The 53,248-nt window shown below is 38.2% G+C and overlaps 1 protein-coding gene and 1 long non-coding RNA gene across 2 annotated transcripts; one reads left to right on the top strand and one right to left on the bottom strand.

Moving 5' to 3' along the window:
• Positions 1–2,142: 2,142 nt before the first annotated feature.
• Positions 2,143–30,274, bottom strand: Stom (stomatin). The gene is made up of 7 exons (XM_020173105.2): positions 30,116–30,274; positions 17,266–17,369; positions 16,327–16,399; positions 14,982–15,064; positions 11,253–11,456; positions 10,164–10,298; positions 2,143–4,230 (listed from the first exon to the last, which is right to left on the bottom strand). Exons 1-7 carry the CDS (start codon positions 30,174–30,176, stop codon positions 4,036–4,038), a joined length of 855 nt encoding a protein of 284 aa, XP_020028694.2. The 5' UTR covers positions 30,177–30,274; the 3' UTR covers positions 2,143–4,035.
• Positions 30,275–30,442: 168 nt separating this feature from the next.
• LOC141415376 (uncharacterized) lies at positions 30,443–35,151 on the top strand. Its single transcript, XR_012440330.1, has 3 exons — positions 30,443–30,558; positions 31,164–31,324; positions 34,022–35,151. It is a non-coding gene; the product is annotated as an uncharacterized lncRNA (long non-coding RNA).
• The last annotated feature ends 18,097 nt before the right edge of the window (positions 35,152–53,248 follow it).

Raw genomic sequence — 53,248 nt, 5'->3', positions numbered from 1 at the left:
CCATATGGGGTCATATGACAAAATCATGGTCCAGGAAGGTTGGAATTGTATGTAGGTCAGTTACATTCATCACCACTGCTGGGAGTGAAGTCCTCCCTTCCTGAGGTGAGAGCTATAAGGGGGACCCACCTGAATGAAGTCAATCATAGTCCTAGGAAGGAAAAAGGAAGTGAAGGGACCTGGGCTAGACTGCTATATTATTGCAGACTTTTTGGGCCATATGCGGAAAATAAAAATTATTAACAGCAATGGTGCCTTAGAGTCTCACAACATGGAGTATTTTTCAGAGGGGTTAATGTCCAATTTTTTTCCAGAGTCTTTGAGGAAAGATTCTCAGTTTATATTATGGGTGCTAAGGCTCTAGGTTTCTAAATCCTGTTTTATCAGTACTTGCAATTTCCTCATTCACTAAACTCTTCTGGATATAGAGTAGATTAAAAAGGGATGCATCCCGTTAGTGATGCATCTTTAGGCAAATCCTAGCTTGCTCTAATCCCAAACCTGATATTACCAGATCGGTAGACCTGATGTTATCAGCATTGTTGTAAGAGACAGTTACAAATAACCTCAAAGAATCCAGAGATTTCCCATGGCCTGGCCAACACAGCCAAATGGGACTGGAAAGAGATGTGCAGAATGCCTTGCACAGTGCATGGCACTGAGTAAGTTATGGATTGCTTAGCCCTCTCCTTAGTTCCCACAAAGTAAAAACACTTCAGGTATCTGGATAGCTTGTCATAGACAGCTCTGCACCTTCCAACAACATTCTCAAAGGGCCTGAGACTCAAACATGTAGACTATACTCTACAGGTGAAGAAAGTGAGGGGCTAGGACTCATTCAAGGTCACATTACAAGTTGGATGGTACAAAGGGAGAAGCAATTAAGAGCATGATTTTTCAAACAGGTCTCTCTAGGATTCTCTGGGGTACTTTTTACAAATAAACGATTTTTACAAATAGATAATTCAAATTCCAATTTTAAAGTGGTAATAAAAAACATACTTAAAAGCAAAACAGAGAAATTAAAAGACTGTAACTCTTTTATAACTGATTGTTTTGTTTTTCAAAACAGCCTCATTGTTCTTGATTTATTTATGGTGTTAGAAATGTGAACTTAAGAATTTATCCTGGTAAAAGATGCTGTTCGTATTTTTCCAGTGTGTAATTCTTTTGAAAAAGGAGGCTTGGAGCTAAAAGAAAGTTTGTAAGCCTATAATGAGTAAAAGGGCTCCGAGTTCACTGTTCACTAAGTTTCTGACCTTGGGAAGACCTGGGGTTGTGGGGATCACGAGACACAGACAGTCTAAATGGCCACACAAGCTCGAAGGTCACGAAACCCTGGCTTCTTTCCATTCAGACGAATGTATTCCAATAGGCTGTGGTTACACACCTAAGCAATCCCGCTCTTTTGTACTGAACTTTGGCTAGATCAGATGATCTGAAACTAATAAGATCTGCTTAAGCAAGAATGCAAAGTTCAATGAACTGTGACCAGTTTTGCAAATTTATACTCTACATATAAAATGACATGATAGTGGTGGTGTGTGTTCAGTGTAGTGGAGATAAACACTCACATGAAGATACATTGAGATACCTTAGGAGTCTTCAGCATTGCACAGGTCTGAGTTTGAATGCCAGCTCTGCTCCTAAGCAACCATGTGACTTTGGTTCTTTACCTTTGAGCCTCAGTGTCCTCATCCATAAAATGAGGGTAATAAGTACCTATCTCATCAAGCTGTTTGGGGGATAAAATGCTAGGATGTATATCCAAGGATTTGAACACAGGGTCAGGTGGCTGGTGTACCAGGAATGGTAGGTCGCCATTAATTCAAACAGTTGTCTTGAAAGGGTGGTTAGTGCGGTAAAACCCACTGATTTCATATTGTTATTTTAAGTAGAGGTAGGTCTGTTTGAACATCTGAGTGACAGCAAGAAGTCGGCTCTTATCCCATTTGGACAAAGACAAAGGAAAACGGAGCCAGCCAAGGCTTTGTGGGGTGGGTATTTGGATCTCAAACTCTCCAGGGAAAATGCCTGAGCCAAGGCAACCAGCCCAGAACTGGAGGATCTGTTGTAATACTTCTGAAAATTGAAATCCACACACATGAATGCAGGCAGAAATAGACTCTCACCCAAATAAAATCAGTTACACTGCACATTCTTTATTATGTACATTGCCAGAAGGGAGGCTCTGTGGAAATCCTGCGCCAGCACTCATCCTAGAGTTCCCTCTGTGCCTCTTTCCTCCCAAGCGATTTCCCTTCAGCCTGCTGGGCTACGAATCCACAAGACAGAAAAGCACAGGCCATTTGGTATCTGAAGAGGAAAACTCACAGAACCAAGAGCATTGTCACTCTACCTTTGAGAAGAGATTTTTCACCAGGATACGGGGTTTCCTGGGCCTCGGTGGTCACAGATGAGCCACTTCACAACACAGACAAAACCATATTTTAAAATTTCAAAATGTAAATGCAACTTGAGTCCTGAGTTGAAATGTTCTATAACTTCTAATAAACCCAGCTAGGAACCTAGATAGATGATGGTTCAGGGTTAAAATAAGCCCGGAAATGGGATATACAGGAAGGGACAAACATAAACTGGGATTAACAGAATGGTTCATCTAAGGACAGATAGGAAGAGCGGAGCTGGGAAAAGAAACTTACTTTAAGACTTCTCCAGAAGAACTGAAAGCCTCAAAGAGGAAGTGTTGCAAATGTTACCAGTCAGCTTTCCAGGCCAGTTGGAAGAATGTCAGGTTACTCAGATTCACAGGCATTTGTAAAATGGAAGGCTTTCCCTAATATTATAGACTAAGAAACTGGTCCAAAGGTGCTGACTACTTCCTCTTTCAGCATCAACAGCGTATATGGTAGAAAAAGAACAAACAGGCAAACAAAAGTTCTTACATCTATATAGATATCCTAAGTTTGACAGTGTCTACCCAAGACTGCCAGACGTGGCATGTTCAATGTTTTATGAATTCCTTATACTACTTATTAAATGGGATTAGTAAACAAGGTTATTTCACAGTGTATAATAGTTTATAGCATGAAAAGAGCAAAATATAATGGTTCTCTGAAGATTTTTTTAAGAAGTGTTTTAGTCCTTAAGCTATTCAAATGGGTACGTAAGAACTGTTGATAGAACTTGGAGAACATTTTATTTAAAAATCGAAACTATTCAATACCTGATATATGAAAATAGGCAAAAGTGAGAAAAAGCACTTTTGTGAAAAGTATTTAGCTGGTTTGAAAGGCAGACCACAGAGGAATCATTTACTCATGAAGGAGACTCTAAGAAGTAAAAAAAAAAAAAAAATTAAGTCTTTGAAGGGTTAGGGTAATCTTTTTCATTGATCTTGACCACTTCCCTAGTTCTGACAAGTTTAGGCAAGAAAATGCCTACCACCTAGTGAAGATTGTTTTGAAATATGGTTTGTGTTTAGCAGATAAATGGACATTAGGGAATTAGGGAAATGTCCTTCTTTACGATTCCCTGAAGGTAAGGCACTGATGGCCCAGAGAAGCTGGCTATAGCACAAGATCATCACTGTCTGCAAAGCATTTATCCAGCCAGGGCTGTCAGCTTGTCCCTGGCCTGGCTGCTGATGGAGGATTAAGGGTGACTCAAAGGAAGTCAAAAGAATTTAACCTACTACCAAATGATCTAAATATACAAACTCTTAAATATTTTAAAGACTAAGAGATTATCTTATATATAAATTACCAATCTCTCTCTTTCAGTATTTACACGCTAACAATTCCTTTTTCTTTCTTTTGTGGTGCTGCAGATTAAACCCAGGACCTTGAGCATGCTCTACTAGCCCCGCGCCAAGCCCCAAAGCTAACAATTCTTTCTTCTGTTTTTATGACCTCTATGTATTCTAGGAGCCCCACATTCAACATATAGAAAAGGAAAGGGAGAGAGGATACCTAAGGTTCCCTGCTCTACTCTCTCCTTATGAGCTGAAGGCTAATTTGGTCCCCACTTTTTCCTTAGAAGGGTACAGCTCATCTCTACACTGGCCTATATGGCTCAGTGTTTTGCCCCCACTATGCCTTGCAACATATCTATGGGCAGAGGGAAGACAATTGTTGAGTTTTTCTCGGCAGCAATGGTGGTCAGTGTCTGAAGATACCGGAGCTGAAGGGCGGCAGGAGACTCTGTGATAACAATGGAGGCTTCTTTCAGAGCTCTGGATGCATTCATTTCTCCCTCAGCTGCAATAACCTATGGACAGGGGAAAGGAGAGGTCAGGCTGGAGCAAGCCACATGGCGTCATTCAGCAATCATGAAACTGGATACAAATTCCTTTTCAAGTCAGGTGCATTTCCAATGCTTTGATTTCAAAGAAAAGACTGTCACTAATCGAAAATTGATCTACTATTAAACGATATTTTGATAAAATGTTGCTGTATGATTTTTAGCACACAAATTCAAAGGGAGTGACGAGAAGTTATGATATTACTTTAAACAAAACTTCCACTTCTGTTTTTTATGTAAAATGAAGTCTTTTCTATGTCTATCAAAATGGAAAATAGGAATAAAATTGATTGCTAGACTGTCTCAGTCTAGCAATAAGTAATAGCCATCCACAGTTATGATTTAATTCCTCATTTATTGCATTAAGAGAAGCATATCTAGTCAAAAATTATTTCTTATTTAGGAGAAATTCTGAAGCATTTGTAGTCCCTTGTTTGTACTCACAGGAAATTAAAAAAAATACTTCTAACATACACTAAACAGGTTGCAATGTGGTAGTAAGATAATTCATGACAAAATGTATTAGGCAAACAATCTGTGGGGGATATGGAATGGAAACATAAGTTCAAAAAGGAAGAGGTACAATGAGATATTCCTGATTGTTAAAAAGGGCTTATTCAAATATTTTTTAAATGGGTGATTAAGTATTATATTACTTAAATTTCACTGGATACATTTAAAAGAATGATGTTAACAATTTCATTTTTAACATGTCAATATTTATAGCATGCAAGAAATTGGCAAGTACATACATTCAAGACAAAAATTTCTACATGCCAATTAAAAATTGTGTGATGAGGGATGGGGGCACAGTGCAAGTAGTAGAGTGCCTGCCTGGCAAGCTCAAGGCCCTGATTTCAAACACCAGTACTGCTAAAAAAAGAACTTTGTGTTATGAAATACATAGTTTTTCAAATATATTAAGGAGTTACATAGGCATAAAATTTGCAGATCACTGGAGTGGTAGAGAAAGCAAGGCCTTTGGAGGTAGTTAAATGGACTTAAGCTCAAATTCCATATCTAACACTTCCTGGCTAAACTGTAGGAAGTTATTTTACATTCCAAACAGCAGTTCTTATTCTTAAACAGGATAGCATTTTCTTCATTGTAAGGAAAACAAAGAACATATAAAACTTCTCAATGAATAAGTAGAGACTATTATGCAGGAATGGTTTTGGATCCAATTCTGTTTTAACGTACAAAAGATTTAGAAGCTAAATCAAGGTAGCTATTTTAATTCCTAACTCTAAAAGAAAAGATATAAAGATACCATAATTCTACAACTAAAATTGCAGTTTCACCAAGATACCCTCACATGGATCTCAAAATAATTAATTGCTCATAATATTCTAGTGAATATCAGAATTGGCAGCAATGGTCTTAGGTCCAATAAGATTTCATTCACTTATTTTAGCCAATTTCTGGGTGATAATAAGACCTGTACATGTGCTGAGGATACACACATGGACAGATCATTTCACTGTAGTGTTATAAATGCTGACAGAAATATACACAAGGCTCAGTGCCAGCACACAGAGAAAGGCAATTCTGTAGAGCATCAGGCGGTGAGGCTACAGAAGTTGAATATGAAAGAATGATAGGTTTGCTGGCTGGATAAGGTTAAGGAAGAACATTTTGGTAAGAAAGCATGAAACAGTATTGAGGTATAAAAAAGCTGGCATGTTTAGTGGCCGAATACTGTGTGAAGAAGATGGCAAAGGTGGTCTGAAAGGTAATGAAGGTCAAGGCAATGGTAGGCAATGGGAAGCCATGGACACCAACAGTGTTGAGTCGATAAAGAACCACATCAGATCTAGTTTGAGAAAACACCAAGAGATGTCTGAGGATAGGTGAGAAGACAGGGATACGTGAGAACTGCTCTAGAGGGGTAGGTGGAACTCACTGGTGGTGGGAATAGAGAACAAATGGATCAAGGAGCTATTCAGGGGGAGAATCAACAGTATCTGGAGACTGGGTTTGGGAAAGAGAGGAAGAGGGGTTGTATTCCAAGTTTCTAGGTTTTGGTTATAGCAGTGTCATTAACCACAACAGATGATAACATATATGGAATTTGCTGAGACAAAGGACCCAGTTTACAGAATTAAACCTTCAATTTATCAAGGCAAATAATCATGTCCTACTTGATCTAAGAGAAAGGGCAAGTGCCAGACATACTCAAAGAGAATCATGTAACCGTAGTCCAAGTCAAGCACTAGAGGATGCATAAATAAGCCCTCCCCTACCACACCACGGAAACAGGCTCTGATTTTTTTCCATGTCATCTCATGTATCCAAGTAGGCACTTTTTTGTCTGGACAAGGACCAACTGCAAAGATATCTCATTTCCCACCACTGATCAATACATAATCTCTTGGCTAGGAAGGCCAGACCCACCGGGATGGGTACACATTTTGTTCGTATAAAGGCCGTTCTGAGCAAACTGCCAAAGATGTGTGAATGTAATATCACAGACTTTGTCTAGATACAGGCCACGTACACTCTGGACAGCATCTTAAAGAACAAAGCAGGCTACTTATGGGTGTGTGGAGCTTTGGCCGAATGTGTGGTCATTCCAAGTCAATCAACACGTTATATTTATAGACCATCATTTTAGTTATTTACCTTTATTTTATCCTTCTCTTGTAGTGATGGAGATTGAACCAGGACTTTGCACCTGCTAGACAAGTGCTCTACCACTGAGCTGCATCCCCAGACCCACAGAACATCCTTTTAAAATGGGGCTTTTTAGTGTGAGTGAGATTGGTACTGATTGTCCTCTCTGGAGATCATGTGGGCTGGACAGGGGGAAGCACTGGTAAGCTTAAGTAGTTTGCACTCTACCCCTCTCAATGAGTAGACTACTAGCCCAGAAAAATAAGCTGGAAAGCAAGTGCTAAACATTTTTTTGAGTTATGAAAATGAAGTAAGGGAGAATGCAAACACCAAAGATACCATATTCTGGGCCATTAAAAACAATTTGTTAAAGGAGTTTGGCTAACATACAGTAAAATGTGTAACATATAGTAAAATCTGTCCTCTTTTGAATCTGGCTTCCTCCACTTTGTGAGCAGTTATATGTTCTTTTTCTCTGCTCTACAGTATTTCTTCGTGTGAATAAACAATCTAATTTGTGACTTTTGGGGAGTTTCCAGTTTGGGGCAATTACGAAGTATTGCTGTGAACATTCCAGTACATGTCTTTCGGTTGAGTGCATTTTCTGTGAGATACATACTTTGGAGTGGAGCTACTGGCTTACAGGGTATGCAAATGTTCAGCTTTGGTACATGCAGTCAGACTCTCTTCCAAAGTGGTTGTACCAATGTATTCTTCCACCAGCAGAATATGAGCACTTCAGCCCCTCTCTCACCCACACTTGGTTCTTTTCTTACCTCATTTTCAAGCCATTCTGGTGTATAGCTAAGCTAGCATCTACTTCTAATTTGAATTTGTATTTCCTGTGACTAATTAACTTTGAGGAATTTTTTTCTGAAGTCTCTTAGTTTGTAGGCTCTCAGACCCTCTCTTTCCATTCCTTTGCAATTAAAGAAATTATGATCCCCCTATTTTCCATGAGAACTTTTGAATGTAAGTCTATGGTTATTGTAGGATTACTGTAGTTTATAGAAGGGCTAGGCTCATTGTGTAAACCTTGAAGATAGTCAGCTACTACCCAGGTTCATAAAGACAGGTACCAGACTCACCTTAAAGCCCCATCCAAGTGAAAGCACGGACACTCAGAATTCTAACTGGCTTTTTGTTTTTTTAAGATTAATTTTTCCTCTTGTTATAATGGGAAATAGGAACTCTCTTTCCAAACCAGTGAGAGTGCTGTGGAAGAGGCTCAGCCCAGGCTCTTCCTGCCTCCTCTAATTTCCACTGTCATTAATCAACGTGGGACTCTAAAGAAATCACTTAGCTTTTCTGGTCATCCTTTCATTTGGCTAGGGTGGCAGACAAGTTTCATTTTTAGTACTAACTCCAAGCAGTTGAAGGTTGCTGCCTGCAGTGCTGTAGAAGGCTTCTGAGGCCAAGTCTAAGGTTAGAGGAAAACTGGGCTGTGGCTAATTGCTGACAAGGGAATAGGAGGGTGCAGCCTCTGAGCAAGGTACAGTCACCTTTGGAAGGTGAGCTCTGAGAATTCTTCAGCTCTGTATCCTCTGCAGTCTAGGTATGGGGAATTCTATTATTCGGTATGGTTTAAAAATGGGATTTTTAGTTAATGAGATATTCTAGTTAAATGGAATTTCTGGTTTTTGAAATAATTAGATGATAATAGGGACTATTTACTAACATTACTATAAATACAATTTAGTCTTCTAAAAGTAATTTGAAAGAAAACATTGAAGATTCTGAAGTATTGTCGGGTTATCATCATGACCATCAATTATATTAGGAAAACCTAAACATTCTGGTTAATAGAAAATTCTGGAGGCAGCAAGTCAAATTGGCTACTCCTCTATTTGGTGCTGGCTAAGAAATTATAGTGACAAATCGGTAACTGAAGGGGCATCCTAAGAGAAGGACCAGGTTCTATGATCAGCCAACTGTCACCAGTACTACTATTTATTAATGACAAATTGGTTTGATCCTTGTGCTTAGGGGATCTGTCAAGGCCACAGCAATCCATTCTATGAAAACTGCTCCTTGAGCTGATTACAGGGGTGGGACAGTGGAGCCATGTTAGTATGTGGCTCTGCCCTTGGATTGAAGTTGGACCAAAGAGAAGCTCTCGTCTGTGAATATGGTCTGCCTCCTTTGCTGCTCACTTGGGAATGCACGTGAGCTGGGCAGTAGAAGCCCTTCACCACAAACTATCTGTGGGACATGGGCTGGGGAAAGGTGCCTAGATCCTTTCAGCCTTAACTATTTTCTGGTTCCTGTGTCCAATTCTGGTGACTCTTGCCTCTGCTTCCTGTCCTTGGGTTTGGTGAGACAGCCCTGTATTTTCACATGTTATCAACTTAAAAAATACTCTTTTCTAAGTCAGCTCAACAAATACTTCCACAGTGCCTTCAAGAGGGTCAAGACATCCAATGCAGGGCTAAGCATAGGCAAAGATGACAAAACGAAAGAAGAAAAAGACTTCAGATAAAGCAAAGGAAAAAGGAGGAAGAGGAAATAGTAAGGAAGAAGATCCTGAAAAAAGGGAACAAAAGAGAAGACAAGAATACGTGAGGAATGTGTAGCTGAAACTGTCAATGTGCTCTTAAAAATGGGGCTCAAAGTTAAGAAGGAACGAGATAACGCTACAGACTGATATACTATGAGGTATTAAGTGAAAAGGGCAAGGTGCAGGACACTATGTACAGCATGACCCCTGCTTCTGCCAATAATTCAACAACCACGTCAAACAGAACCCAATGCACTCAGCTGCGGTGGCCTCTGGGGCACTAGAATTTGAGGTGATGGGGATGGCTTCTACCTTTATCAAATGCTGCAAGGTTGTTTCAGTTTTTACATTTTTATTCTTTTAATTCTTTTTTTTATTTTTTGGCAGTACTGGGGTTTGAACTCAGGGCTTTATGCTTGCTAGGCAGGCACTCTTCTGCATGAGCCATGCCTGCAGCCCTTTCTGCTCTGGTTATTTTTGAGACAGGGTCTTGCTTTTTGCCCTGGCAGGCCTGGACTATGTCCCTCCTATTAATGCTTCCTGAAGGAGCTGGATGACAGGTACATGCCACAGTACCCAGCTATTGGTTGAGATGGGGTCTCAAGAACTATTTGTCTGCTGACATCGAACCATGACCCACCCAATCTCAGTCTCCCCAGGAGCCAAGAACAGTTGACTGTTGTGATTTTTTTTTTTTTAAGTGAGCATGCTTTACTTTTGGGGAATTAAAAAAGAAAACTCAATAAGAAAAACAAACAACAACAAGAAAAACCTAAACAGAATATATTACCTTGGCTCGGGCCTCCCGGGATGCTTCTGCCTCTGCAGCCATAGCTCTCTGGAGCTGCACAGGGAGCTTCACATCCTTAATTTCTACACGCTCCACCTTTATTCCCCAGTCATCGGTGGCATCATCCAGAGTACACTATTAGGAGGAAAGAAAGCAAGTGAGTCACGGTCAGCTCCTGCCCAGAGGGCAACACTGACTGTTCACTGACACATGGAGCAGATAAGGCACTGGGCGAGAGTGGCAGAGAAAGTTTCCTTCAATAGAAGGAATGATGAAGTAGGGGCTGGGTCACTGGGAAACTGATCCTGATTCTGTTACTAATAAGTAATAAGTAATGCAGCGTTGGCAAACTTCTTCTAAAAGAGCAAAGAAAAAAGTGTTTATTTGCAGTCTCTGCTGCAACTATTCTATCCTAGGTCAAAAGCAATCATGGGTAATACCTAAATGAATGGGTGTGGCTGTGTTCCAATGAAGCTTTACCTATTCTACAGGTGGTGGGCCTGGGGGCTACAGTTTGCCAACCCCTGAGCTAATGTAACCCTGTGTAAGCCATATTAATTCTTAGTGTTTCATTTTCCATCTTTTAGAAGGGCAGGAACGAAGCCATACTGTATGTCATGAGGTTGTGGTGGTATCAAATAAGATCACAGTCAAGTCTATACAAATGGTAGGAATTCAGATTCACAGCATTTTATCTTTTTTGAACGAGTCAGGTTTAACTCAACAACTACCTTTTAGGCAAGACTGGAAAGTATAACAGTTACAAGGAATTTGTGGGACTTACCCACAGAAGCAAGCTTTAACAGTACAAGTAAAGTCTTGGAGAACAACCTCTGAACTACACCAAAAGATGAATACTGAATCTAGGGGAAAAAGAACACAATGCAAGAAGTGAAAATAACATGCATCCGAGTGTTATGAACTCAGGACTGTTAGTGTGAAAAGTGTCTCTGTCCATCAAGTCTTGAAAACTTTACTGAGAAGAGAAAAAGGCTAGTGGTCCCCCAACTTGAGCTAATAAAAGGTTCTCAAACAACTGCAGACTCTTTGCTTCAGTCTTCTGGGTAGCAGTGCTGGTGCATTCCTCACCTGCATGTTGTGTGCAATTTCTTCTCTGTCAGAGAGGATCTGAGAAAGGTTCTTGGTGCCCAGAACATTCCTGAGAGTAGTCTGTGCCAAAAGACGGGTGGCAGAGTCTGCATTGGTGATATTTGCCACAGCCAGGGTTGCATTCTGAACGCGGTAATAGACTACACCATCCACACTGATTGTCACTGAATCCTTAGTGAGGATCTACAAGAGGAAGGAAGCAATCCTGTATTTGCCAATCATTCCTTTAATATGACTTTAAGGAATATTATTCTCTACAACACCTTAAAGCAGTAGCATATTTCTTTAATAATGCATCAGAAAATTAATTATATCTTAAAAAATTTAATAAAACACATTCAAGTATCCATTAAGTCAATGAACTTATTTTTAATCACTTAACAAATTTTTGGATGCCACCCAACAGAAGGCATTGTACTGAAAACAAATGTATGAAAAAAGTCAATCCCCACTTTTCAGAAGGTTGGGGATCAAGGGAGGCTTTAAGGAACACACAGTAGATAGCTGTGGGTGGCAGGGGTAAGGCCTGAGGAATCCTGAAGAAAGAAGTAAAAACATTCTTTGGGTGGAGGGTGGACTGGAGAGTACTCAGGCAGAGAGAATACTGTGTGAAAAGGCACAGAGGTAAAAGAGCCAAGGTCTGACAACTACCTACATGTAGCCCAGTGTTACTGGAACACAAAGTACATGGGCAATGTTTCTACAGGGCAAATTCAAGGTAAAAATATATTGGATAGCAGGCTACATAAAATGCTTAATGTGACATAATTTTGTTCTGACTTAGAAGTTCCATGAGTGAGTAGCACCAGGAAAATAGCAATACAAATTAACTCAAATTAACTTCTGGGACTCAGTTACCTCATTTGTAAAGTGGAGATTAGTGCCTACTTCAAAAGCTTATTGTTAGAATTAATGAGTTAATTCATTTAAGTGCTGAGAATAGTGCCTAACACAAAAGAGCTATCTTTATTATTTTTCCTCTTAGATAATGGCGTTAACTTATTAAATAAAACACTAACCTTGTTAATTTATTTTAGACAATAAGAGAAAGCCTTTCACTTCATTTCTAATTCAACCCTTAGATATACACACTCAGTGCCTGACTTAAGATGGTCTGACTTAACAATCATTCAACTTTATGATGATGTGATACTGATACTCATTCAATAGAAACCACTTCCAATTTTGAATTCTGACCTTTTCTCAGACTAACAACATGCAGAATATTCTCTTGTGAATCTGGGCAATGACAATGAGCTGTAGCTCCCATCAACCCTGAGATCACCAGGGGACACAAATGACACTTCATAGTGTGTATGTTGCTAAACCATGATGTTCAAAATACATTTTGACTTATGATATTGTTGATTTACAGTGTGTTTATTAGGACATCACCCCATTGGAAGTCAAGAAGCATCTGTACTTATGCAACACTGATCTTTTAAAACTTCAGTCCTAAGTCAGTAATCCCTGGCTAAATTTCTCAATGGCTTCCTACCACCTTCAAGACAAGAGTCCTTTGACTGCATGCCCTGTAATATCTCTTGCCTCACACCCATCCCCCCACCCCATGCCTCCTGCATATCATACCTCTGTGCCAGGCCACAGGTGGGTTCCTGTGTACATGGTGTTCTTGTCCCCAGTACTGCCCCTGCTTGGATGTCCTCTTCTTCCTTTCCCTTATAGATGACACTGGCTCATTTCTATGTACCATTCAAGTAATAGTTTTTCTTTATAACCTCTCTGTATTACTTGGCATAGTTAAGCACTCCTCTATCATAAATCCACTACCCTTGCTATAATGACATTATTTATTGACATTCACTTCTCTGTTAGGACTATCAATTTTGTGTGTGTGTGGTACTAGGGATTGAACCCAGGGCCTTACACATGCTAGGCAAGCACTCTACCACTTGAGGTATGCACCCAGTACTTTTGTTTTTGAGATAGGGCCTTGCTAACTGTCCAGGCTGGCCTCGAACTTGAGATCCTCCTGCCTCTGCTTACTGAGTAGTTGGGATTACAGATGTGTACCATCATGCCTGGGTAGACTATAATATTTCTTAGGGGAAATTCTTTGAATCTCCAGCCCCCTTGGAGAGTGCTTGATATGTGTCAGTTGGTGAATTAGGAAGATAGGAACTGAACGGAGATGTGGTCCTAGGAAATAAGTGATGAAGAGTGTAGGAGTGAAGTCAGAGACCTGAACTGTGGTTCCAGCTCTTCTTGTGCTATCCTCCCCACAAACCACAACCCTGTGCACTCTAGCAGGGTTTTACACCTTTTGAGATGGCCATCCCTCATTTTTGAGATGGAATTAACAATACTGCCCAATTCTACCCAAATTTCTGTGAAGATCAAGGAAGAAGACTGTGAAAGAAGCCCTTTTGAAAGTGTAGCAAGCTATGTAAATAGAGGGTAATAACAACTGTTGCTATGTACTGTTTGGCAGCCATCCTGTCCCCTCCTCTCTTTGGTAATCTAAAAATACCTCTAACTTGGAAAGGCAGAGGGGTATTTGTAAATAAGTATACATTATACTACCATCATATGTGAAAATTAATTCTCCATGAGCGATGGAAAAATAAATGTTACTCCTAAACAGATTTTTGCCACTGTGACTCTGCCACAGCAGCTTTCAAAGCTGCAGTTTCTCTGCTGACTGTTTATTGTAGGCAGAGTGTTTATTTCCCTTCACAGTAAGTTCACAGGGGATTGGAAAAAGGACTGCTTGCCAAGTCCAATCAGCTTTGCATTCAGCAGCTTGCAAGGCGGAGAGCAGCTGGAAGGCAGAAGCTCACAGCAACCTTGCCAGATGCCTGCAATGTTTACAAAGGAAAATGTCAGAATTCCCAGAAATCCTGAAAGGAGCTCCTTCTGAGAGTTGCTTTTCCCTAAAATATGGGAAAACATGCAGAGAATACAGCGATGCCCTCAGGACTGTGCTTGTGAGTGAGAGGTAGGTACAAATGATTTCTGGCATGCACCAAGTTTGTGTGGGCCAAAAAGTCTGACCTTATCAACTACAGAAAGGGAGTTCCTAAAGTGGTTTCTGGATTTTGTGATAAGAGAAGGCAACAAAACATGGTTGTGCTCTACTATCATGCTGAGTTCCACAGGCCAGGAAACACAGACAGTTCTCTTCCATTCCCTCCCACCCACCCACTTTCCTGCTGGTAGGTTTCCTGTCTCCCGTGGGTACCAGCATGGCCATCACTTCTTCAAGGACCATGACAGAGGATGTAGAATGCAGTTAGCACTGAACTTAGGTAAAAGCACTGGACATGAAATCCAAAGAGCTGGATATTAGTCCTGGCTTTGCCACTGTAGTCTGATGAAGTCTTTGTCTCATTACAACTATAGTCTTCTAGAGATTCTGCTGTATCAACTGTAACAATATTTGTGATGTTCTTTGAAAAAGTGAAAAATGTTTACTAAAATGCCAAATGGGCAGCCTCTAATTCTTTGGTTCCTAACCAATTTTTCTAGGATAAAATCAAGAACCTTAAAAAGAAAGAATATTAGACTAAATAGAATTTTCTATCAGAAACTCCTAGCAGAGGACTGTGATAGTAAAACGATGATGCCAACAATAACAATGCTAACTCTATACTTCCATTAGCATTCCACTGTGTTTTGTGACAACCACTTGCACGCCTGACCCTGCAGTGCAAAGAAAGTGACCCTGCAGTGGAAAGAACAGCTCACCTCCTGAGGAGGAATGTCAAACGAGATGGTCCTCATATCCACCTTGATGAAGCTATCAGTGCATGGCAGAATAAAAAACAAACCTGCAACAAAGACACATATAGGATCAGAGCGACTGGCACTGAACTAGCTCACTTCTCTTCCATTTTAATGGAATCCACCTAATCAACCCAAGTCACCAATTCATCTTAATAAGCCAGAAGCTCAAAATGCTGTCTTTAAAATCTCCTTGTCCACTAACCACCTCTATTTGTCCCCATAAGGCCCATGGAACCATTTCATTACTCCACTGTTACTGTTACTTTTTCCTTCACTTGACCAATACAATCACTTCCCAAGTCATCTTCCGGTTTCTTGTAGTTTCTCCTCTATGACCCATTTCCTGAGCTGTAAGCAGAGTGACCTTCCCTAAGATACCAACCCTGCCCCATGATAATCCTGCATGACCCACCTCGGCTCACCTCTTCAGCTGCTTCCCGTCTCTGCATTCCTTGCACTCTCACCAGATTTAGCTTAGCTCCTGCAGTTCTTTGAATCTGCAACACTGACTCCGCACATTGCTTTGTACACATTGCTATTTCTGCTAGGAACCCCTTTTTGTGGCTAAAGAGGCGTTAGCCATAATACTCAGTCAGAATGTGACACCCAGAAAGTTTTGTCTTATCTACTACTAGTTTAGGTCAGTCACTGTCCTCCAGGTTTCTCTTTTCTCATGGCTCTGTAGTTACTTTATTATACTTATCCCATGAGATGTGGCTATCTGTTTCCTAGTTGGTGTCCCACCTCCAGATCATAAGATCCTTGAGGGGAGGGTCCATGTTTTAATCTCCCTTGAACTCCTAGAGCCTGGAACACAGTAGGAATTCAGTCAAAGTTTGCCAAGTGAATATCTAAGGCCTTTCCTTAGTAAAGATTCTCATGCACAGACTTCCATAGCTGTAGCTATTCCTGGCCAAAGATAATCCTACTGGCTCAAAGAGGAAGGGGAAGGGAAGTCTGGGAAGGAAAGGTGGGCAATAATAAGAGGGGTTAGAGCCACTGCTCTTGTTAAACAGCTTCTGCTTCATGAACTCTTTTCCAAGTTAACAGAGAAGGGGTCCTCATAAAGGAAATCACATCAGTCAAAAGTACTTCTGTCTCAAGCTGTGTTCGTGGTGGTGCAGGTCTGTAATCCTAGCACTTGGGAGGCTGAGCCAGAAGAATCAAAATTCTGAAGTCAGCCTGGGGTACATAGTGAGACCCTGTCTGAAAAACAAACAAACACTCCCTGTATAGCTATCCTTATCTAAAAAAAAAAAAAAGTACTTCTGTCTTCAGAAAAGTCACCCAGAATCCTAATACTGACCAGGTCCTTTGGCTCCTCCTTGTAAAATGCGACCCAATCTAAAGATGATAGCTCTTTCATACTCTTTTATAATCTAGAATAAAAACACAAATGATAATTTAGCATGAGAAGCACAAACATTTACATGCATAGCTTCTTAACTATATATTTCTGCTCTGAACAGGTCAGATACCTCCTATTTTTCCTCGACATCTAGATGTCTATAAACATGTCTTATGTTTACCTTTTCCAAGCATAATATTTTTGTATTTTTATTGATTATAAAAGCAATACATACTTTGTATAAATTTGCAAACAGTATCAAATCCATAACCTCATTCCTCAGCTGTTTACATTAATATTCAATTGTTCATGTATTGTTTATTCAGAAAAATTTTATGGTTTTTCTTCTGATTCCTTTTACTATAATAAATTTATCTAAAAATATCTGGAGCATATTTTATCTTTTTTAGGACTATGTATTAATAACTGTGTAGGAAAAAATAACCTTTCTTCTTACTATGTGTTTCCTTACTGTGCTCAATGAGTACATTTAGGCACATAATTCATTTAATCCTCACAACAGTCCTGTGAAGAGGGTGTTGTTATTTTCTCCCATTTTACAAGTGAGGAAACATGGCAAAGGTCACATAGTAACAACGGAGCCAGCAGCTGAACCTTGCTATCCTAACTCTGGAGAACTTGTTCTCACAGGACCATCTCACATCCAGAAAATATCTGACAGTGATTCTTACTTTAAGCAACAGGGAATGACTGATTGAATTATGACTGGAAGAAAGCTTTAAAATTCTATTGTAATTGATGAGCAGAATGAATTTTCTATAAGAGAGATGAAGGAAAAAGAGTTACAGCCAGTATGGTCTCTGTCTCTTACACATATAAAGTAGGTTTAGTAGGCAGGAGTCAACTCCTTCCCAGATGTGAAGAAAAGTTCTTTACCTTTATGCACATCCATATTGATATTGGGAAAGTTATAAGTGTGAATAAGAATGAGGCAGCCACCAAAATCCATCCACAAGGTCCAAGGCCTGCACTGGGGCTATCTGTTGAAACAAAACCATGAAGCTCTTATCACTGTTATTAGCACAGCCACTGCCATCTCCATCCCTACTAGCCATTAATACCTTTGTGTTTAGCATTGCGCTGACTGCTTTACATGTTTTCATCTAATCCCCGACAGCCCAGAGTGCAGGTACTATTTTCCCTAGACTATCTAACACAAGTATTTCCCTACATTACTCATTATTCTATCCAGTGAACAGTTATTAAGCATCTATTTCTTTTGTCCTGTGCTTTTCATTGAAGTGACAAAAACGAACAAGACCCAATCCCAGCTTTTGAAAAGGTTCAAGTAGACTGGGGAAGAAAGATAAATGTAATGCTAGATGGTAAGTAGAAATACAGAACATCTGTTCAGAACATTTTTTTGAAAACACAGACTAAGGTAACACATAGTTGGGTGGAGGAGAGGGGAGTGAGATAGGGATGGGAGTTGTCAGAGGGCTTCTTAAAGGACATAACAATAAGGAAAATACCAATAAAAAGGAAGGGGAAAAAAGGAAGGGGAAGAAAGGAAAGGGGCATTTTTGGCTTGAGGGGATAGCATTATTCAAGGTGAAAAATCACATGACATATGAACATGAATATCATGTCATTGAGAGCCTCATTTAAAAACATGCCTATAAAATATTTTACTGGGTTTATAAATCATAATTTATTAACCATTTCCTATCTATGTTCTATTAAAAACAATGCTGTAAGTCAGGTATGGTGGTACATTACTTATAATCCTAGCTATTGGGTGGTGGAGACAGGAGGATCACAAGTTCAAGGCCTGCCTGGGCAAAGTTAGGGAGATCCTATCTCAAAAATCAAACAAACAAGTTAAAACAAAGAGCTGGAAGCATAGCTCAAGTGGTAGAGTGCAGGAGGCCCTGGATCCAATCCCCAGTGCTAGCAAAAAAAAAAAAAAAAAAAAAACCAAAAACCAAAAAATAAAAATGCTGTAACGAACAATTTTGTATATAGTCTTCCTTCCACATTTTGAACTGGTTCCCTTTTCTACATATGAAATAGTGTTTCTGTCTGATTACAGAGGAAGTATCACGCCCAACAGCAAAAAAATTTAGAAAATTCAAACATGGAAGGAAGTTTTCTGAATTCAGAGACAATAAACATTTTAGTACATACACTCTTACACAAACTTTTTCTTTGCACATACAACTATATTTTAAAACTCAACATTTGTAATGTATTTTCTCCCCTTTAGCTGTTATTCTTTTACCTCCCTCATTAGCCTTGATAGATGTGTATTTGTACTTCTCCTGGTTTTCCTTTAATTTTTTTAATCTAAGTTATACTTGCATAAAGTTTGAAAAACAATTCTGTAAGACTAGTGCAATAAAGGGCACCTCTTCTTGTTTTCTCCTCCTCAAAAGCAAAGTGCTTTTTTTGGCCGAGTATCTTGGTGTTTGCCTCCATGCAGTGGGTCTGGTACTCCTTACTCTTTTGGTTTTGAGTGGTACCAATTGACTTTCCACTGTGGAAGAGGATTTAATGTTTTTTTCTTCTTTTTCCACCTACCCATCCATCCTTCCAGTATAACTACATCATAATTTTGGTTAGACCAAAATTATGCTACCATGAACAAAATCTTATGTTACCATGAACATTCTAATGGCATTCTATTCAAAACCAAGCCATGTAGTAAAACAGAATTCATTTTCCTGTTCTGTACAACTTTTTTCTCTTTTTCTGTTTTGTTGTTTCCCTTTAATTAGTCTTCAAAACACTTATTGATCCAACCTCAAACCCTTCAGCAATGGTCTAAATCTCCTTTAAAATTTGTGAGGTATTCTATCAATTTCTTCTTTGGACTTCTTGTCATCCAGCTTGCATTCTCTGATTGCCTTTTACATCATCCTGGGAATCCCCCATCACGGCCTGGGTTTTTGTTGTCTTAACAAAAACCACTTTTAGTTCACTTTTCCTTTTGTGGAAGATACAGAGTCTAAGAAGGCTCGATTGGTGTACTCCTCAACCACAGGCTTCTGCCATAGTTTTAGGAGCTGTTTTAATGATGGGAGTTTGACAAGAAGGGAACAGGTATTCCAGATGTGTGTTAATGCTTAAAAGAAAAGGCCAAAAGGCAGTAAGACAGGCTTTGAATAGATAGGAGGCCCAGAAATAAGTAGAGGTTCAAGCTAGGAGCATAGGAGAAAAGAGAAGACACATGTCAACATCCAAGCCAAGAGGAACTTTGAAACACATGACGAAAAACCAGAAATACAGCGAGTACCTTGGTTACTATATTTGACTTTAAAATTTTCTGATACTGTGTCATAGTGGAAGGTAAATGTTCTGATGCATACTTAAATAAAAGTGACCTAAGTTAATCCTGGAGGTTTTGAAATTATAACTTTTGGGGTACAGACATATTCACTGACAGACTATTCAAAGCACAAGTGGTACTTGTGGAGAAAGCTCCATTAGGTATTGTCACAACAGTGGCTGCTTTTTGTGGTTTTCTATAAACCAGGCATTGTGTAAAGGTACTTTAGAAATGTGTATCATTTAACTCTTACAACAGCCCTGTGAGGCTAAGTAGTTTTTGTTTGTTTTTGAGACAAGGTCTTGCTATATAGTCCAAACGGACAACAAACTAACTATATAGCCAAGGCTGGCCAGGAACTGTGATCTCCCTGCCTCAGTCTTCCCAAGTATTGGGATTACAGATATGTGCCACCAAGCCCAGTGAGGCTAAGAATTTTTTAGCTCCAATTTTAAGAATGAGGTAATCAAAGCAATGTAACTTTTCCAAGGTCACACAATGGGGGAATTGCTACTATACTGGGATTCAAATACAGGTCACTCACTCCAAATCTCAGTCTCTTCGACCCTTCATGTTTGAAGCACTTTCTTAAGACAGCATCCAAACTGGCAAAGCACACAGGCAGAAGATTTGAGAATGAAATCTGGTATTTTTACAGAAGAAGGAAACTCACTTAATTCTATGCATATTTATAGCAAAAGACAGTTTCAAGGCTCTGTGCCAGGCTTAGGTCTACATTTTGAGTACAACAGATTCCAAACAAGGAACAGACTGTTTCCAAATACTTACCTGCCAGTACTTGGTGCTTTCCAAAATATTGCCTTGTACTCCCATGTTTCAGGCAAGGTGCATAGCTCTGTGTCCCAAACATACCATACTATAACCTCCTCGAGGGGGTGATAAACAAGAAAACGTGCACACTTCATCATATATTTTTTTCTTTTTTGTGATGTTGGAAATCGAACCCAGGGTCCTCACACATGGTAGACAAGCACTCTACCAATGAGTGCTTGTCTAACCCCTTACTAGTTTTTATATTCTCAATGTGCACAGTACCCTGCACAGATAGAACGGGCATATGGGGCTTAGTTTCTTCACCTGAAAAAATATGGGTTATTAGACTGGCCTTACAGGAATTGAGATAGTGCTTAGTAAATACAGATGACAGCATTCTGTAATCCTTTTATTTTACTCAAACATTCAAATCTCCATGATAAAAAAGGGAAGATGGCTTAATTTCTCCCTGGCTTGATGTCACTCCCAGCCAGCCTAGGCTTGGAAATTCGAAAATCCTTAGGAAGTGCGTTTACAAAGAAATCCACACAAGGGCAAGTCAGAAAGCTCAGCTAAGATGCTTCTGGATTCACTTCCCATCATCAGACTGTGTCTCTTTTCAAACCCCAGGAAAGTATACAGGAACAAGGAAGTCAAGTGGATATTTTGAAACCTGGGCTTAGACTATCACATATCAAATGCTCATCTGGAAATAATCGGTGTATACACACTAGGGAAATGGCACATTCATATTTTCTTAACTCTCAAAATTCTTCCCCATCTGCTCACAGCTCAAAAAGGTACATAAAATACACTCCTCAGACAGGAGAAGTTTAGAGTCCTCCAGGCTTAAAAATGAACCTTCAGTCATCTACCACTTCTGGGAAAAAGAGGAAAAGCAATTGATGAAATCCATTTATTTCAAGTTTCCCACTATTAGGTTAGGATCAAATCCTCCTATCAGGTTTATGGGGTAAATGACAAGTAATGGGTAGTCAGAATTCCTGAGATATTTAGGTTGACATACTTGTCAATACTTTGCTGGGTGGGAAAACTCATAAAGATTAAGGATGTTCTGGTATTTGGCTGTAAATACTACTTTGTCAGGTATTAGTGAATTCTCTTCTTTTACTACCAAACTCCTTCCTGAAAACTGCATTAGGATAAATTTTTAACTAATCAAAGCCAAGCTCTGGAAATGGATATGAGCCTATATATTTAAATTTTTGTACTTAACATTTAATTTGACCTTACCTTCAGGACACTCAATTTTTTTATTGTTTCTTTCTATAAAGAGCAGAATCATCAGTATAATAATTAGTTATAGCTCAACAAGTAGGAAAAGTATCCATATTTTCATTATTTCTAGGCCATTATCGTTTGCCTTACTATACATCCTTTAAGCCTTTTGTGTCCTATTTTTTTCAAAAGTGAAATAATGGCACACAAAATTATTTAAGATCTCTCCCTTCCATATTGTGAACATCTTTTCATATCAGTAAATACTCTTCATCATTATTAATGGTTTCATAATAGTCTGTTGCTTCATATAATGAACACTTAGATTGTGTACAAATTTTTCCATTTGAAACTTTGGTATGAGCTGAGCATGCTTGTGCATGCCTGTAATTCCAGCACTTGGGAGGCTGAGGCAGGAGGATCCTGAGTTCAAGACCAGCTTGGGTTATATAGTGAAACTCTGCCTCAAAAAAAAAAAAAAAGAAAAGAAAAAGAAATTAAATGAAATTCCACTGCATTGAATATACCTTTAGCAAAGTTTCTGTGATCCTTATGTACTTATATAGTACGTAAGTTAATTTTGCCGAAAGATGAAATTATGCAAATTTTAAATTTCTCTCATTCTGTTATCTCTTATTACTACTACTACCATTTATTGGTCATCTAATCATGTTAGCTCCTTACATAAACTATGTCTGATGTTTATAAAAATCTGTAAAGTAGATATAAAATATTCCTTCTGGAGAGGCAGTAATAAAGAAAAAGACATTCAGGGAAGAAACAAAAGAAAACCAAACCATAGACGAATAAAGACAATTTGCACAGTAATTTTTGTTGTGTTGGTTTCAGGAAAAGCATCAACATATTCTTTCCAGAATAATACATAATCCAGGCCAATGTTCAGAGCAGTGTATACTGTTACTCATTCCTATCATCTGGTTAACTTTAAGATCTATTAAATTTGGCAAGACTGGAAGTCATGTGGAATAACAAATCCCATTTATCACTAAGATTTAATTACTTTGAAGTTCAAAATATGCTGGCTTTCCTCTGCTGAGAAAAGGCCTGAAACATGTCTTGTATCATATCTAAAAATATGACTCAGAGTCATTTCTATTACTACACACACAAAAAGAAAAGGATGGCTAAAGAGTCATTGAAATAATCTAAATTGCAACATTTAAAGGCAACCCTTTCCTTCCCTTTATACAAAGTGAGGATGAAACATGAATTGTTAATTGCCAGGAACACGGTTGCCTGGGTGGAGAAAGATAGCTGGTTGGTAATTTTATCTCAGAAACACATGTTATCCGGTTCTAACAGCACTTTTTAAGGGGTAATGGTAGGTCAAAATAAAAGGCAATTTAAAGGTTTTTTTCCTTAAAAGCATTTGTATCCAGTATATAAAAGTTCTTTTTGGCCACCATTATTCCATATCAGGTTCTGTTAGGATTTAGCAAACTCCTTCATCAAAGAAAGGATCAGAGAGTAAACATTTCAGACTTTTCAGAGCATAAAGTCTGTGACAAGATCTCTACTCTGCCATTGCAATGCAAAAGTACATCTGTATATACACACGGACAAGTATGGCTGTGTTTCAATAAAACTTAATTTATGGACACCTAAATCTTTCATGTAATTTTCACATGTAAAGGAACGTTTTTTTAATCAATTAAAAATGTAAGATCTGATCAAATTGGAGGGATTAAAAATATAAAAACTATTCAGAGCTTATGGGTCATACCAAACAGTCAGCTAGATTTGGTCCACAGATTGTTAAAACCCATTTCTGTTCTTTGAGGATGAAGATTTTAATTATTGCAACAAAGCAATTGGTCTATCTTCCAGCTATTCAAATAGGGTTACCTTTTCCAGCTTCCCTGTTTCATTTTCCTTTGCTTGTTTTGAAACAAGGTCTTTATAAGGCCTGATAAATAAAAACTCAAGACAAAATAGGGAGAAGGGCCATTTTCAAATGGGATTTTAGAAGAAAGGCAAAGGGGACAACAAAAAAGGTTAAAAATAAGAGAAATAGAAAAGTAATAAAGAGAAAAACCAAAACGAAGACAGCGTCCTACAAAGAGAAAGATGAAAAGAGCTAAACATTGAGAAAGAGCAGCATTTAGCACCTGTCAGGTCTCAATAAATATATATTGAGAAAATAGTATTTGATTGGAGTTTACAACTTGCAACTCATTGAGTCAGGGGATTTCAAGATCAATAGCACCCACTGCACTATAAGCAGAGTTTATAGTTATTAGAATGCCTCTATCCTTGAATCTCTAGAAAGGACATTATTTTCTGGGCTAGAGTTATTACAGCCCAAATGATATCAAGATAAGAATGCTGTCTGAAAACTGTACCTTTCCCTTCCTGTAACATAAGCCATTTACAGCTATCAATGCTGGACCCAAAGAACTGATACTGATGAAGCATATTCTATGATTTGATTCACAAAGGTTAAAATGTGTTTACCATGAAATCTCAAGGAAAGGAAAGGGACTAATCCTTTTAAGAAGGATTTTTAGTACAAGTTGAAAGAAAGGGAATCCTTTTCTTACCTCCAAAAGAATAAGAAAATTAAATAAGCGTAAGTATTTTACTTTCCGTGCATTTTGAGGATTTTCTGTAGCTTTACTTCATTCAAATGTTTCAAATTATAAAATAGGAGGAAAAAAATAGGTGACAGCAATAGCAATCTAAAATTTGGATCCATAAGTTCTAATCGGGCCTCCCTCTCCTAAGCTGCCATGGCACTCTACCCTGCTTAAGTGACACTGATCGCACCCATATTTACCTTGTTCAGTTTCATCTTCATGAGCTTCTGGCCTTGCTAAAACATGTAGCATAATGGGTTCGTGTTGGCTCTGCACACTAGCTGTATGATCATGAGAAAGTACCATGCCTCTCTGTGCCTTAGTCTATGGACCTAAAAATAGGGCTAATGAGAGAATCTCCTTAGTGCATAAGAGGCACTCAAAAAACTTTTGTAAAATAAATAGCTGTTGAGCGAACAGAGTAATTCTGCTGTTTTTCTGGGGAAGAGAAATGGCTATTATATAAGGCAAATTGAAACTACTTGTCACAAGGCAGGATCCAGGAACACAGTTCAGAATTGTCCTCTGTCCCAAAGTTGTTGTCAATTTCTTTCCTCAGTGTTAACTTTTCTTTCCAAGAAAAACAAGACAACAAACATACCTTTTCTAACCATGAGGTTAGAAAATTCAGAAAGGGAGAAGGTTGAGCTGAACAGTCCAAGTTTCGAAACATAGAAATCCTAACATTCTAAAAACGGGAGAGAAAAACAATTTCATGATGGGTATTAAGCTCATTAAATTCAGACTAGCCCGAAATACATTAAACAGAACAACACCTTCCTACATTTTTAGTGTTTTTTTCTCCTCAGCTCTTCTACTTGGGTATCTTAAAAGTACCCACAGTTAAGGTACTCTCATAAAAGTCTTTGTAGGGTAATGTTATTTCATGGAAAAATGGAAGGAGCATAATGAAACTACATCATTAGGTTCCAAATAGCTAAGGAATAGTTAAGAGCCTGAGGACTTGGTGCCTGATTCCAATTCTACCATTCCATTTTCTCATCAGTAAAATGGGAGAAGGGAACAGTGCTTATTTCACAGTGTCAGGAAGATTAAATGAGAAAATATGTAAAGTGCTTGACACTTAGGAGTGTCCAATAAGTGCTGCCATTGCAACTTTGAGGTCATTATTGGTATAGTTTATAAAACGAAACCTTTTATTAAGTGAATTGCCTTCTGGGACTTATATACAATGGAGGGGAAAAAAATCAAGACTAACAATCTGCGTGGGGACTCTGTCTCTGGAGGAGAAACATCACCTTAGTGTGTTAAGAGTTCTAAACTTTATTATGTCATTTGTCATATATAGCTTTCAAATGTGCCCCTAAATTTGAATTTACTGGAAAATATCCCAGTTTTCTGAATGGCACTCCAAATTCAGCCTTTTAGTTTAAAGGTCCTACATTGTTAACATTCTTTTATTCGGTGGTACTGGGGTTTGAACGCAGGACTTCACACTTGCTAGACATGAGTTCTGCCACTTGAGTCACTCCACAGATTGCAACCATTCTTATTCTTTGTTTTCTTCATTAAATAGTATCTTAATAACTTTTAAAGTTTCAAAAGGCAATTCACAAATATTATCTCATTTGATATCTAAAATTCTGGGAGTCAGGGCAGTGAGATTATACCCAATGTATAGATGAACTGACTTTCGGGAGGCAGAGAGTCTTAGCCAAGGTAACCCAAATAGTAAGTAATAGTACTGAAATTTTACTCTGTACTACCTTCCCCTAAGTGTTCACTCCAAAGAACAACAAATTTGATTTTGTTTTTCTTTTGTCTAATACCAAAGACATTTTCTTGGTTGTATCTTCAAGGCTAATCTACTGAAACATCAAGTCAAAAGCTTGGGATTCAAGTTTCTTTAGTAGTACCAGAGCGCAGGCGAAGACACAAAAAGAACCAATGAACAAGTGAATTGATAGACATTCGCCTCTTTCTATTGACTGGGATCGCTAACTTCTCTTCCCACGGCTTCATAAATAAGGCTCCTGACTAGGTACAACTCATTGTCTTGGCAATTATAATCCCTTTGTTAATAATATGAACCCGTGATAAACAGCCTATTTATATTAAGAAAATGTAATAAGGAACATAACTGTCACACCCTAAAGTAAATAGTTTGGGTTATAACAAACAATAAAATAAGTTGACAATCGACGCTTAAGATGGTTTACTCCCTTTCCTCTTCCCTTTTCTTTTAACAAACATTTTGTGCACCTACTAGGTACTTGATACTAAGCTATTACATTGAGGAAGGGCATAAAAGGGTGGGGAATAAAAGATGAATCAAATTGATCATTATAATAAAATACGATACAGGTATGCACAGAACACTAGGCAGACACAGAGGAGGGGTGTTCACTTTTATGTAGTGACAACAGTGTTCAGGAGGTTTTGAATCCTAACTTTATCACTTTTTCAACATTAAAAAAAAATTCTTTCAAGCCAGGCACCAGTGATTCATGTCTGTAATCCTACCTACTTGGGAGGCTAAGATCAGGAGGATCCATCCCCAGCAAATAATTTGTGAGGCCCACCCCCCATCTCAAAATAAAGCAAACTCCAGAGCAAAATGGACTAGAGGTGTGGTTCAAGTGGCCTGCAAGAGCACCTGCTTTGTAAGCACAAAACCCTAAGTTCAAACCCCAGTTCCACCCCCCAACAAAAAAAAATAAAGTAAAATTTTTTTCCTAAGATGACTAGGCAGTCAGTGACTTTTTTTTTACAGTGTAAAATTTACACTATTTGATGGCACCAAGAATATGTTTAATCATAAAAAATACGTAAGCAAAAAAAATATTACATAAGCAACAGTTTCTGTAGTCTTGGTCTGTGGTTTGAGTTAATTTATAACCACTGGATGGTTTTGCTCAGATCAATTATTAAAGAAGTAACAAAGTTCTTCCCAATCTGACCAACTGTAACAAATGAAATAAACATATCAGTCCCATGATTCTGCTTATTTTCAGAGATTTTCCCAAAGGGATTTATCCTGTTGACATGGCTCTTAATTATGAAGATACATTTCTTTGCAATCCACCTGCATTATTTCATTATAAAGAGAATGTACTGGCTTTAGGAAAAACTAGTCATATTCTAGGTTTGTTCATATTTACCAATTTAAGATTAATTTTCAGCAAAGACATAAAGAGGCAGAGTTTGGGCTTTTGTAATTCCACTGCCTCCCTCAGAAGCTGTCCTCTGGAGGACCCAGAAGTCTGACTCAAGCTGGATTCTTCTGGAATTTGTTTACTGCCTCTCACCTTTAGTGAAGTACTGAAGTTTTCAAGATCCTACACCTTGGTATGCATTTTAGCGGTAGCTCTAGGACAGGAAAAAAGGTTTGGAAACTCAGATAGTCTGGGTTTGACACTGTATGATTCTTATGAGCTATATGTGATTTTATCACTCTGACCCTCAGTTTCCTCATTGTAAAATGGGGAGTAATGGGGCTTTCCTCACTGCAGAAATGCAATTAGATGTTTTTAAAACAGGTTATTTTTGGCACATGAAAGGCATTCATGAGATAGACTGTAAAGTGCTCAGGATGAGTCTTGCACAAGACAAACATTTAAGAAATTCTACTTCATACATTCTAGCAATAAATTTCCTACCACTGTCAAATTTCTAAGGCTTGTCATTTAAAAAAGGTGATATTGACCAAGCAAAATTTCATTTGTATATATCATTATATAGGGAGAGAGTGCATTCATTTTCATTAGTTTCTTAAAAGATTTGTCTAAATACAAAGTTTAGTGTAGAACCAAGAAAAAGAACCTAGAAGTTAAAAAAAAAAATCTGTGGCTGGGTATGGTGTTAGACACCTGTAATCCCAGCATTCAGGAAGATGAGGCAGGAAAATTACAAATTGGAGGCCAGCTTGGACTGCACAGTGAGTTCCAGGCCAGCCTGGGCTAAACAGCAAAATACTGTCTTAAAAAACAAAACAACACGACAGCAACAAAAAAGGTCTATAACCATAAGAAAACTAAATAACCATTAAGTACAAGGATCATATTTATTCCCAAAGAACTTCATTTGTCACAGCAATTTTCCTCTAGAAGGTCAGAGTACAGAAGGGATGGGGTTAAGAAAATATGATACAGGAGTGAACTTGATCAAAGTACCTCATATGCACATATGGAAAATTCACACTGAAACCCTTTTGTAAAATTAGTTTATGTTAATAACAAATAGATGAATATGTATACACTAATAGTGAAAGAAACAAAGAAAAGAAGGAAGGAAGGAAGGAAGAAAGTATAGAGGAAAAGATCCTACTTACCTTACCTAGGAAAAGATAATGATTGAAGAGGTGATACTGAACAATTTTTTCCTCTGCAAGTTTTAGAATCAGTTATGCTTAAATTTAAAATATGGCTCCACTAACCCTAAGCAATTTAACCTCTGTATCAGTTTCTTCAATATAAAGTGGAGATAGGAACTGTACCTACTACAAGTATTGTGAAGATTCAGTAAAATAATGTGTATAAAATATTTCACACCAAATAAAAACAAAGGATTTTTTGTAAAGTTTGTTTTGGTGCTGGGGGTGGAACCAGCCCATCTCTCTTGCCTAGTGCTCTATCCCAGAGCTACACCCCCAGCCCTCTAAAATTCTTTAGATGCTCCTGGAAAGGAATGAAAGACATGTATTCCGGGCAAGAAAAATGGTATTTAAGAGTTGGGTGGACAAGGCTGGCTTTACAAATAATCAGAATTTTTGGGCTTGGTGGTTTGGGCTTTGTAATCCCAGCACTTGGAAGGCAGAAGCAAGATGACTACAAGTTTGAGGCCAGTCTGGGACTACATAGTAAGACCTTGTCTCAAAAAAACCCAAACCAAATAATCACAATAGATGACTCCAACATAGTGTTCGTTGTGGAGTGCTGAAAAAGCCCACCCAGACTCCATCCTGCCTGAAATTCCATCTTTGGAAATAATTCCTTTGGACTAGTAAGAACTCCTGAGAGGCTAGCAGTACGCCTGAGAGGTTTATGGGCTCTCTTTATTGGGCACTCCCCGGACCCCAAGGAGTCACCAATAAAGGTTCAAGATGGTAGCTTTCTCAAGAGCACTAGCTTCTTCACAGGGGAGCTTAGATGGAGCTCCTGCCTTCATGATTTCCCAGTAAGGTGGTGAGGGTAGGGGAACTTAAGAGTTCCTCAAGAGACAAAAGCACAAAGGAGAGTTCCCTAAAGACAAAGGGGCAGCATGGGACAGATGTGGAGCTGGAAACAGAGGTGGAAGAACGCCAGAGATTTTCTTCCTTCCTTCTGCATGTACCGTCTTCTGTGTGATGGGAGCTGGAGCTTGGCCTCTTACTATGAAACTGGTTATGTTCCCAAAGCCAGGGATGTAGGTAAGGGAAGCGGGGCTCTTTCTAGGTCCAGAGGAGGGAGGCTCACACTTGGGGTGGTTGAAGGCTGGATGGAGGGTGAAAATTGGCCTCGCTGATGGCCAATTGTTGCTGCGCCTCCTTATCCGCATGGACGACACGAGATAGGAAGCGCTGGCACCTGGCGGGGCATCTGGGATCCGCGGGATAACGCGAGCCCCCACCCGGGTTCGGAGGATTGGACACGCCCCTGCCATTCGCGCGTCCACCCTGTGCGGGGACAGACTGTGCCCTCTGCACCCCACCACCCCCAAATCGTGACTCTCAGCCTGAGAAGAGGAAGACAGCAACTTTGAGAAGCGCTCGCGCAAAGCAGCAGAGATGCGCCTGGAACCCGGTAGTCAGACAGCCGAGGTTACGCTACAGACTGGAGCTCGGTCCCCCCGGGGGAGGATTAGGGCTCGATGGGCCAGGCACGGGCCTCGCCAGGGACGCGGGGCTCACCCTTAAAGGAGTCAGGGAGCCGCCGGGCTTGGGTGTCTTCTGCGTGCCGCTTCTCAGCCATTGCTGCTTGATCCTGAGCCTCACTTTACCGTCGGCGTCACCAACCCTGGAGCCTCGCGAAGTGCGGTGAGCACCCCGTGGGCGCAAGCTCTAGCTTGCAGCCCCGCCCCCTCGCAGGGCCCGCCCCCTCGCGGCAACCTGGCCAATAGACACTGGCATCGGCGGGGACACGCCCCCTCACCTCCCACCCCTTCTTGACGGGCGGAGGGTTGGTCGTTTCCCGTTAGGTTAGCACTCTAAGGGGCGTGGCCTGAGAGGCGTGGCGCCCCCAAGAAGGGGGTAGACACCACCCCGGCGGCGCCTGAACTGGGGCGGGGAGGCCAGCGAATTGGGGCTGGCGGAGGGTTCTGTGCAGGTTGCCCGCAGTATGGCCTGAGGAGAAGGTGCGAGTAAAGGCAAGGCGCCCAGCTGGGTAGCGGTACTGGAGCAAGGCGCCTTCTCCAGAGGAGGGATTGGTGGGGAGAAAATGGCGCCCTCTGGTGAAGGGGTGGCGTCGGAGTTGGGGGAAGGCTGAGGGGCGTCCGGGAGGCCACGGGGCGGCCGCTGAGGCCAGCCTGAGCGGAGAGGGCGATGGTGCGACCACCCCAGAGCCCAGGTGAACTCATTCGAGGGAGCTGCGGTGACGGTATTCAGACAGAATCCCTTGGGAGCCCCCGGCCTGGGGCCACTGTTGAGGAAGCAGTGGACGGCGACAGACACGGTGCCCGCCCCATGGACTCTATGGAGTGCTCTAGTATCGCGACAGCGACTCACAATCACGACACGTGGTGAAAGGCGCTGGGAGGGGAATACCAGGGCATCTGCTGTGGCTAAGGGGACAAGGGAAGGCTTCTTTAAATAAGGAGGCCTTGGGATGTCATCCGAAAGATGAGAAGGAGCCAGCCTTAGGAAGGGGACGGTCCAGGCCTAGGGAAAAGCATGTGCGAGGGCTAAACACCTCACACTGGAAAACCACTGATGTGTTTTATTCTCCCTGATTTGTCCTCAGGAAAACTGTTGGGAATGTGGTAATGTATGCAAGAAGATGCACTCTAAAAAGCATTTTAGAAGAAGAGAATGATGGAGAATAATACTGAAATACATGGCATCTGTGGGAACGAGACAGAAACACACTGAAAGCTGTTGAGCAATACCTGGTAGGGGAGAAGGGTAAGAAAGACTAAAAGCGGGGATTAGACTGTTAAAATACAATAGATTTGCCGGTGAAATGCCAAGGCAAACCCCCACTGAACAATGAACAGACAAAACAATGAAGGACAGGAATGCAAAACAGGCTAAGTTATGGAAGGGAGCTAGTAGGAAAGGGAGGGTAAGTGAAGAGGGTGAATGTGGTGATGCATTCTCTACACATGCATCAACACGGAACATTGGAACCGTTGGAGTCATTTTAAGAACGGGGAGGGGGAAGGGAAGGAATAATGGAGGGAGTGAACCAAACTCAGGTACATTGTATATGGGAACATTACAGTGAAACCCCCTGTATAACTCTATGACCCCATTTATAATATGTACTAATAAAAAATGTTTAAAATTTTTCTTTTGAAGTTGCAAAGACAGTATAGAGAGGTCACATGAATCCTCCACCCAGTTTCCCCTTGAAGCTACAATTTCCTTCACTGTGGTCCCAAAACCAGGAAATGGACCGTAGCACACTGTGTATAAAGTTCTATCGTGTAGATTCCCATAACCATAGTAGTACAGGTACAGGATATTTCATCACCACGAAGATTTCCCTCATGGTGAGCACTTTTTTTCTTGTCTTTTTTTTTTTTTTTTAGCAGCACTGGAGTTTGAAATCAGGGCTTCAAGCTTGTTAGGCAGGTACTCTTACCACTTGAGTCACTGGGCTAGCCCTTTTTTTTTTTAATGTCATCAGTAACTGTGTGATATCAGATACTTTGTGCTTTGACAATCAGTTAAAGTTTTTTTTTTTTTAATGGGACTGGGATTTGAACTCAGGACTTCAGAGCTTGCAAACCAGGCACTCTACTATACTTTGTGCTTTGGTCACAGGAAATAGTATACTTCCTGTGATTTTATAGCTTTATTGCCTTGGCTCTGTCAGGAAGGACACACACACCATCAAAGGAGAGGTGCTAAGATCTTTACCTGAAGGCAAAGGCTTCAGAATTTGATAAAAGCCTGATTCAGAGCTCTCAAATTGACTTCCAAATACATAGAACTGTTTGTATTCCTGGAGGTGGTGCTAACAGCTCATGCAAGTTACATGTTTATTAGTTTTCTGGAGAAGATAGGAGGGAAGTATAAATTTAATGATCTCTCCTCTTTAAATCATCCTTGAGAAAGTCCACAGCTTCATTTTTTCCATTCTGCCATGAGTAACCCCCAGAGGCATGTACTTCCTGTTTATGCTGTGGTTCCCAGGAAAGAGGAGCAAATGCACAAGAAATTAAACCTTCCAGTAGAGGAGGGCTTGATTACAAATTGCACATTGCAAAAAGGTATTCAGGTTTCATTTTTTCTGGAAAGGAAAATATTTCAAAATGAATTTAATGTCCACACTCCTCAAGTCTCAGGGCAATCTCAACAGCATCACTTCTGAAGTGTCTCCCTTTGGGACAGAAACTTCAGTAAACACTTGGCTCTAGTTTTAGATTGCATCAGTTCTAGAGCTAATGCCAAGTCCCAAACTAAGAACAAGCTTTGACTCGATCTTCAGATTACTTTCAGAATACATGAGAATTTTCAATTTGATTTGGTTTTCTCACACATAATCAGTATAAATGAATGGTTCAAATGTACTTTAAAAATAAATATTAGTGTGATTCTCCCCTTGGGAGATTTTTAAATCTAAACTTTCTCCTAATGCTGATTAGAAGTTAGAATTTTCTAAAAGAACTTTATGCTTTAAAATGGAAACTTAATTTTGGTGAACTTTTCCTCTGGTTGTTATTTAAAATATATTTGTATGTAGTCAAAATTGAAATATATATTCTATACTACTTTTTATGTTTTATTTTGCTGTTACTTGACAAGCATATTCAGCATACCAAATGAAGTATTGATTGATAGTGATAGTGATGACATTAAGATGTAGAGATGAGTTGAAAATCTATCATGAATCCATAATTGAATAAATCAGAAGAAAATTTAGTCTTTTTCCAGTGCTCACAAGAAATGCTTCAATAAGAACAAGAACATCCTTAATTATTATTTTTTCCTTTAAAGTGCTAATCTGGGCTGTTCTTGTTGCCTTTAGTGAAGTCAGCTAATCAACTGCCTTGTGGGAATAGCAATAGCAAGTTTTATTTATTTGTGCCATTCTGCCCAGGACTGGACCAACAAATTTGATCTGTTTTTCTGCATGGATTAGTTTGCTTTTATTGCATTACAATAAAGTTTTTGTCTTCCTGTATCTTCTTCAGGAAGTTATTCCAGGATTTGAATCATCACTTGAGTTTCACCAGAGGATTTTATACATTTGAGGTGTGGCAGGAGAACAATTGCATCACAGTATCTAGTAAGATACTGGGAATCCAGGTCCTCAGGTGTTCTGAAAATAAAAAGCATTACTATAACAACACTGGTGGTATTTAATAGAATTATCTAAGGGAAGATTCTTATTAATCTGCTTTATTTATATGTTCACTCAGCAAATATTTATTGAATATCTACTGTGTGCTGGGCAGGATAGTATGGCATCATAGGATTTAAAGACTATGCTAATGATATATACACAGTTGTGCAGTTTTCCAAGAAATGGCTGGGCCTTTCCAAGAACCAAGGAATGGAGAGTGGTTTACCTAATAAGGTATCCTCAGAGCCAAGATGAGGGAGGTTAATGCGTGAAACTGCAACTATAATGAATGTAAATGAATTTTCTAGCTAACCTCTAGAGTTGGGAAAGTCACTGTTGGGGTTGTTGCTGTGGACTATTGGCTGCTATATACCAAGAAGAAGCCTCAGCTGAAGTCAACCATCACTTCAGGACAATGGCGGAGTAGGATGTTTGGCAGAATGTACCCTGATTTGGTGCTGCACCTGTTCCTTGGGTCCTTTGTGTTATTCTTTTTACCTGTTTACCCTGTATCACATGGATCTTACATTCTAGTATTCTTTTCTACACATAATTAGTTTGTCAGGTTTTCTATACCATGTAGCACAGACTGGGTGGCTTAAACAATAGAAATTTTTCTTGTAATTCTGGAGGCTAGAATTCTAAGACCAATGTGTTAGCAGGGTTGGTCTCTTCCAAGGCATATGAGGGAACAATCTGTTCCAAGACTCTTTCTTTGACTTGCAGATGGTTGTCTTCTTGTGTCTTTACATTGTCTTCCCTCTGTGCCTATGTCCACACTTCCTTTTCTTATAAGAACATCAGTCATATTAGATGAGGGTCCACAATAATGACCTCATTTAACTTAATTATTTCTTTAAAGATACTGTCTCCAAATATAGTCTGAGAACTAGAACTTCATCATATGAATTTGGAGAAAATATAATTCAGCTCATAATAACACATAAGACTACACTGTATCCAAATCTTGGTCCTGCCTGTTTTTTTCCTTTGAGATATGCAAAGCCATTTATGTTTCCCTGAAAACTGTGTTGGGTAACCTGTAATTATGGATGATTGCTTTTTAAACATGATTTATTCTTAAACAATACTACAAAGAAATTTCTTCATTAGTAAGTATTAATTGCTCTACTTGGAATGTTGCTCCATCTAGTGTCCACCATATTCTACTACTTTTGTCTAAGTTATAAAAACAAATAAAGGAATTATGTTGGAGAAAGGGTTTTCTAATAGTTGGGTTATTATTCACAGAGCACTGAAGAATCAATGGCAAAAATCATTATTTAAATACTGCATGTGGAAGGAGAGAAGGGCCTATCTAATGACATTTTTTGACAATTCAAAAAATGTTGTTATCATCATTTATCATCACCACCAGTTGCTATTTATTTTTAATCCTATGAGGAAACTGAGACTGGGTTTTGTCACTTACCCAAAATATTACAGATTATAAAGTTATACTGTTTGTATAACTTCTGAATTTAAGCTCTTAATCATTGTGAATATATAAGAAGATACAAACTTGTCAGAAGGTATTCCTAAGATATGAACATTTAGATGCATATTTAAGCATGCATCTAAATGGCTTACCTTCAATCTTGAAATATACTTAACCTTTCTCTTACATTGCAATAATACTTTATTCAGTGTTTATATAATTATTGACAGAATGTGTCTAGAGGACAGGATATAATCCACAGTGTCATCAGCATTTTGTAGTTTAGTTCATCATACATCTCAAGTCCAATTGAAAAAGTTTGGGTTTTTCTATTTGTAGTTTTAAAGAATAATTTCTAGTTTTCTATTGTACAAGTTGAAAGGGACAACCCATCTACCTAAAGATACTTTAGGAGATAAATTTGAGTTAGAAAAGGATGCTTTAAAAATACAGGATAGTTTTGTAAATGCATAGGAATATGTCAGTGGCTGGTACTTTGGGGGAATATAAATAGTAACATCAGCCATGAGTTGTGGTGAGAGATGACAATAGATTGAAATGCACAGGCCAAACTTTGAAAGTAATTTGAAGCTGCTGAAAGATCTGAACAAGAGGCTGGAATGAACATATCAGACTTACCATGACATCATGTAACAAGCAATATGGATAGGCCTATATCTGATAAAGAAATTGAATAAATAATAACTCTCTGAAATAACATTGTGTCCCGATGGATACACTGACAAATACTACCAAATACTTTAGAAAGAATTTAAAACAGTTCTTTACAATCTCTTCCAGAAGATAAAAGCAGAGAGGATATTTGCTAACTCATTCTATGAGGCCAGCATTACTCACGAATGGACTCAAGAATTACTGACGAATGGATCAAGAAAATGTGGTATCTATACACAATGGAATTTTATTCAGCCATGAAGAAGAATGAAATGTTATCATTTGCTGGTAAATGGATGGAATTGGAGAACATCATTCTGAGTGAGGTTAGCCTGGCCCAAAAGACCAAAAATCATATGTTCTCCCCCCTATGTGGACATTAGATCAAAGGTAAACACAACAAGGTGATTGGACTTTGATCACAAGATAAAAGCGAGTGCACACAGGGAGGTATGAGGATAGGTAAGACACCTAAAAAAATAGATAGCATTTGTTGCCCTCAACACAGAGAAACTAAAGCAGATACCTTAAAAGCAACTGAGGCCAATAGGAGAAGGGGACCAGGAACTAGAGAAATGGTTAGATCACACATGCACAGGAAATTAATGTGAGTCAACTCCCTGTATAGCTATCCTTATCTAACTAACAAAAACCCTTGTTCCTTCCTATTATTGCTTATACTCTCTCTCTCTTCAACAAAATTAGAGATAAGGACAAAATAGTTTGTGCCGGGTATCAAGGGGGTTGAGGGGAGAGAGAGGGGGCGGGGTGGGTAGTAAGGAAGGGGATGAGGGGAGGGGGGAGAAATGACCCAAGCATTGTATGCAGATATGAATAAAGGAAAAAAAAAAACCAAATTAAACAAAGATATTACAAGAAAACATAAATGTGGATGTAAAAATCCTCAACAAAATATTAGCAAATTAAATTTAACCATGTATAAAAAGATTTATATGCAGCTGGGCATGATGGTACACTATAATTCCAGCACTCAGGAATCTGAGACGGGGGGGATCATGAGTTCAAGGTGAGCCTAAAGGTTGCATATTGAAACTGTCTCAAAAAACTAAAACAAAAAAGAATTATTAATTCCACATTTTCAAGACTGATTAAAATCAAGTATGTAACCCATCATATTAACAGGCTGAAAAAAAGAAAAACTATATGATCATTATATATTTTCATTAGATGCAGAAAAAACATTTGACAAAATCTAATATTCATTAGATTACTAAACTTGGTAAAGAACATTTTAAAAATCCTATAGCTGACATCATACTTAATGGTGACAAATTGAACCTTTCCTACTAAGATCAGGAGCAAGCCAGGCACCCATGGCTCATGCTTGTAATCCTAGCTACTTAGGAGGTAGAGATAGTAAGATTGCAGTTCAAAGCCATCCCAAGCACGAGACCCTATCTTGAAAATACCTATCACAAAAAGGGCTGGCGGAGTGGCTCAAGGTGAAGGCCCTGAGTTCAAGCCACAGTACTGCAAAAAAAAAAAAGAAAAAAGGAGCAAGACAAGGATTTCACTCATTACCACCCCTTTTCAATATCATTGGAAGTCTTAATTAATACCATAAGAAGAAAAGGAAGTCAAGGCATACTGACTGAGAAGGAAAAAAATAAAAACGTCTTTGCAGGTGACACAATTGTCTGCATAGAAAATATGAAAAAATTGATCAAAGTCCTCTTGGAATTAATGAGCAGTAAAGCAAGGTAAATAGGAATAGGTTAATAGAACAAAAGTCAATTGCTTTCCCATAGACCAGCAATAAACAAGTGGAATTTGCATTTAAAAGCAAAATATGATTTACATTAGCACCCCAAAATTAAATATTTAGCCATAATTCTAATACAAATATATAAGATCTTTATGAGGAAAATTATAAGACTCTGGTGAAATTTTTTAAAGAAGAGCTAAATAATGGATAGGAAGCCTTAATATTGTCAAGATTCTTACTTAATTTATAGATTCAATGCAGTCCTAATCAGAATCTCCACAAATAATTTTCTGGATATCAACAAACTAATTCTGAAGTTCATAGGGACAAGGCAAGAGACCCAATACAACAAACATAATATGAAAGAAGAATAAAGTTGTATGACTGACACTACTCAAATTTAAGACTTAGCATGGAGCTACAATGTGGTATTTGCAAAAGAGTAGACAAACAGATCAATAGAAGAGAATAGAGAGCTCAGATATAAACCCATACAAATCTAACCAATAGATCTTTGATAAAGAATCAAAGGCAACAATGGAGAAAAAAATAGGTTTTTCAACAAATGGCACTGAATAACTGGATGTTCACATGCAAAAAAGTGAATTTAGACATAGGCTTTTCATCCCTGACAAAAGTTAACTCAAAATAGATTATAGACCTATACATAAAATGCTAAACTACAAAGCTCTTAGAAAATTACAGGAGAATATGTAGATGACTTTGGGTGTAGGTTGAATTTTGTGAATCCAACACCAAAGGCATTATCCATGAAAGAAATAATGCTAAGCTGTACTTCATTAAATTAAAAAACCTTCACACTGAAAAACAATGGAAAGAGAAGTCACAGACTGGGAAAAATATTTGTAAAAAACGTATCTAAAGGACTATTATCCAAAATGTATAAGAACTGTTAAAACTCAGTAATAAGAAAAGAAACAACATGATTAAAAATGATTAAAAAATCTGAACAGGTGCCTTACCAAAACAGACATATAGGTGTCAAATAAGCACATGAAATCTTTCAAAAATATATGTCACTAGGGAATTGAAAATTAAAACAAGACTGAGATACTGCCATACACCTATTATCAAAATCCAAAACACTGAGAACACTAACTGGTAGTGAGAATGTGAAACAATAGGAACTTTCATTCATTGCTAGTGGGAATACAAAAATGGTACAGTTCTGCTGAAACAAGTTTGGAAGTTTCTTATAAAACTAAACATACTTTTACCATATGACCCAGCAATCATGCTTCTTGATACTCACCCAAATGGGTTGAAAAGTTATGTTCACACAAAAACCTGCACATGAAGCCAGGTGTGGTTGGTGCTTTACAAATCCTGGTACTCTGGAGGCTGAGGTAGGAGGATTGTGAGTTCAAGGCCAGCATGGGCCACTAATAAGACCCTGTCTCAAAACAAAAGCAACAACAAAACCCTGTACATATACCCTGTATTTATTGCAGCTTTATTTATAATTGCCCAAACCTGGAAGCAATTAATGTTTCCATAGATGAATGTATAAACTATGTTATATCTAGACAATTGAATATTGTTCAGTGCTAAAAGAAATGAACTGTCAAGTTATGGAAGGACACCGATTAAGTTTAAATGCTTACTATTAAGCTAAATAATGTCGACACACTGTATGTTTTACCTATATAACATTCTGGAGAAGATAAAACTATGGAGATAGTCAAAAGATCAGTGACTGTGAGGGATTTTTGAGAGAGAGAGGGATACAATAGAGGAGCAGAAAGTGTAGAAAAAGTACTTCATCTGATACTGTAATGGTGGATGCATATCATTCTACATTTGTCAAAACTCAGAGAAGTAAACTCTAATGTGAACTATGGATGTTGGGTGACATTGATACGTCAATGTAGGTTCATTTTTTATAAAGAGTGTAAGGTGGGGAGGCAGCTGGTGGAGGGCAGAAGGTAAATGACAATTCTTTGTATTTTCCACTTAATTTTGCTGTGAACTTAAAATCACTCTAAAAATAAAACCAATTTTAAAAAATCATGCTATAAGTAGCTACCCCAGATTTCGGTCTGTTTCATTCATTTCAGGTATCCTTTTTATGTAACTTTAAATTTATTTTTAAAAGCCAGATTTAGAATTTAACATTGATGATCCTGCCAAACAATAAAAGCTTTTTGTAAACATGTATGCCATAAGGAAGCAAAAGAAAGAAGGAAGCAAAACAAACAAAAGATCCAGAAGAAATATAGTTTTATATTTAATATGTCATTGTCTTATGTAGTCTATCAATATGGGAACAAAAGCTTATTTAAACCAATCTCTGTCTATGTCATTTGTGACTAATGCAGCATCAATTGTCCTCCTACTATCCAGTTTTGTTTTGTTTTTTTTTGCTGGGGATTGAATCCAGGGTCTTGCACAATCTAGGCAAGTGCTTTACCACTGGGGTATGCCCAGTCTTAAAATCTTTTTCTTCAAGCCTTCAGTCATGATGCCTTGGATCTACTGGGCTCTCTTACTATATCATTGGGAGTTTTATGGGTGCTTTTTAATTTTTTTTAATGGTACTGGGGTTTGAACTCAGAGCTTTATGCTTGCTAGGCAGGCACTGTACCACTCGAGCCACTCCACCAGCCCTTATGGGTACTATTTGTGCGCTATTTTTTAAAAACCTGTTTTGAGAAGTCAGCAATGGTTATTTAAGTGTCGGCAATTAAGTAATGTAAGCATAGTATTTGTGTTACCTGTCTTTTTGCTGTACTGAATTTCCATCAGTCATGACAAATTTCTTTATAAGTTACATTCATATTTTACCTTTTTTCATATTGACTAATTTCCTTTTTGTAGAAGAGGCAAATGAGTGACATATCAGCTACTATAATAGCTCCCATGACTTAAATGCCTACTTTATGGCAGGAATCATATTACTGATTTATGAAATTATCTCCTTTAATTTTTCTAAAAACACCTCATGGTAGTTTTTATCCCCACTTTAAATTGAAGGAACTGAGGTTCAAAGAGATAAAGTAATTTGGTCAGAATCATACAGGGAGGCATTTTAAAGTAGTGGATAATAACATGCTTTTACTTTGCAGCCCTATTTGCTATTTTAGAATCCTTATTCCACCACTTCCTAGCTTTGTGACCTTGGCAAGTTCTCTAACGTCACTGTGTGTGTGCGTGCGTGTGTGTGTGTGTGTGTGTGTGTGTGTGTGTGTGTGTGTGTGTGTGCATGCACACCTGTGTAGGGAGAGGGAGAGAGAAGGTCTCACTGTATAACCCAGGCTGGCCTGAAATTTGCTATGTAGCCCCGGGGTTCAAACTCATGATCCTTCTGCCTCTGCCTCCCGAGTGCTAGAATTGCTGGCATGTACCATATGACTTCTTTAAACTTTATTTTTCTCATGTGCAAAATGGAAGACTAAGTAAATAGTCCATATAAAGTGCTCATCACAGTGCCTTGTACATAGTAAGTACTTCATAAATGTTGTTACTGAAAGTAATAGTATAGTCTATAACCTTTGTATTTTTATTTTTATTTTTACAAAAACTAAATAATGGCTTGGTCTCTTTGGCTCTAATACTCCCTCCTTTACTTCTATTCAATTTAGTCTCTAAATTTTTAGCTACTTGATGAAGAGAGGACTAATTCTCCTTAAATACCTTTGACATTGAAAAAACAGACTTGCCAACTTATTAGTTGGGATAGTCTAGGTTTTGCTGCATTGATGAACAACTTCAGTATTTCAGTTGTTAATCACAAAAACTTTATTTCTCATTTCCATTTCATATCTTATGTAATTTGACTGGGATATAGGCCAATGGAACCTCCATTTGACATGTCCATCCAGCATCACCTAGGCAGGAAAAAAAGGAAATGGAGCTTTATACACTAGCTCTAATGACTTCTGCTTGGAAGTCCTTATGACACTTACCACTGCTGTTTGTATTCCATCAGTCAAAGCCAGTAACATGACAAGGTCTAACTTCCAGTGGCTTTAGGAAAGAGAATTAGATATGTCATGCAGCACTGATGTCTACCGAACTAATAATTTAGATATGTTTAATTTCCTACTTTGATATTTATTTTTTTATTTCTAAGTCTGCCATTATTATTTCTTATATGAATAGATTCATCTACTTTCATAGAAATACCTTTCTTTCAAAGAGATCTATCAGAGTTATTTGGACACTTTTTTCCAAAATCATGTGTCCACCAAATACTTAGTGAAATAAAATATATGAAGGCCAGACTGGGCATGTTTGTTTTGAAAAAGCTCCCCAGAGAGTGCTGGTTCACACCCTGTTGTGATTATACAGTTGCAAACTCAAATGTGTTTTTAATGATTGTTCTTAAGACAAATGAGAGGAAATAGATCTGAAAGGATCAGAAAGGGAGATATCATCAGAAATTATAACTCAAGTGAACTAAGGTTCTCAACTCTGGCTTCAGCTGCATTTACCTTAGGTAGTCACATTAGAAGATATATCTGGGCATGCCTGGCTGACTGGTGTGCCAGACAAGGTTTCCCTTATATAAGGGATCACAGCTCATTCTGGAAAAGACCCCATTTTAAAGTAAAGAAGATTTTCCTTCTCAAATTTTTAACTGAAAAAAAAATTTAAATCATACAGAATATTGAAAGAATTTACACATCCTTAGACTCACTAAGTGTTACCATTTCGCTTATTTGCTTTATTTACTAATTTTTTGACATCCACTTAGTCATTGACCGAATCAATTATTTCACTGAGGGTAGGTATTACCAAATAGTGATTTTCTGATTCTATCATTCTTTCTATATTTATTATCTAACATTCCTCTATTAAAAAGGAGATTTCTTTTATCATCTGTAGATGAAATAAGTTTTACTTAAAAGGTATTATAAACAATTAGGACAATAAACAATTGTATTATAAACAATTTCAATTAGGAACAGTTTTCAGGAACCCATGTTTGGTTTAAGAAGTTGGCCTACATTGTTGTGGACAGATGAGCTGAGCATAGCAGAAGCTTATGTATATTGTTCTACTGCCTTACAGCCAGAGTCAGAGAGATAGAGCAAGGTAGCTGCAGTGAAAAATAGTGTAAAAATTAGATCTAGAATTGTTAAACTAAATTTGGCCTAAGGATACCTTGTTTCTTGAATTTTTATATAAAAAACTGCAACCTTAGTACATGAACAAACTGAAAGCCCAACTGAGTACCAAATACCCCTGAAACAAATAGTTGAGTTACAAACAGTTACAGCAGTTGAGCATCAATCAATAGCAGGTGGCCAACTGAATCAAATAAGGCAAAAACACTGAGCTGTAACCAATTAAGCTTTCTCTGTACCTCACTTCTGTTTTTGTCCATAAATGTTGCCTGACCATGATGCAGACCAGAACATGTTCTAGTTCTGAGGGCTAGATTTGTGAATAATCTTTGCTTAAACTCTGCTTAATTTAACTTGTCTGAGTTTTTTTCCTCTTAACACAATGATAGAGCAAGGTAGCTACAGTGAAAAATGATGTAAAAATTATTAATGGCTGTATCCCTGACAAGAGAAAGTGTCAGCAGTAAAGGCAAGGCTTAGGAAGTACCAAGGGTAGGGCCCACAGCACAGACCATTAGCAATAGTGCTTTTTGGTGGGTCCCAGCAGCTCTAGAGTACCATTACTGAGCATGGCAGCATGGCTGCTGTTTTGTTTACTAGCAACACCAGGGAAATCGGCAGAAGAGCAAATGGTGTCAATCCTCCACATGGGTAACAAAGAAGATTATTCTGCAGAGCACACATGAGATAGCCCTAGGTGTTCCCAGAGCTGTTCAGTGGGGTAGGTAGAGTTCTGGAGATACAGGTAAAGCAGAATCTGAGTCAGAGACATACTCATTTGTGAGATTTATGATGGTCCTATTTTACCCACGGGCTGGTGTGATCTTGGGGAAAAAGTGCTGCATCTTAGCAAGAACAGAAAGTGGTAAAGAAAGGGTGCTTTTTAAAAAGGAAACTCAAGGGAAAAGTGAAGCAGAGTTTGAAAAGCAGAGAAATGATGTCAGGTGGCTCAGAGTGAATAAGAATTTCCAAATATACTAGCAGACTACTTGAGGGAATGAGGAAATCTCTGACTGGTTAAGTGATGGCCAAAAACAAGCTAACCTCTAAGTTGGCATTGCTCAGATAGTTGAAGGGCCAGTTTTCTGATGCACAAATATGATACATCTTTTAATTTTTTCAAATCTTTTTTTTTTTTTTAATGCTCCTCTGTGCCAAGTGATTTAAAATGTTTTAGGACTGGAGGTAGAACACAAGCAGTAGAATGCCTGCTTTGCAAGAGCAAATCCCTGAGTTCAAACCCCAGTTCCACCAATAATAATGATAATAATAATAATAATAAAAACACATGTTTAGTCTTTGGCTGGAGTTGTGGCTCAAGTGATAGATCACCTGCCTAGCAAGTGTGAGGCCCTGAATTCAAACACCAATACTACAAAAAAAAAAAAAAAAGAACTAATCAAATTTTTTAATACTGAGATTCAACTAGTAAAACTCAGTACCTCTTGAAAAGTTAAAATGCTCTAAATGTAAGAATTCTTTTCATCCGTACTGCACGTAGGAGTTGTGGTTACTAAAAATCAAAGAAGATATGGGAATGAAATAATGATTGCTTTTTCCTTTCACTTTTTTTTTTGGAAAAAGTAAAACAAAGCGGTTTCTGTATTACCCCATTCCCTCTTAAAGTTGGTTTCTTGGGGAGAAATGTAAATCGTTTCTCAGTTGTGAAACAGATCATAAGTACCTACTTTTCCCTGAGGCATTGGGACAGGCCTGAAGCATTCTGAGAACATTGAAACATGCTATTAAAACACTGCCGATATTAATTATAAGCTTTTATTGTAAAAAAGTACCCCTTGTAATTTTTATTTTTTCTGAAGTGTGCTGAGATGTTGGGGGCTGCAGTAATTTTACTCTCTAATTGACAGCTCTTAAGTCCTTCTCTGCAGTGAAGGACTCTCAGCCAAGCAACCAGCTGGATTGTCCTCATGTCAAAAACAGCTACTTTGAACCCTCCATGACACGTTTGGAAGGCTACACACTGAGGTTCAACTCTGGCTCCTGAAGGCACTGTCCCAGCAAACAGCTTGAATAGGACCTTTTGTCATTAGATGACTTTCCATCCACTTACAGCCAAGGCAGTGTGTGTGTGTGTTGGGGGAGGGGTTGGCGGTGGGGAGGGTAATGGGAGGGTTGGGCCCCTGGTGGCCCAACAGAAGACCTGTGATTGGTACAAATACAATGCTTCATTTGCATGAGGAGCCTGCTGTGATTGGTGTAGACACCCCCTTATGACTGTTTACATCACTTTGTGTACAGATTGGAAACATCCTCCCATGCTGCCCCACTGGTGTTGTAACATTAGGTTCCAGTAAAGACTTTCTCCCCTGTTCTTGGCTACCTTTGCTGATGCTCCAATAGGAACATGCTCTATCCAAAGTATTGTGACTGTAAGGAAAATGAGCAGATCAGTGATAGAGTTAGGTGGAGTTCACACTCAAAAGAACCCTTCTGTCAGACTCATGCACTTAATCTTGAATTTATAAACCAGTTAAACAGAGTAGTAACTGAGACAGCAAGGGGTGAGGTGCAGAAACTAGAGAAAAGATTGTTTCTGTCTTGATGTGGTGCTGTGCAATTTTTACCTTAGTATGTTTGTCCTTGGCATCTTTTCAATTTTCTTATCTGCTTTTCTTCTGCTTTATAGTACTCAGTACTAATTACCAAATCTTCCCAATCCATCCAAACTTGTCTTATTTTGTCAAAGCTCTTTTTCACCAAAATTGCTTATAATTCTCTCCTGAAGAGGCTCTGGTATTTAATAAAGTAACTTAACTGATTTGCCCTAATGAGTACATAATGAATGAACCCCATAACATTTCCAAAGATAATTGCTATTTTTTAAAAAAGAATGCCAGGGCTGGGGATATGACTCAGTGGTAGAGTGTCTGCCTAACATGCATGAGGTTTTCAGATCCCCAGCATAACTAAAATTAAATTAAAATAATTAGAATAGAAAAGAATGCCTATTCACAATTAATTTAAATTTGAGAGAATTTCTTTCATTGTAAAGACATAAAAAGATATACTGGCAGTTTCAAATGAAGACTTTTTAAAAAAAATTGGTAGGGATGTGAGGGCAGTTCTGTTTTACTCAGCAATGTAAACTGTTCCACCTTTTTCATAGGCTTACTTTTTTTATGCAGATGAACCTATAAATTCTTTTTTTTTTCCAGTGCTGGGAATCAAACACAGAGCCCTTGAGCATGCTCAGCAATAATTCTACCACTGAGCTACATCCCCAGCCCTAAATTCTTCTTAAGCTCTCAGATTTTTTAAGTGTTTCCTTTGACTGTATAGTAGTGGAGATGTTGGTTTCATTGTATGACTTGTTAGAAAGACAAGTTTTCCTATCCCTTTGTTACTAGGTATGTTTATTATTAGGTTCCTGTTCTTGAACAACTCCATCAAGGAAGAAAAACAGATGAAAATAAACACAATGATCACTAGAATACAAAGAGTTTCTTAGAGGAATTGACATTGACTTTATTAATTCATTCAGTAGAATATTAACTCGATGCCTGCTGATATGCCATGTACTGCCTAAGTGGTGGAAATTCAGTGATTAACGAGAAATACATTTGGTCCCTTCCCTCATGGAACTTAGAGCCTAGTGGTTCTGGAGAATGGACTGTCGATAGCACATATTCACAGAAATGATCATTATATTAAGATCATGCAAAAGGCAGAGACTTCATTTCATAGTCGATAAAGGTAGCATTCGTACCATGAAGTGGTGAAATAGCTAATCAGGTTATGCCATATGTAGACACCAAGGAGGAAGCTCTACATATAGATATTTCCATAGTCCATTTCAGTCACTCCAATTACTCCCTTTGAATTGGAGCTTTATGAAGGTATAATTGACAATAAAAATTATTATATATATTTATAGTATATGATATGATAATTTGATTTCTGTAGACATTGTGAAAGGATTGAAATTAACATATCAATCACCTCATATACTTATTTTTGTAGAATTTATTTCTAATTATAGGAATAACATTTGAATATTTCTTATTGTTAAAATTCAAGGAAAATAGATAAATTGCCTCCTTAGGCTCTTCTCCTCCAATCTCTTTTGCTTTTATGAAATGCTCACCAGAAATCCTCTACTGTAGAAGAGGTTCTGGATAATAAGACATTCAAGTTGGCTGTCTATAGATGCCAGTTCTTTTTTGTCTCCAGGCAGCCCAGTGTTTGCTTAATAGGTTGTAAACGAAACAGCCTGGTATCTGTGATGAAGGTTAATAGCACAAGCTCCAACACACACATTTCTCTTCTCAAAGGCTGATCTGGTCACTGCCTTTGCTGAGGACTCATTTGTTAGTTACGGCAATTAATTGAGACCTGGATTTAGCATTACAGGGTGTCTAGCCAGCTTTCTTTTGGCAGATATATTACATTGGAGCCCTTCTATTGTGGGACCAGAGAGCCATAATTTTAGACTTTGTACAGCAATGCCCTTCTGATAGATGTTGCCTTCTTCTCTGTGTCATCTCTCTATCCTTTCAGCATTATTTTTGGTTAAGTAGCTTCAAAATTTATGTTATACCTATGGAAATGCTTTTTATAGCTGATCATTGTAATGTATTGTCATAATTCTTTTCTTACTTTTGTTTTTCCTGAAAATTTTCTTATTTTAAAAATTTGCAGTTTCTTTGTACTTGTTGTTGTTTCAAATATAGCCTTTCAGTACAATTTCATGTGGCCCAGGAAGAATACAAATGAAGGTATCACGTACTATATGTGCACATATTTAAAAGCTATACATCAAAGTACTAAATAAAATCTCATTTTGTCTTCTGCTCTGATATACATATATATATATACCTTCACAACAAAATTGAAAAATGTATGTTAAACTGTGTTATTTACATAGATGAAGAATATGAAATGGTTAGATGAGTGACTTTAATTTTTACCACAATCTCAGCAAATGTTATTGTGAAACTTCACATAAATTTTGATTTCTTGATATAATGCCAAGAAGACCATGGTTAGGAAAGTAAATCTTGTAGTGTTTCTTTTAAAACATTTAAAATCATTTGTTAAAATAAAAGGCAAGATAGTGATTATAACTATTGGCAATAAAATATTTAAAGTTAGACTTTTTCATTTATCATTTTTGAAATTTTTATTAACTATTAAATAAGACTAATACTACTAGAAGCAGTATCCATCTATCAAAATAAAATATGAGTAGCTTCTTTCACATATACCATATCCAGACATACACACACAGACATTTAAAAGTAATATGAATTACTTAGTTTTACAAAATGTTTCCCAGCTGCTGTATGTAACAAAATTGAATAGTATGCTATGTAGTGATTATCACTGGATGCTCCAATTGGAACCTGAAAAGAAGCAAAAAATTTAAATAAAAAAGGACATTCCATACTCCGAGTCTTTGGTGTACAAGTATCTTGTTTCACTCATGCTCTGACAGAGGAGAAATTTGTCAAACTAACTCATTTGTACTTTTCCTTACCAAAGTGCTCCTATTGCTCAGATTCTCCATAATCCAAGGCACAATCAATCTCTGGCATCAAAGGCAGAATCCCTACACATGTGGAGTGTGCGATGGCAGTCACATTTAATTTTGAGCAAGGGGGCGTGAAGAAGCATTCTCCTAGAGCCTGAATGAAATTAGTGTTATGACAGGAAATATTTAAAGTTATAGATTGTACTGTGCTGCCCCCGAGTACTGGATTGGGAGTGATAAAGATATCTATATGTTCTTTCATAAATAGATTCTCTTCCTCTTTAATATGCAGGATCCTGTAACATGTGAGACCCAAGAACCCAGTCCTAAGATTAGTTGGCATTGAGTCTCACTGTTCTATATGCATGTGTTCAGTTCATACTCCTATTTTCCAGTAGCATAGTCATTCCTGCAACTGATGTCATTTTGCTTTCTGGAAATCATCAGTTCTAATCTTCTGTAAGGGTAGTTGCTTAATAGTGTAAGTGATAGAGAAGAACTTGAACTCCTTTTAGCATTTTGGCATTAAAAAAACTTTTTATTAGTATATATTAAATGTACAAAGGGGTTTCATTATGGTATTATGGCATTATATGCATATAATGTAGTTTGCTCAAATTCACCCCCACTAATACTTTTCCTTATCTTCCTCATCCCCCACTTTGACTCATAAGTATTTTATTGAGAATTTTTCTGTCTGTGTTCAGTAAGAAAATTGATCTATAATTTTCTTTTGTGTTTGGTCCTTATCTGGTTTTGATATCAGAATAATACTGGGATCATAGGATGGGTTTTGCAGTGTTCCTTTCTGTTCTATGGACTAGTTTGAAGAGCTTTGGTGTTAGTTGTTCTTTAAAGATCTGGGAGAATTTAGCAGTGAATCCATTTGGTCCCGGACTTTCTGTATTGGAAGACTCTTTATTACTGCTTCAATCTCATTTTTCATTATAGACCTGTTAAGTGGTTTATATTGTCTAGTTTCAGTTTTGAAAGGCCATATACGTCTAGAAATACATTCATTTCTTCTAAATTTTCCAGTTTATTAGAAGGTAAGTTTTTGAAATATTTCCTAATGTTCTATGAATTTCATTGGTATTTGTTGTGATAACCCCTTTTTCGTCTCTAGTATTATTAATTTTGATCTCTTTCTTTTGGTTTGTTTGGCTAAAGATTTGTCTATCTTGCTTATCTTTTCTAAAAGCCAACTCTTTGTTCCATTTATTCTTTGTATTTTTCTTTTGGTATCCATTTTATTAATTCCTGCCCTGATCTTTATTATTTCTTTTCATCTATCACGTTTGGGTTTGGCTTCTTGTTTTTCTAAGAGCTTGAGGTGCATTAGTAGGTTATTTATTTGTGCTATCTCTAATTTCTTAATAAATAAGCACTCATAGCTATAAACTTTCCTCTTATCACTGCCTTTGCTTTGTCCAAAAGTTAATAAATTCTGTTTTCATTTTCACTTGATTCTAAGACTTTTTATATTTATCCTCTTATTTCTTTGTTGACCTACCAATCATTCAAAAGTGAATTGTTCAGTTTTCAAATATTTTTTGAATATTTTCTATAATTGCTCTTGCTATAGATGTGTAATTATTCCATTGTGGCTTAATAAAATACAGTAAGTTATTCAATTTTTGTGTATTTGTTCGGACTTTATGTCCTAAACTATGATCTATTTTAGAGAAAGTTCCATGGAATGCTGAGAAGAATATGTATTCAGAAGGCTGTAGGGGGAGTATTCTGTAGATGTCTATATATTGTCATTCAATTCTGAAGTTTCCTTGTTACAATTTTGTCTAGATTACCTATCTATTGGTAAGAGTGGGATACTACAGTCATCTTTCTTATTGTATTGGGATCCATATGTGCTTTTATGTCCAGTATTTTATTTATGTCCAGTATTTTATTTATGTTTATTGTATGAAACTGTGTGCACCAATATTTGTTGCCTATATGTAAACATATGTAAACTTATTTCTTCCTGATGGATTATTCCCTTTATCAATATGAAGTGAGCTGGTCTCTTTTGACAAATTTTGGATTGATCTGCTTTGTCAGATATAGCTACTTTTGCTTGCTTTTGGAGTGCATTTGTTTGTAATATCTTTTTTGATCCTTTCCCTTTAAGCCTGTTTGACTTTGCTAATGAGGTGCATTTCTTGTAGGTAGCAAGTGGTTGGGTCTTGTTTTTTAATTGATTGAAAAATTGAGACCATTAACATTCAGAGCTATTACTGAAAGGCATGTAGTAATTTTTGCCATTTTGTTGTTTTTGTAGGTTTTGATTCTTCCCTACTCCTCATTTTCTTATCTACTCATCTAGTGAGAGTCATTCTTTCTTGTATTTTCATGGTTGTGTTTGTATTTCTCTTCTGTGCGTAGGATTTCTTTAAGTATCTTCTGCAGTGCTGGCTTATTGGTTATGAATTCCTTTAGTTTTCATTTATTTTGTAAGGTTTCTATTTCTCTTTCAATTATGAAGGGTAGCTTTGCTGGATACAGTAATCTAGGTTATCTATTATTTTCTTTCAGGGCTTGAAATACATCATTCCATGCCCTCCTTGGTTTTAAGTTTTCTGTTGAGAAACCTGCTTTTATTCTGATGGATTTGCTTTTAAAGGTGACTTGGCACTGCTCTGTTGCAGCTTTCAGTATTCTTTCTTTTTATGTATATCTAATGTTTTACTATCGTATTCTTTGAAAAATTTCTTTTCTGATCTTGTCTGTTTGGGTCCTAAAAGAACACTTATACCTAGATGAGTACCCTTTTCTGAAGATTTAGGAAATTTTCTACTATTACTTTTTGAATGTGTTTTGTATGCCTTTAGTTTGTACCTCTTCTTCTTCTATGACCATGATTCATAGGTTTGGTCATTAATGGTGTCCTGAGGTTTTTCATGTTCTATTCTTCTTTATTATTTCTTTATTATCATGTGAATGCTCTAATATATCTACCTTGTCTTTAAGACTTGACATTCTGTCTTCAATTTGATCCAGTCTATGGGGAAAGCTTTCAAATGAGTTTTTTATTCGAGTTATTTAACTTTTCATTTCCTGAATTTCAATTTGATTTTTTTTTCAGGATTTCTGTATTGTCTTTGAATTCCTTTTTTGTATCCTACACTGTCTTCCTTGTTTCATTTAGCTGTTTATTTGTATTCTCTTGGAATTCATTCAGGGGTTTATTCACATCCTCTTTAATTTTGTTGCTCATTCTTATAATCAGTCTTTTCAGTTCTTTGGGATTTCATACATTTTACGATCATTAGTGTCCATTAGTGTGGAGTTGTCAACTTATGGAGGGATCATATTGCCTTATTTTTTCATATTTCTTCTGTTTCTGCATCAAGATTTGTGCATCAAAGGCCAAATTGTTGGTTGGAAGTTTTAATCACGTGTAGTCTTTCTGTTGATATATTCTCAATGTTTAGTCAGGGTTGAAGTGCTATTTCTCACCATTGGACTGGGGGTATAGCTCAATAGCCAAGCATTCACCCACACGCTCAGGGCACTGCTCAGATCAAAAAAAGTAGCTGGAGTCTCTTATACAGGGTCAGTTGTCTGCTTCTGGGCTGCTTTTACTACAGAACTTTGTATACTTGGTGATGCTTCTGGCAGCAGGGACTTTTATAGCCTGTGAGTCAGTCAGGTTTCCACTTTCTCCACAAGTCTTCCAGTTTGTATCCCCAAGGATAAGTGCCCAAGCCTATGGGGTGAATGTGGGGGTGCAAACAGCACTGAGTTGTGCAGTGGCAGAGAGACAACTAAGGGAGTAAGCACTCTGCCTGCTGTTCTCAGTGATTTTGGACTTTAGATACCACCCAACAGTTCACTTTCCTGGGTGTGTGGTGGGAGAGGAAGGCTGTGGAAATCACCTGGTAAAGAAGGTCTAGGTTTGGGGTTCTCAGTGCTGCCTGGCAACAAACCTCTACTGGAATGCAGTGCCTGGAGGCTGGTCTCAGTGCTTTGAACCTCTTCCTTCTGTGTGTGTGGAGGGGAGGCTGTGGGAATCATGTGATTTGGTAGGGCTGGGCTCTTAGACCCTCCTGACTGCCAACACGTGTTGCCAGGAGACCAAGTATGATGCCAGCCACAAGCTTGTTGCTGTCTTTCAGCCATGACCTTTGGGCAATAGGACTTGCTCCTTGGTATGCTAGAAATGCCATTCCCAAACAGTGATCAAAGAAACATTCCAGAGTCACTCAGCAAGGCAAAAAGAAAAGTTTTACTTCTGCAGAAGGGTACAGCCACAGATCATATTCTGATAGGCATAACACACTGAGCAGGGAGTCAGCTTAGTTTTTATCTCTCTGTCCCTCACCCCGATGGATTGGTTTGGGTTCAGAATCTTCCCATTGGCTAGCTATTGTTTGGGAAAAGGGCAAGGCTTTCTGATGCAGTGATGTTTTTACAGCTCATTGAGAAAGTGATTTCTCAAGGTCCCTTGCAGATAGGAGAAGGGGGCTGACATTTTACTCATCAAGCAGTTTGTCTGACTACAAGAACCTTACAGAGTCAAACAACATTTCACAAAGCATGGAGGCAGCAATTCTAGGAGGTTAGCTGGTATCTACACAGTGGTAGTTTTACATTAACTTCTTTGACAGAAAAGACCTAAACTTAGTTGATTCTCACAGTAGGAAGAGTGTGTGTCTGACCCCTGTGACCTTCACTACTTGTGCTTCCTGTTGCTTAAATTCTCAGCAGGACATCAGACCCTCTCACTCTCCATGACATCCTCTCATGGCTCTCTCCCACCCAGACTCTGTGATAGGGTGTCCCAAGTTTCTCTGATGCTTGATTGTTCCTTGTCGTCAAGTCCCCCAGATTAGCTCAGTCTCAAAAGGCCCCTTTTCAAGATGGCATGTTTCTATAGCTCGCCAAGATAAGGAGAGTAACAAAATATCTTTCTTCACCAAAGCTATCCTTCCACACCAGAGCAGTCATCCTCTCAATAAATCCCAAATTAAGGTTTATGGGAAGTGTGCAGCTAGAATTACCAGTCTGTTACCAGGGCCATCTGGCTTACCTCATGATTGTATCATTGGCTTCCCCTCCCCTGGAGGAGCCAAGGATAGAGCTTGGGACTCTTCTGCTTTTCTCTTTTGCCTT

Source organism: Castor canadensis, chromosome 13 (assembly GCF_047511655.1).
Source record: "Castor canadensis chromosome 13, mCasCan1.hap1v2, whole genome shotgun sequence".
Taxonomy (NCBI): Eukaryota; Metazoa; Chordata; class Mammalia; order Rodentia; family Castoridae; genus Castor; species Castor canadensis.
Note: the sequence above shows the minus strand (reverse complement) of the source record. Positions and strands in the feature narration are given on the sequence as shown.

Coding starts and splice junctions, on each gene's coding strand:
- Stom (XM_020173105.2), bottom strand. CDS start 30,176: ATGGCTGAGAAGCGGCACGCAGAAGACACCCAAGCCCGGCGGCTCCCT. Junction 11,457..14,981: donor TTGACATTCCTCCTCAGGAG/GTGAGCTGTTCT, acceptor TTCCTCTTGTAG/ATCCTCACTAAGGATTCAGT. Junction 10,299..11,252: donor AAATTGCACACAACATGCAG/GTGAGGAATGCA, acceptor TCCTCCTAATAG/TGTACTCTGGATGATGCCAC.